This window comes from Microcaecilia unicolor, chromosome 10, assembly GCF_901765095.1.
Source record: "Microcaecilia unicolor chromosome 10, aMicUni1.1, whole genome shotgun sequence".
In the NCBI taxonomy this organism is placed as follows: Eukaryota; Metazoa; Chordata; class Amphibia; order Gymnophiona; family Siphonopidae; genus Microcaecilia; species Microcaecilia unicolor.
This window is the reverse complement of record NC_044040.1, coordinates 73,357,564-73,429,652: the sequence shown is the minus strand read 5'-3', so window position 1 is coordinate 73,429,652 and position 72,089 is coordinate 73,357,564.

Here is a 72,089-nt window from a genome sequence, read left to right as displayed (position 1 = left end):
GTGAGGAAATGCAGAAGGGCTGCAAGTCCTCCACAGCACCTGGTGGGAGCGCTGGGCACCTAGAGCGGAGGCCCTGAGTGGATCGGGGTGGACCTGGATGTCACCCCGGAGAAGGCTGTAAGGATATGCAGATGAGCTGCAAGTCCTCCACAGCACCTGAAAGGCAGCCGGTGGTAGAGGTGGGCACCTCTCAGCTGAGGAAAGGCTTACCAGGGGTTAAGCCGAAGCCAGCATTCCTCCCCCTGAGGGTCGCCTGATCCTAGCCAAAAAGCACCTGGAAACTCTGTGCACTTGGAGAGAAGGCCCTGGGAAGATCGGGGTGGAACTGGAGTCACCCCGGATACAGCTGTGAGGAAATGCAGAAGGGCTGCAAGTCCTCCACAGCACCTGGTGGGAGCGCTGGGCACCTAGAGCGGAGGCCCTGAGTGGATCGGGGTGGACCTGGGTGTCACCCCGGAGAAGGCTGTAAGGATATGCAGATGAGCTGCAAGTCCTCCACAGCACCTGAAAGGCAGCCGGTGGTAGAGGTGGGCACCTCTCAGCTGAGGAAAGGCTTACCAGGGGTTAGGCCGAAGCCAGCATTCCTCCCCCTGACTAAGCTACAAAACAAAATAAAAATATGCACAGGGCCGTGTTCCTGCGCGCGCTGCTGTCGGCGTCCCTCTTTTCTCTGGAAACAGGAAATTACCTTATGAGGTGGGTGAGGGAGGAGGAGGGAAGTCGGCAGCAGCGTGTGCAGCAGAAGTTTGGCCCCATGCATGTTTTCATTGTGCTTTTCCAAGGAGGAAGGATGGGGGAGTGAACAAGAGGCAGGGAAGGAAAGGAAAGGGAAGAACATGGAAGTTCGTGGTTCCTCCAGGCTGTCATAGCACTGGTCGGGAGACGAGAAGCTAGTGGTGGGTTATGTCCCTACCCCTGCCGAAAAATGGAACGTGTCAGGTCTGATTAATAATGCAGGTTGAGATGTCCCTACTTTTGAAGGCTCCTTCTGCTTTTTTGGCTATTTACTATCTCCTATTTGTTTGTTTGTTTTTAATTTTATTATTTATAGATATTAAGAATACTTACAAGAAAACTCTTGTGATGAAAAATGGAACAGGTCAAACATTATATCATACAAAGAAAGAAATATATTCCTTATCCCATCTATTTCAAGACCACAAAACTAGAGAGAAAACAAGGTACAATTCCATGAAATCCACAATTAAATATATAATACATTTTAAGGAAATGTAACTAATTTAAATTAGAAAAAGAAGATACGCATAATAAGCCTTACTTTCTGATCACGGAGTAGATGTAGATAAAGCTGTTAATGAATGTTTTGGTGTAACAGCTCCTATTTGTTTTAAATGTATTTCCATGTAATATCATTGAATGTCCCCTAGTCTTTGCACTTTTTGAATGAGTGAAAAATCTGTTCACTTTTTCCCATTCTGCATCTCTCAGGATTTTGTAGACCTCAATCATATCCCCCCTCAGCCTCTTTAGCTTTTCCTCACATGAAAGGAGTTCCAACCCCTTTATCATTTTGCTCACTCTTCTTTGAACCTTTTCTAATTCCGCTATATCTTTTTGATATACAGAGATCAGAACTGAACGCAGTAGTCAAGAGACTGCACCGTGGAGTGATACAGAGGTATTATAATATTCTTGGGCTTATTTACCATCCCTTTCCTAATAAATCCCCAAAGACTATAGCCCAAAGTAGCCCAAAACAATATTGGTATTCGAGAACCCAGTGTGGTTGCAGTTGAAAGCTGCTTGATTGCAAACTTTGACTATGACTGTAGTTTATTATGACATAAAACATCAAATGCAGATGATAAATCTAGCTGAATTAATAGAGCAGTTCTTCCATACTATGATTTTTTTTTTTAATCTGAATCCTGATTGCATCAAATTCAAGATATTAAATTGCCACAGGTAATCTTGTAATTGAATAGAAACGACAGCCTCCAATTACTTAGCTAGAAATGAAATATTAACAATTTGAACAGTCTTGCACTGATTCTAATGTGGCAGACAGATCTAAATTATCAGTGAAAATAATCTGGTCTAAACCCTCCCCCTGCTGTCCATCCACTCTTTCCCATCTAGGCAAATAGTAAATAATATTCATCAACACCAAGAATTCCATTTCTGGTATGTGGGTTGTCTTGTTCAGTAATGTGTGTGCAAATTATTTATTTTATTTATTTATTTGTTACATTTGTACCCCACATTTTCCCACCTATTTGCAGGCTCAATGTGGCTTACATAGTACCATAGAGGTGTTTGCCAGTCGGTTGATAACAAATACAGGTTATATTGTGGTCGAATTGAGGTAGGTGTGTATCAGGCACCATGAGGATGGGAGGGATGAAGATTGTATATTGTCCAGTATAATCATTGGTGTGCTGTGTTGCTGGGTTTGGGGATTTACATTGGATCAGTGGGGTAGGCCTTTTTGAAGAGGGTGGTTTTTAGTGATTTCCTGAAGTTTAGATGGTCATGGATTATTTTCACAACTTTAGGGTTCACTTACCTTCTCAGAGTCAGCCTGATCTTCCTCCACATCCTTCCTGTTGTGGCCTGAGGAATCCTGAGGAAGGAGAAGTGTAAGCAGCAGGGCTCTTCCACAAAATAACAGGAGGACAAGATATGAAATGAAGAATAAAAGTTTTTTTTTCATTACACCTCTCGTCCTCTTGTTATTTTGTGGATGATCCCTGCTGCTTACACTACTTCCACTGGTTTCCACGTGACATGGTGATACACGGTTCTCCACTTCTGCGGTGTCCCGTCTGAGGACTCCTGTGTCTCCTCTCACCGAACAATTATATTTATATACTTGAAAGATAAAGGGGGGTCTTTTACTAAGCTGGGGTAGTGTTTTTAGCTAGTGGTAGAAATCAGCTGGCGGTAAATGCCACGATGCCCATTATATTTCTCAGTGTTTCAGCATTTACCGCCAGCTGATTTATACCATTAGCTAAAAACACTACCATGGCTTAGTAAAAGACCCCAAAAAGGAGCTAATATTTAATGCATGAGGGCACTCAATAAAATCATAACTTAAAACTGAAATTCATCTACTATAGATAAAAACATAGCTCAGATCTACTATTAAATATAGAAGGAATATACATGTCAAACTTACATACCCAAACTGGTGTGGGATGACTGCAAACATCAGGCTATATAAAAGCACTCAATTCAAACACAAAAGAGCCATAGTACAGCCAAAAATTCTCTGCCCCCCTTCCCCCCTCTCCCGATTTGTAAATGGGTCCCTATAAGATTGAAACTTTAGTATTGTTCTATTGTAATGGGCTATTGAACACTGAAAATGGGGGTCTCTGATAAAACTAAGTAAAAGCCATATCAATCAATATGGGACATTGAGGGGTGCAAAACCACATCAATTTTATAAATTCTTATTGTGCCAAATGCTTAAAAATCATGAAAAATGTTATGCATTCCAGAGCTGTGTTCCAGTGACATCATCACATTGTGATGATGCGTATGATGCATTTATGCCATTCTCAGCACTGTATTCACACCACAGGCTGTAGAGCTGCATAAAAACAAATCTAAGAGATTAAAAAACATATTAGTAACATACTAGTAAAAAAGGCACGTTTCTGACACAAATGAAACGGGCGTTAGCAAGGTTTTCCTCGGCTCCCCTGCAGCCACCCATGTCCAGCGACCCTCCTCTCCCCCTGCACCCACTGCAGCCACCCATGTCCAGCGAACCTCCTCTCTCCTGCCCCCTCCTGCCACCCATGTCCAGCGACCCTCTTCTCTCCCCTGCCCCCCTCCAGCCACCCATGTCCAGCGACCCCCTGCCCCCTCCAGCCACCCATGTCCAGCGACCCTCCTCCAGAAATGGATCAGCTATGAGGCATGATTTTTTCCCCCCGGATTCTGAAGTTGACATCATAATGGCTACGGTGATGTCAGCCTGATCTACGGAGCCTAGCAGACCAACTCGGAATGAGCCACAGTCCCAGGCAAGTCAGGATGTTGGAGGTGAGAATTATTATATAGGACGAAATGATTGTTTTGATTAAATACTAATTATAGCATGGTGCTCCTGTGTTTTTATACATGCACAACTCAAAAAAAAAAAAATCAATACAAAACATTAAATAAATAAATAACATGAAATAAATAAATAAACACACAAATAATAACTAGAATCTTATCATTATGAAAGCAAATCAATCAACAGATAAATAATGTAAATGGTGTATTAAAAAATTAATGTTTCCCCTTTCAGGGGCTTACCTGGGCTCCAGGGTGGTTCCAATGGTCTTTTGGCCGTTCTGGGGCTGCTCCAGGGTCCATTTGTCTCTCTGGGGCTGCTCCGGTGGCCATTCGGCTCATTGGGGCTCTTTTTGTTAAGCCCCGGATGGTTTTTGGGCCGTTTCTAGCCCATTTGGCCGGCTTTTTCATTGGTGGCCAGTGTTTTGGGCTGCCCCAGGATTGCTCCGGTGTTTCAAAATCGGAGCAAGTCCTGGGGCTGAAGAAGGCAGAAGCGCCTGAAAATGCGGCTGGCGTGAGTGGTGCGCCACTTCTACTGAAGGGAGCAGGGGAGAGAAGGAAACTGGTCGCCTCCGGGCCTGGTTCGTACATGCATTCCAGGGCTTTCGCATCTTTTCCGTGCTGAAAATGGGAGGAGCATTGGGGGTCTACCAGGACCCCAAAGAAGTTAATGGACCCCAGGGTGGATGTCAGTAGGACAAGGTAAGAGGCCCTAAGGGGGCCTTACTTTATTTTAATTTAATTTTTCAGTTTTTTGTAATGTTATTTGTAGGGCCTTTCCTGAATATTCTAAACATTTTTTATGGTCAGGGGTCTGGGGGGTCTCTTTAGGTGGTGAAATTAATGGGAAAATGGATTTCAAGATGGAGCCTGACCATAAATTCTAAACTAAAAGTTCATTAACATTCTGAAAGCTAGTGCCTGATTGGTGGTGACAGGTCAAAAGACCAAGCTGAAGTTTCGTTGCCAGGGCAAACGAAGCTGGTTACAGTGGGCAGAGGAGCTGAAGACATAGAAGAGGGTAGACCTGTGTGACAGGGGCTCTGCTTGTGTGTAAGAAAACTGAGTGGTGAATAAATCAGAGAGCCTGAATAAAGCATAGTTTGACTGAATGAGAGGAGCTGGAGACACAGAGACAGAAGTCTTGCAAGGCAGAGGCTCTGTGAGTGTGTGCACGTAGATTGGTGTACCAAGTAATTATTCAGAAAGCTATAGTTCAATATTAAAACACCATCTTAAATGCTGGTGTGAACTTGAGCTGAGCGGGAATTAAAATTTCTTTGATAAAGGCTCTGAAAAGAGTGGGAGCTGTGGATACAGCAGGGCCTGTCTGAGTTTTAAATGGCTAGAGACTGTGACTAATAGCAGTGACTGTTCCAGAAAGCTGGTGTGCTTTTCACTGGCCTGCCATGAACACCTGGGATGCTGCAGGAACTTCGCAGACTTGTCCTGTGAAAGCAAGAAATGTTAGTGTAGGCTCCTGTGGGATGTTTTCAGCTTCACGTATACCCTTGGATACACTTGTTTATTTATAAGTTTCACATTCAAACATTTGGAATCATCGAAAGTGATGTACTCTACGTTTTTTATGGGCTTTTCAACATCTTGCTCAGGGAGCAGAGATTTGTTGATTTTACAGTAGGCTTAAACATTCAGTCCTGCATTCGTAAAATATGTCACAGGCTCTAGACATTTTGGCAAAAACATCTAGATTCCCTCATTGATGACTTATCTAAAATTATTCTGTTTATATTTATGGATCCTTCTCAACTCTATAAAAATCAGCAACTGGAACATCTGAGAATGTTCCTTAATTGGTTGAATGTAATGGGGTGCTTTAAATAGTAATTTTTGTGCTTGTCAATTTTTTTTCTATTTTTCTTTTTGTTTTGATGTATGACCAAATTCTCCCAAGGATCTGGACTAGAGGAGATGTTTTGGTTTTCTATTTTAATATTTTTTTTTTCAGTATATTTGCTCTGTTTCCTTCATTTTCTACTACTTTTGATGAATGTATATTCATAAAGGGGTCCTTTTACAAAGCCATGGTTAATAGTAGCCTGTGGTAATATAGGTGCATTTTGAGTGTGTGCTGTGCCACATTTTACTGTGGCTGGGAAAAAGACCATTTTTTAATGGGCCAGGAAATGAGCATGCCCAAAAATTAAAACTAGCATGTGCCTATTTACGGCCTAAACCTTTACCTCCTTTACTTAGCAGTAGGAGCTCACGCTCTACCCATGCGGTAACCATGCAGCGCGCACAAACATGGCCACACTGCCGATTACCACCGTTAACACCCCCCCCCCCCCCCCACACACACACAGACTGTAGAAAATAGAAATATATTTCTACTGTGGGATTCGGCATGCGCCAAACTCAGAATTACTGCTGGGTGAACATGCTACCCCAGCGGTAGTGCCGATTTGGCGTGCACTACCTGCGCGTTAGCCCTCCTGCGGCTTTGTAAAAGGGCCCAATAATGCTTAATGATAATAGTAATAATAATAGCAATAGTAATAATAGTGTTATTGGGACTGCCTCCCCTTGACATAGCTAAAAGTACATGTTGAAGAACATCAACCTTATGTTTATTCTTATTGATGTCAGATTTTGTTGCTTTGTGATAATTGTGCTGCACACAGTGATGATGTCAGGTTGTCTAAAGTCAAGGTGGTCTTCCTGCCACCAAACACTACCTCTCTGATCCAATCTATAGATCAGGGCATAATAGCCAATTTCAAACATTATCGGGCTCTTGTGCTACGTCGTTTGATGAGCATTATGGATGACCAGACTGGCAAGGATAAACGTGCTGTTGAACTGGCTCCTAATCTATCACTGTTGAATTCCCTACATATGCAGAAAGAAGCCTGGAATCATGTTACACAGGCAACCATTGTGAACTGCTAGAAGCGGGCAAGCTTTGTTAGGGATGTGGAGAGGGACGAAACAGATGCAGCTGTTGCAAACGCGTCAGATGAACAGGCTATTGACATCCCAGCCGGTGTTACTGAACAGGAGTTTCATCACTACATAGCTGTTGATTACGATTTACAAACAGCTGATGACAGCTCTGAAGTCGAGATATGCGCCTACACGCAGGCACCGGCTGATGATGAAATGAGCACCGAGGCATATACTGACGAAATTCAACAACCTCCTGTCACTTTTGCAAGAGCCCTGGAAAGTCTCAACACCGTGCGGGCCTATCTGGAGGCCACTGGATGTCAGACGTAGTCTATGGAACTCACAGTCACAAGAGTGTACAGAGGACTATGACTGATTACTTCAAATAAGCCTAACGTCAGTTAATGAGACGGTATACTGTGTATGTTTATCAGATGTCAAGGTTCTTTATTGGGTCACAATGGTTAAGTGCACGCTCTGGTTAACTGCATGTATTTCTTTGGTGCCAGACCTTTGTACTTAAGTGGATTGCACTGTATATTTCAGAGCTCTTAGAAGAACTAGGCTGAAAATGAAGTATAATATATTAAAACTCAACACTAAATGGAGGTGACACATCACCATGGAAGTGAAGAAGCAGCCTCTAAAGGATTAACTATTATCTCTGCAAGGAATTCATTAAGCAGCTCATATTTAGGAACAAGATATCTCCTTGTTCTATTTAGCTAAGAGAAAAGTATTACTAGTGAGATGGTGGTGACTTAAGGGATGAAAATTTAAAAAACAATGTACTGGAAAGTGGAAAATAGTTTGAGGCCCAAATTATCCAGGTTCCCATCACCATTCTGCAAGATTAGAAGCAAAATGTTATCTTGCAGGCATTAGCCACAATGGTACTAAACAAAAGCCACTTTGAGCCTACTAATAAGTGGGAAAAGGTGGGATATAAATGAAACAATTAAAACAATAAAAACAAATACATAAATGTCTCCCATAACCATTTTGAACAGCTTATTCTGCGGCAAGAGAAATAATTTAGATTTTTTTTCCAGCCCTTACCTGACTCCCAGGTCCACCCCGATCTTCCCAGGGCCCTCACTCCAGGTGCCCAGGGTTTCCAGGTGCTTTTTGGCTAGGATCAGGCGACCCTAAGGGGGAGGAATGCTGGCTTCGGCCTAACCCCTGGTAAGCTTTTCCTTGGCTGAGAGACAGCGCATGGAGCATTTTCTCTATACATTTATTTTTCTCCCAGTTACTACTTATGGCTCCAGTACACTTTTTCTTCTTGGTACTGTCCCTTCCTATCTGTTTCTCCATCTGAAACCACTGTACACTGCAGGAACACATTGTCCACCCTCTGTATTCATCATCTCACCATCTCTTTTTTCCTCTTCCGTTTTCTCAGCTCTCAACCTTCAACATTTCCTTCCTTCCATTCATCCATCTCCTTTCTATCTGAGTACATCTCACCTTCGTCGCTGTCGTCATACCTCTCCTACTCTTCTCCGTACTCTGTTGCTCCCTTCTCCTGTTCTCAGAATTGGAGCCAAGTTGACGGTGCAAGGGGAGCGAAAGCGGACTTCTGCTGGTGTCGGCGCACATTTTCAATGCAACATGACGAGAAAAAAATAGGCGCCGGCGCTGGCAGAACTCCGTTTTGGGGAGTGGCTGCTCCCCTGGCGCCCCACCTAGCTACGCCACTGCCTGTTCTCTGCTGGGGACATTAATCCCAATCCTGGTCCTCCACATCAGCTCTCCTATTTGTGCAGGTCACACCGTGATATCTCCAATCTAATTCTGTTCCTCCTCCTCCCCCTTTCTTCCCTGCCATTCTCCTGCACTCTGTGAAATGCCCGCCCTGTCTGTAACAAACTTTCCTACATCCATGACCTCTTTATCTCTAGTACTCTCCATCTGCTTGCCCTAACTGAAACTTGGCTTTAACCTGAAGACTTTGCTTCAGTCGCGGCCCTATGCCATGGAGGTTATGTTCTCTCCCACACTCCTTGTCCGGTTGGCCGCGGAGGTGGTGTTGGGCTACTACTTTCACCCTCTTGTAGATTTCAACCTCTTCTTCCACCTCAGTCTCACTGTTTTTCTTCCTTCGAAGTCCACTCCATCCGTCTATTTGCTCCTCTGCCTCTCCGAGTAACAGTCATTTATCGACCCCCTGATAAGTCCCTTTCTTCCTTTCTCACTGACTTTGATGCCTGGCTTTCCTTCTTTCTTGAACCTTCATCTCCTTCCCTCATTCTTGGGGATTTTAACATTCATGCTAATGATTCCTCTGACTCTTATGCTTATCAGTTTCTTGCTTTAACATCCTCTTTCAATCTTCAACTGTGCTCCACTGCCCCCACTCACCAGAATGGCCACTGACTTGATCTTATCCTCTTCTCAAACTGCTCACTCTCCAGTTTCTGTGCCTCAACTCTTCCCTCTCAGACCATCATCTGATAACTTTCACACTTAAACACCCTCCTCCCTAGTCCCGTCCAGTCTTAATCAATACATTTAGGAATCTTCAGGCTATTGACCCTTCTACTCTGTCTCCAGTGTTTCAAATCTCTTCTCTACCACTATGTTATCCAAGTCTGTCAATGAGGCTCTCTCTTCCTATAATACTATTCTCTCATCTGCTCAGGATACTCTTGCTCCTCCCATTCCCTGTTCTGTAAAACGTACCAAACCCCAGCTTGCTGACCTGTAGAATCCGCTACCTATGTTCCTGTGCCCGCTCTGCCGAATGCCTTTGGCTGAAATCCCGTGCCCATGCTGACTTCATACATTTTAAATTCTTCCTGACTCCTTCCAGTCTGCTCTTTTACTTGCCAAACAGGACTATTACATCCAGTTGAAAAATTCTCTTGGCTCAAACCCTCGACGCGCTTTGCCATACTGAACTCTCTCCTCAAGTGCCTTCACCTCCAACTCCCCCTTCACTTTCCCCCCAGACTCTGGCTGAGTACTTTCATGATAAGGTTCACAAGATTAAACTTGAATTCTCAACCAGGTTGCCTCCACCCTCTCCTTCCCTTAGTCCATTCTCTCAACCCTCCAACTCCTGCCTCCTTTTCTTCCTTTTCTGAAATCACTGAAGAGGAAACTACACATCTTCTTTCCTCCTCGAAACTAACTACCTGTTCCTCTGATCCTATTCTCACCATCTACTTAACACTATCTCTCCTACTGTCATCCCTTTTATCTGTCATATCCTCAATCTTTCACTTTCCACTGCAACTGTACCTGATGCCGTCAAACATGCTGTAGTCACACACCACTCCTTAAAAAGCCTTCATTGGACCCTACCTGTCCTTCCAACTATCGCCCATTCTCCTTCCTCCCTTTCCTATCCAAGATACTTGAACGGTGCTGTTCACCGCTGTTGCCTTGACTTTCTTTCATCTCAGCTATTCTTGATCCACTTCAATCTGCTTTAGCCCCCTTCATTCAACTGAAACAGCGCGTTCTAAAGTCTCCCCTTGATCTGCTCCTGGGCCAGATCCAAAGGTCTCTATTCTATCCTCATCCTTCTTGATCTACCTGCTGCTTTGACACTGTTGATCACAGCCTACTCCTTGATACGCTGTCCTCACTTGGATTTCAGGGGCTCTGTTCTTTCCTGGTTTTCTTCTTATCTCTCCCAGCGTACCTTTAGTGGATACTCTAGTGGATCCTCCTCTACTTCTATCCCACTGTCAGTTGTGTACCTCATGGATCGGTCCTGGGACCTCTTCTTTTCTCCATCTATACTTCTTCCCTTGGTACTCTGATCTCATCCCATGGTTTTCAAGTATCATCTTTACGCTGATGACTCCCAGATCTACCTCTCCACACCAGAAATCTCAGCCGAAAATCCAGGCCAAGTATCAGCCTGCATGCCTGATATTGTTGCCTGGATGTCTCAGCACCATCTGAAACTAAACATGACCAAGACTGAGCTCTTATCTTTCCCCCTAAACCAACCTCTCCTCCTCCCCATTCTCTATTTCTGTGGATACACTCTCATCCTTCCTGTCTGATCAGCTCGTAACCTTGGAGTCATCTTCGACTCCTCCCTCTCCTTCTCTGCACATATTCAACCGGCTGCTAAAACCTGTCGTTTCTTTCTCTATAATATCACCAAAATTTGCCTTTTCCTTTCTGAGTACACTACCAGAACCCTCATCCACACTCTTATCACCTCTCGCTTAGACTATTGCAACTTGCTTCTCACAGGTCTTCCTTTTAGCCATCTCTCCTCCATCTGTTCAAAATTCTGCTGCACGACTAATATTCCGCCAGTGTCGTTATGCTCATATTAGCCCTCTCCTCAAGTCACTTCACTGGCTTCATATCCGTTTCCACATAGAGTTCAAACTCGTCATATTGGACCTATAAGTGCATTCACTCTGCCAGCTCCTCAGTACCTCTCCACTCTCATCTCTCCCTACATTCCTCCCCGGGAACTCCGTTCACTGGGTAAATCTCTCTTATCTGCACCAATTCTCCTCCACCGCTAAATCCAGACTCTGTTCCATTTATCTTGCTGCACCATATGCCTGGAATAGACTTCCTGAGCTGGTACGTCAAGCTCCATCTCTGGCCGTCTTCAAATCTAAGCTAAAGCCCACCTTTTGATGCTGCTTTTAACTCTTAACCCTTATTCACTTGTTCAGAACCCTTATTTTATCATCCTCACTTAATATTCCCTTATCTCTTGTTTGTCCTGTTTGTCTGTCCTAATTAGATTGTAAGCACTGTTGAGCAGGGACTGTCTGTTTATGTCCAGTGTACAGTGCTGCGTACATCTATAGCGCTATAGAAATGATAAGTAGTAGTAGTAGTTATTGTCGCCAGATATTCATCCATATATTTAAACTTCAAATTTTTCAGAATCAAAGCAAATTGAAAATATTTTAAGAATTCTCAATAGTGATAGTTTTATGGCTCAATCACAAAGAGGGGCATAATCGAACGGGGACCGACCATCTGTAAGGGCGCCCATCTCTATGGACGGCACCGCGAAGGGGCGGGGAAACCCGTATTATCAAAACAAGATGGGCATCCATCTTTTGTTTCGATAATACGGTCGGGGACACCCAAATCTCAACATTTAGGTGAAATTTAGAGATGGTCAACCTAAATGTTGAGATCACCGACCTTAGAGATGGGCGACCTCAGTTTTCGCCAATAATGGAAACCGAGGATGCCCATCTCAAAAACAACCAAATCCAAGGTATTTGGTCGTGAGAGGAGCCAGCATTCATACTGCACTGGTCCCCCTGACATGCCAGGACACCAACCGGGCACTGCAGTGGACTTCCTAAATTGCTCTCAAGTTCATAGCTCCCTTCCCTTGTGTGTTTGAGCCCCCCCCCCCAAAGAAAACTCCCCAAACCCACTCCACAGAACTGTACAACACTACCATAGCCCTTATGGGTGAAGGGGGGCACCTACATGTGGGTACAGTGAGTTTCGGGTGGGTTTTGGAGGGCTCACATTTACCACCACAAGTGTAACAGGTAGGGGGGTGGGCCTCGGTCCACCTGCCTAAAGTGCACTGCAGCCACTAAAAACTGCTCCAGGGAGCTGCATACTGCTGTCAGGGAGCTGGGTATGACATTTGAGGCTGGCATAGAGGCTAGCAAAAAATGTTAAAAAAAATTTTTTGGGGTGGGAGGGGGTTGATGACCAATGCAATTATTGTTGTCTTATGTTCCAGGAAGAGCACTTTGCTATGGGTAATCAGCTTGTGGTTTCAGCCTTGAATAGAACCTGAAAGGCAGTTATTCGAGTTGCGGCTTTTTTCTATATGGTACCGATTTTATGGAACTCTTTTCCCGAGGCATTACGGTTGGAGAGTTTTTGCCTCGGTTTAAGAAATTGTTGAGACTGCATTTTTTTTACTACTGCTTTTGGGCCATTGCTGGGTGGGGTTGGCTGAGTGGTCCCTGGATGGTTAGGGGTTGAATGGTTTGCCTGTTCTTGGTTGGGTGTGCTTTCCTGTTTTGAATGTCCTGAATTTTACCCAGCAGTGAAAAATATCTTGTGTCATATAAGTCACAGTTCCATATGACACACAGTTCAAATTAGGTAAGCTTTTCTTCAAGGACCTCAGCGGTGACTCGTTTCACATGAGCGTATAAGCCCACGGCTCACCTGCTTTCATCCGTCCAATTAAACTTTTTAATATCAACTTTTAAACATAAATTCTTTAGTATAAAATCTTATAAACAGTGGACACCACCTAGATTTTCAATGAGTCTTTTGTTCAGTTGGTATTTAGGAGCACTTTAACTAAGCTGCGCTCAAAAGTGTCTGGCACTGTTTATAGTGTGTGAGTTTACTGCACACTGTGACCACTTTTAGTGTAACAGTAAAATGACTGCATTTGTATATTTTCCTGTAATGGCCATGCGCTAATTTCCTAATTAGCGCGTGGTCATTACCATGGGGGCCCTTACTGCCGCCTATTTACTAGTCAGTAAGGGCTTCCACACTACTCCTGCACTACTGGGCAGCATGCAGCAATGTACCCACGCTACCCAATTAGTGCAGGGAATGCCTACTCTCCACCCATAGACATACCTCCCGCACCAAAAAATACAAACTATTTTTTAGCATGGAATTAGCATGCACTGACTGGCATACTACCGCGGTACTTCTCAGTGCATCTTGAAGCAGTGTTTTTTTGTGCACAGTAGGCATGTGCTAGTGCCTGCCTTGGCTTAGCAAAAGCACTCCTTAGTTTCGCCAATATATTGGAAGCTGCACAGGCATATAGGGGTCCTTTTACTAAGCTGTGGTAAAAGGGGGTCTGTGTTAGTGTCAGCATGTGTTTTTGACATGCACTGAGGCTTTCTTTTACTGCAGCGGGTAAAAGTACATAAGTATTGCCATACTGGGACAGAGCAAAGGTCCATCAAGCCCAGCATCCTGTTTCCTACAATGGCCAATCCAGGTCACAAATACCTGGCAAGATCCCAAAAAAGTACAAAACATTTTATACTGCTTATCCCAGAAATAGTGGATTTTCCCCAAGTCCATTTAATAATGGTCTATGGACTTTTCCTTTAGGAAGTCGTCCAAACCTTTTTTAAATTCCACTAAGCTAACCACCCCTACCACATTCTCTGGCAACGAATTCCAGAGTTTAATTACACGTTGAGTGAAGTGAAGGCTGGTTTTTGTCCCAAAATGAAACGGCCATGCAGTAAATGAACCACTTACCGTGCGGCCATTTCGCAGGGAGCACTTACTGCCACCTGTTGAGGTGGTGGTAAGGGCTCCTGTGCTTACCTGGCCAGTGAGTGGCACTGCCCGATTACTGCTAAGTAAGCACTGGCACTACAAAATAGAAAATATTTTTGTAGCCTGGAAATGTATGTGCTGGGGGTGGGAACTACCACCGGGCTCCTGCAGTAGCCTGGGCAATAGTTCCGGACTGGCGCTTGGGCAAGACCATTGCCGCTCTCCAACCCTTTAGCAAAAGGGCCCCATAATTAAGTAAACTACCCTTTCTGTTTTACAATTTGAAAAATGCTTCAATTTCAAAGGCTTACCCTGTCACAGGGTAATAAATTATTTTATTTTCATGTTATCATTACATACTGACAAAATATATGGAAATAGGAAATATAGCCCAGGAAACGGCAAATTTTCACCAGCAAAATTAAAAAGTTTTGCTAGAGTCTTCTGGTGCGCGTGCAGCACGTATGTGCGCACGGACGTCCTGCTCATTGCGCGAGCGTGCCTCCTCAGTTTAATCAAATATCATAAATACAAATAAAACAACAACTCCAAAGGGAGTGTGGGCGGGTTTGTGAGAACAATCAGCTTTGCTGTCCTCAGAGAATACCTGCTACAGATAAGTATCTTCGCTTTTTCCGAGGACAAGCAGGCTGCTTGTTCTCACATGTTGGGGTATCCCTAGCAACCAGGCTCACTCAAAACAATGAACAGTGGTCAATTGGGCTTCGCAATGGCGAGGACATAACATAGATTGGCCTGAACCATAAACACCTAACTGAGAGTGCAGCCTGGAACAGAACAAAAATGGGTCTAGGGGGTGGAGTTGGATTCTAAAACCCCGAACAGATTTCTGCAGCAACCGACTGCCCAAACCGACTGTCGCGTCGGGTATTCTACAGAAGGCAGTAGTGAGATGTGAATGTGTGGGGCTGATGATCACGCTGCAGCTTTGCAAATCTCCTCAATGGAGGCTGACTTTAAGTGAGCCACTGATGCAGCCATGGCTCTTAACATTGTGAGCCGTGACATGGCCCTCCACAATCAGCCCAGCTTGGGCGTAAATGAAGGAAATGCAATCTGCTAGCCAACTGGAAATTGTGTGTTTTCCGATGGCGACTGCCTTCCTGTTGGGGTTGAAAGAAACAAAACAATTGGGCGGACTGTCTGAAGAACTTTGTCCGCTCCACGTAAAAGGCCAATGCTCTCTTGCAGTCCAGGGTATGCAAAACTGCTTTCGCAGGGCGGGTATGAGGACGGGGAAAAAATGTTGGCAAGACAATCGACTGGTTCAGATGGAACTCCGACACCACCTTCGGCAGAAACTTAGGGTGTGTGCGGAGGACTACTCTGTTGTGATTAAACTTAATATAAGGTGCATGCACTACTAAGGCCTGAAGCTCACTGACTCTATGAGCTGAAGTAGCAGCCACCAAGAAAATGACCTTCCAGGTCAAGTACTCAGATGGCAGGGATTCAGAAGCTCAAAAGGAGCTTTTATCAACTGGGTGAGAACGACGTTGAAGATCCCATGACACTAGTGGAGGTTTAACTGGGGGCTTTGACAAAAGCAAACCTCTCATGAATTGAACTATTAAAGGCTATCCAGAGATAGGATTACCTTCTACACGGTGATGATAAGCACTAATCACACTAAGGTGAACTCTTACGGAGTTGCATAGGCGCTCGGTATAAGAGGCTTGGGGAGGCATACAGCAGGATGGATCAGCTGTTTCTATAGAAATGCTAAATAGTATTAGTAGTTCTCCTGCCGTCCTGCTGCTCTGGGGGGTTTAAAAGCAGCAGGCTGCAGTGAAAGCCATCTCTAGCCTTTTGTAACCAGTTGTAATTTGATTACCTGCTGGGAGAGCAGAGCGGGGGGGGGGGGGGGGGGGGGGGGGGGGGGGGGGGGGGGGGGGGGGAGGGTGGGGCTGGATGTGTCCTGGGTTGCCATGGAGATATTTAACTAGGCTGAATTCCTGCACATGAGCACTTCATGCCAAAGAGACTTGCACTGACCACTGAAATTTTAAAAGTGCTAAAAATAAATTTTAAAAGTATTTGTATTAAATCTAATTGCAGAATTTAGGAGCTAGGAAGTGGGATTGGTATGCTATCTACTCAAATTTGCTCAAGCCATATGCAAAGTAGTCCGTTATTGGGAGGTTCTCATTTGCATATTTATGGGTAAAATTGTTGGAAATGTTTACAGCCTAATGTTAGGGCATGGCTCTGATCAAAAATGTGAAATTTGATCCAAAAACGAAGGGTTTAGCTAGTGTTTTTGACTAAAAATTCCCATTAGAGTGTCTGTATGTCAATCTGCATTCAAATAGAGCTCGCTGATTGGATGAGTAGCTCCTGTTAGAAAATCTGCCCGGGGACAAAGAGGAGAGGAGAGAATCAATGGGTGGGTGGGTGTGGATGGCTGGAGGGGGGGCAGGGGAAAGGAGAGAATCAATGGGTGGGTATGGATGGCTGGAGGGGGGCAGGGGAGCGAAGAGAATGGCTGGGTGGATGTGGATGGCTGGAGGGGGGCAGGGGAGAGGAGAGTTGCTGGACATTGATGGAGGAGAGGGAAGGGAGAGAGAAGAAATGCTTGACATGGATGGAGGGGAAGAATGAGTGAGGAAGGAGATGAGATGAGGGAAAAGGAAGAGAGAAAAACTGCACATGGATGAAGAAAATAGGCAGAAGCTGGATCCACTGAACAGTCAAGTCTGCGGAGGACCCAGCTTTTACTTACGGATGTAGGACAAGAAATGAAGAAGAAAAGGCAGAAAGTAAAGAAATAAATGGAAAGGAAGCCCTGGAAATGGAGTTAAGAGGACAGATAGCAGCAGAATCAGATACTGGGCCAGCATGATCAGAAAAACAAAGACACCAGACAACAAAGGTAGAAAAGATCATTTTATTTTCATTATAGTGTTTGGAATATGTCCACTTTGAGAATCAGGTGCTCAACATTAAAAGTTTATATTTATTTACTTATGTATGGCATTTTATCCCACATTAAACATGAATTAGGATGTTTTGTGGCTCTACATGAGAATTGTGATATTATGATCCCTTGTTTCATATTGTTGACGGTCTGCATTTTCCGTATGGGTGGTATATGGTGTATTAGTTCTGCCCAGTGTTAAAATTTATGGTACAGTAAGGTTCTGAGTGTGTTTTTGCACAAAGTTGTGCATAGTGTTTTGCAGTTCAGTGATTGTGGTTAGTATATGCTTTGAGCAACCACTTTATTCTTTGACACATGATGCATATCTAATATCTAAATTTAATAAAAGGTATTAACTGTGACTTTATTTTTATTTATTTATTTTTTCTGTGTGTTATCAGACAATTATGGATTTAAGCTCCACCCTGGCCCCACCCCTAACCCCGCCCCCTTTAGCCTCCCCAAACAGTTGGGCCACCGACCGCCTATGCGGAGTTGGTCTTAAGACCAGACTCTGATAAGTGTAGAAGGTATTCAAGCAGGGTCTGTGTAGGACAAGAAAAAAGATCTAGGGCCTTTCTGTCACACCCAGACGGCAAACCTCCTCTATTTGAAAGAATAACACTTTTTCATGGAATCTTTCTGGAAGCAAGCAAGATTCAGGAGACACCCTCTGAAGACCTAAAAGGCAATTTCTAAGCTCTCAACATCCAGGTCATGAGAGCCAGAGATTGGAGATTGGGATGTAGAAGCAATCCCTCATTCTGGGTGATGAGGGTCGGAAAACAGTCCAATCTCCATGGTTTCTCGGAGGACAACTCCAGAAGAAGAGGGAACCAAATCTGATGGAACCAAGAGGGAGCAATCAGAATCATGTTTCCGTGGTCTTCCTTGAGTTTCAGCAAAGTCCTCCCTACAAGAAGTATGGGGGGATACGCATATAGAAAGGCATCTGACGCTAGTCTGTCATGGACCTGAAGCCTGGAACAGAACTGAGGGTCCTTGTGATTGATCTGAGTGGCAAAAAGATCCACCGAGGGGGGCCCCATGCTCAGAAATCTTGCGGACTACACCCATGTTCAGTTGACCACTTGTGAGGTTGCATTATCCTGCTCAACCTGTCGGTCAGACTGTTGTTTATGCCTTCTAGGTAATCTGGGGATTTATATGTGGGTGGTTTCTTAGGTGTGCTTCAATACATTGTAAAAAAGAAACCTGCTATATTACGTAAATTCATTCTATCTGAATGCTAAGTAACTCACTTCTTACTTACGCCTGCCAGATACATGGCTTGGAGAAACATGCCATGACGGCAAGCCCAAAGCCACATCTGGACGGCTTCTTGACATAAAGGGAGAGATCCAGTGCCCCCCTGCTTGTTGGTGTAATACATGGCAACCTGGTTGTCTGTCTGAATCAATATGATTTGGTTGGACAGCCGGTTTCTGAAAGCCTTTAGAGCATTCCAGATCACTCGCAATTCCAGGCGATTGATCTGAAGACCTGTTTCCTGAAAGGACCAGGCTCCTTGAATGTGAAGCCCATCTACATGAGCTCCCCACCCCAGGAGGGATGCATCCATTGTCAGCATTTTTTGTGGTTGAGGAATTTGGAATGGACGCCCCAAGGTCAGATTGGATCGAATCGCCCACCACTGCAGAGAATTCCGGAAGTTGGTGGACAGTTGGATTACATCCTCTAGACTCCCCGCAGCTTGATACCACTGGGAAGCTAGGGTCCATTGAGCCAATCTCATGTGTAGACGTGCCATGGGAGTCACATGAACTGCCGAGCCGTGATCTGTTGAGACGCTCGAACTATGGACACCAGGGACAGGAGGTTGTCTGCCCTTGTCTCTGGAAGATAAGCTCGAACTGTCTCTGTGTTCAACAGGGCTCCAATGAATTCCAACTTTTGCACTGGAGTGAGATAGGACTTGGAGTAATTGATCATGAAACCCAGTAGCTCTAGCACCTGAATAGTCATTTGCATGGACTGTAGAGCGCCTGCTTCCGAGGTGCTCTTCACCAGCCAATTATCGAGATAAGGGAACACATGCACTCCCAGTCTGCATAGCGCTGCTGCTACTACCGCCAAACACTTTGTAAACACTCGGGTGCAGACGCCAGACCAAAAGGCAATACACGGTGCTGAGTTCCCAGCCATTATCAAAGATACTTCCTATGAGCTGGAAGTATCGAGATATGTGTGTAAGCAGCCTTTAAGTCCAGAGAGCATAGCCAATCATTCTCCTGAATCATGGGAGGAAAGGTGCCCAGGGAAAACATCCTGAACTTTTCTCAAACCAGAAATTCCATTGACCGGCACTGAATATCTGGTTTAATTTTGGCTGGTCCGATTTTAACCGGCCATGCTGATATTCAGCGCTGACCGCTTAAAGTGAGACCAGCCAAAGTTATTCCACCTATTGTGGCGGCTAAATATGGTCATCAAACATGACCGCTCTCACTTTAAAAATCGGCGGATAGCGGTTATATCACCTGATATAAATGGCTATCTTTAAGCCACTAAGCAGCGATAATGCTGGGATAACCGCTTAAGTGCCGTTTAGTAGCCATTTTCATTTAATATAGGGTGGCCTGTCTTTATCTCCATCACCTCTAATAAAAGGCTGTTCCGTGTATCCACTACCCCTTTTCTAAACATATATTTGCTTAAATTACTTCTGAGTTAGCCCCTTTCACTCTCATCCTAGGAGTCCTTGTTCTACAGCTTTCTTTCCATTGAAATACTGAATTTCTATCCGTACATTTTCTAAAAATTGTACTAAAAATTGACCTGATCATGTCTAATATGTATATGCAGAAAATCAATTTGCTGATCCCCAATTTGAATTATATTTGAATTGCATTCATTCAAGTATTTAATGAACTAATCTAATGTAAAATCATCACCTGCCCAAATGATTAGATTTTAAACAGGATACATTAAAGATAGTTATCCAATAATTCCCATTTTCTACATTTAGTTTTACTCAGAATCAGAAGTTATAGGTTGTTTTATATTTTTATGTATGTTTTCTTTGTACCCTGCTTAGGTTTTAGGCAGACTTATAGGTGTAGAAAATAAATAAAGTTTCCCCAGGAGATGAAAACATGCCACCACTTAGTATGCACATGGGTACATTTATACTAGTGAACGTCTCCAGACCAAATTTTCAAGGTGCCTCTGAAGTACCATGAGACTGCTGCTAGAGATCATGACAGCCATTTGGAAGGGGGAAACAGCCAGGGCCATGCCAATACAGTAAGTGGGGTAAGCACGGCAGGGGGGGCGCTGTCCTTTGGGGGGCTCCGCCGCACCATGCTTACCTCGCCCTCCCGCTCCCATTGCTCAAATGCCTGCCCTCTTCTCTCCCCCAACATCCCTTTCCTTTTTTTATCCTTTTAAATTTACCTCCGTCCGGCAGCGCAGCGTCAGTGAAGGAGGCGGCGCTCCCGACGTGTCTAGCCTTCCCTTCGCTCAGTGTTCCGCCTTCTTCTGATGTCAAGGAAATGACTTCAGAAGAAGGCGGACACCTGAGCTAAGGGAAGGCTAGACACGTTGGGAGTGCCGCCTCCTTCACTGATGCTGCGCCTGCGCTGCCGGACGGAGGTAAATTTAAAAGAAAAATAAAGGAAAGGGATGTTGGGGGGAGGAGAAGAGGGCGGAGTTGGGACATGGGAGCGGGAGTGCAGGGGAGAGAGGAGCATGGATGCAAGGGCAGGGTTCATGGAAGGGAGAGAGGGGAATTGCTGGATAGGATGAATGGCGGGGGCAGGGGACAGAGGAGCATGGATGCGAGGGCAGAGCTCAGGGAGAAAGGGGAATTGCTGGATAGGGATGAATGGAGGGGGCAAGGGGACAGAGGAGCATGGATGGGAGGCAGGGCTCAGGGAGAGAGGAGAAATTGCTGGACATAGAGGGGAGGGAAGAGAGATGAAGGAGATGAAATGAGGGAAAAGGAAGCGAAGAGAAAAACTGCACATGGATGAAGAAAATAGGCAGAAGCTGAGGACCAGAAATGAAGAAGAAAGGAAGAAAGGAAAGAAATATATGGAAAGGAAGACCTGGAAACGGAGTTAAGAGGACAGATAGCAGCAGAATCAGATACTGGGCCAGCATGATCAGAAAAAACAAAGTCACCAGACAACAAAGATAGAAAAAAATCATTTTATTTTCATTTTAGTGTTTGGAATATTTACATCTGCTATCTTATTTTGCAATGTATAGCAATTTGTTTCTAAGAATATTGCTGACAATTCCTGTCAGTGTGGCAAGTGGTGAGCGATCATTTTCACAGGGGGGGGGGCAACTGATAGTCTGCAGGGGGGCTCCAGAGACCCTAGGCACGGCCATGGAAACAGCAAATGGCAGGACTGAGTGGGCATTTCTCCTGCCCATTCTCTGCTAGACCACCAAGGATTGTAAAGATAAGCCTGGAGGGGCCAGGAGGAAGGAACAGGGATCAGAAGGCAGGGCCAATTGCTCTTCTGGAGAATGGGAGGAAGGAGGGGGTTCAGTTGCTGTTCCAGGGAATGAGAGGAGGGATCGGAAAGGGATGAGTTGAGTTTCCAGGGATAAGAGAGAGGGAGGGGAGATTGGAATTGGGGAATAGGGGTCAGGACCTGCCAAGATGCACTTATGCACAGTGGTGTTCCTAGGGTGGCTGACACCTGGGGCGGATCGCCGATGCGCCCCCCCCCCCCCCGGGTGCAGCACGACCCCCCCCCACCCCCCGGCGAAAGGACACCCTCCCGGGTGCATTTTTACCTGCTGGGGGGGTGCCACGCGCCTGTCGGCTTCACTTGTTCCATGCTCCCTCTGCCCCGCTTGTTCCGGGGCAGAGGGAGCACGGAACAAGCGGAGCCAACAGGCACAAGGCACCCCCCCCCAGCGGCGTGCACCTGGGGCAGACCGCCCCCACCGCCCCTCCCCCCGTGGTATGCCACTGCTTATGCAGGTCCGTGACTGAATATTCGCCAGGACCAGTGGTTGCTGCCTATCCTGTCAGGCCTACATATTCAATGCTGTTGGGTGCACATGGCCCAGTATTGAATTTGTGGGTCTAACTTAGTTTAGCGAGAGTATGCATTAAAAAAAAAAAAAAGCTTACTATCACCCCCATTCAGCCTGCCAAGGTAGTACCTGTGACTTAATGTAGGTTAACCTCCTCCCTTTTTGTCTTAAGGGTTGTAACTGATCTCAGTGTAGTCTACCTTCCTCTATGCCTCATTTAAACACAATTCTTTAAATTGTGAAACTTATTTCAGTTTTACTGTGAGTGGAAACGCTCCATCTTCATGCGATATAGGGAACCTCTGTGTTTATCCAATGCCTTTTTGAATTCCATCACTGTTTTCAACCCCACCACTTCCCATGGAAGAGTATTCCAGAAACCAGGCATCCACCACCCTCTCTGTGAAAGTGTTTTCTGATGCTTTCAATTTTCTCTCCTTGCAACTTTATTTTATGTACTCTAGTTTTTATTGCCTCTACATTTTGGAAAAGGTTGGTTTGTTCCTTTTATCGTTAATGACTTTAAATGTCTTCTGGTTCTGTGCTGCTCTCTGCTGCTATGTGCTTCTAACCCACATCATCAGCTCTGTCTATCATCATGTAGTTAATTGAGTTGCTGTCAGCCATTTTACTCAGCTTGCAGGAGCCCCATCACGTTACCCCTCATCTGTCTAAGTCTCATTCCTAACCTATCACAGCACTCTCTCCAAGACGTTCATTTGGCTGTCTCCTGTCACAATGGTGACTGTTCCTTGTCTGTGCTCGCCTCGCCCTCTGATGGCCAGAAACTGGTGGCTGCTGTAAACTGTCACCCGTTCCAGACTTCAGCCCAACCCGGTCTGGATTTTCCGGGCTGCCAGACTTGCTTCTCTTGTTTGTGCCTGAACAGCACCCGTAGCTGCCTTGTGATTCCTGCAGCTGAACTTCAGCAGCTGATGGGCTTTATTAATCACCTGGAAACTTCTGTGTTTGCCTTTGCATCGTCTAAGGTCCCTGGTATGTTGGTGCTTTGTTGCACTTCTGCCTAGTCTGGTTCTTGTTTGAGTTTCTTGTCCGGTTCTAGTTAGTCTGTGTGTAGTTTAGCTTAGGTTTATTGCTTATTTTCCTAGTCTTGTTTTCTGGTCTGTATTCCTGGTCTAGTTTCTGTTTGTCTGTGTCTCTTTATTAGTGGCTGCATGGCAGCTTTCAGTCCTGACTCCTTTCTGTCAGTGTTTGTACCCTGTTTCAGTGGCTGCTTGGCAGCTTTCAGTTCCTGTCCTTTAGCTTGCCTATTGCCTGCTTGTGTAGTATTGTCTGTCTGTGAGTCCTAGCCCAGCTTCCTGCCTTGCTGCCCATGTATATTCCTTTCCCTTCTGACCCTCAGTCCCTGTTCAGCCTAGTTGGTATCCAGTTCCTGCCCTGTCCGGTAAGTCTGCTGGCCGCCTGTATCCAGGGGCTCAACTCCTGGGGAAGGGCGGTTTAAGTGCAGGTGAAGTCTAGCTGTTTCTGTCAGAGTTCTGCCTTGTCTCTGGTGTAGGGTGGTTTTGCCTGCCACTGCCACTCCCCGGCAGTGGTCCAAGGGCTCATGAACCTAGTTTCTGCCTTGAAACCTAACATCTCCAAGGTCAGCCGGTACCCCTGGTAGTAGTCAGTACCTTTAACTTATGCACAGCAGAGGAAACCTGATTGGTATACTCCATCCTTTCTTGTGACTACAACTACTTCTAGTGCTCTCATGTCTAGTGCCTTCCTATTGGCTGGATTCTACCCACATTCTCTGCTGCTGGTGATACTGGAGCAGACAAGATAAGTATTCAAGCAGTGGGGAGGATTGGAGAGCTACTGAGTAAGGTCTACATTCTGAAGGAAAAAAAAAGACCAGTGTCACAAGAAACTGCAGTGGGAATCAAACCCAATTTCCCGGTTTCTCAGTCCACTGCACCTACCATTAGACTACTCCTCCCCTATCTGGTTAGTACAGGGGCCGAGTCAGTAGTTAACTCGGCAACATCAATATTGTAAAAAACATAAACTGAGAATACCAACAGTAAAAAACAAAAACTGAGAACCATATGGTTCTTGCTTCTCACATATACAGTATAATCTGAGCTTTTGTGGTGAGAAGTATGGTTTGTTTCCACTTTTGGCTATTTTGGCTTTTTCTCTTTTCTATATAACCTTTTATCTTGTTTTGCATATTTTCTTTTAATCGGTTTTTAATCTTATTCGGCTATTCTTTCCAACTACTCTAACCGACTGATTCCAACAAATCAGGATGGCTTTTATTCTCTGTAATAATTGTGGTGCTTTAGTTTCAAGGCCAATCATCTGGAGCCTTAAGGCTTGTCCTATCTGTCATCAGCTCACTAGTTTAAAACAGGAGCTCAGTAAAGTAAAGCAGGAATTAGATGCACTTAAAGCAACTTCTAAGACTGCACAACATCATAATGCACAGAATCAAGCCAAATTCACACCACTACCTCAAAGGATAAAACCACCTAAGAATAAATGGTTCACTGTATGCTCAGGCAGACTTTGTTATGTGACCACAGAGGCATCCACCCTCACAAGTGTTGCCCTACAGAATTATTTTGCTCCATTACAGCATTGTTCCTCATAATAGAACTGACACGGAAGAACAAGCAATGGAGGTGAAACAAAAAGATATGAAGGTACCCCAAAGACAAAAAACAACCCCAAATCACAAATGTTGAAACACATACCAGAAAATGTAGATGGAAAGCAATGACCACAAATGCTCGCAGTCTAAGCAATAAAGTTCATGACCTTCAAGCCCTGATGTTGGAGCCAGACTTAAACATTGTTGCAAGCACGGAGACGTGGCTAAATGGTTCCCATGAATGGGATGCAAACATACCGGGCTATAATCTATTTAGGAAGAATAGAGAGGGTCAAAAAGGTGGAGGAATAGCTCTGTATGTGAGAAATGATATCAAGGCAACTGAAATGTCAGGGACCTGGGGAAAGGAAGAAGCGATATGGATCACCTTAAAAGAGATGATAAAACCTCTATACATGTGGGTGTTGTCTACAGACCTCCGACACAATTCGAGGATCTAGATAAAGATCTGGTCACAGATATCCATAAGTTGGGAAAGAAGAGAGAGGTGCTGTTGCTGGAAGATTTCAATCTGCCGGATGTAGATTGGAAAGTTTCATCTGCGGAATCGGAAAGAAGTAGAGAGATCGTGGATGCTTTTCAAAGCGCTCTGCTCAGACAAATGGTGACGGAACCCATGAGGGAGGGAGCGACGCTGGATCTGGTGCTCACAAATGGGGATAGTGTGTCAAATGTCCGAGTGGGTGCCCACCTGGGCGGCAGTGACCATCAAATGGTTTGGTTTGATATGACTGCTGAAGTGGAGGGCAGCCACTCAAAAATCAAAGTCCTGGATTTCAAGCATGCTGACTTTAGTAAAATGGGGGAATACCTGAGGAAGGAGCTGATGGGATGGGGAGGATGAACGAGAAGTGGAAGGACAGTGGTCCAAGCTGAAAGAAGCTATAAATAGGGCCACAAACCTTTATGTAAAGACAGTAAATAAAAGAAAAAGGAAACCAATATGGTTCTCCAAACAAGTGGCTGAGAAAATAAAGGCTAAAGAGTTGGCATTCCTGAAATGCAGAAAGACTCAAGAAAAGGAAAAAGGGGAGGAGTACCGGATGAAACTGAAAGAAGCCAAGAGAGAGATACGTCTGGCGAAAGCGCGAGCGGAAGAACAAATGGGTAGAAATGTAAGGAGGGGTGACAAAACTTTCTTCAGGTATATTAGTTGAAAGGAGGAAGACTAAAAAGGGAATTGTGAGACTGAAAGATGCTGAGAACCGCTATATAGATAATGATTGAAGAAAAAGCAAATTTGCTAAATAGATACTTTTGTTCTGTTTTCACAGAAGAAAATCCTGGAGCAGGACTGCAATGGACTGGCAAAGTACATGTGAGAATGGAGTGGATATAGCACTGTTCACGGAAGAGAGTGTGTATGAACAACTTAAAAATCTAAAGGTGGACTACTACTTAACATTTCTAAAGCGCTACTAGGGTTACGCAGCGCTGTACAATTTAACATTGGAAGGACAGTCCCTGCTCAAAGAGCTTACAATTCAGTGGGACCAGATGGGATCCACCCCAGGATATTGAGGGAGCTCAGAGAGGTTCTGGCGGGTCCTCTTAAAGATTGTTTAATAAATCCTTGGAGACAGGAGAGGTTCCATGGGATTGAAGAACGGCGGAGGTGGTCCCTCTTCACAAAAGTGGTGATAGGGAAGAAGCTGGAAACTACAGGCCGGTAAGCCTCACTTCAATTATTGTAAAAGTAATGGAATAGATGCTGAAGGAAAGGATAGTGAATTTCCTGGAAGCAAATAAGTTGCAAGATCCGAGACAACATGGTTTCACCAAAGGGAAATAGTGCCAACAAATCTCATTGAATTCTTTGACTGGGTGACTGGAGAATTAAATCAAGGATGTGCTATGGACGTAATCTACTAAGATTTCAGCAAAGCTTTTGACACGGTTCCCCACAGGAGGCTCTTGAATAAACTAGATGGGCTGAAGATAGGACCCGAAGTGGTGAACTGGATTAGGAACTGGTTGACGGGCAGACGCCAGAGGGGTGGTGGTAAATGGAGTTCGCTCGGAGGAGAGAAAGGTGAGTAGTGGAGTGCCTCAGGGATCGGTGCTGGGGCCGATTCTATTCAATATATTTCTGAGTGATATTGCCGAAGGCTTACAAGGTAAAGTTTGCCTTTTTGCGGATGACACCAAGATTTGCAACAGAGTGGACACCCCAGAGGGAGTGGAAAGCATGAAAAAAGATCTGCGGAAGCTAGAAGAATGGTCTAACGTTTGGCAATTAAAATTCAATGCGAAGAAATGCAAAGTGATGCACTTAGGGAGTAGAAATCCATGGGAGACGTATGTGTTAGGCGGTGAGAGTCTGATAGGTACGGACGGGGAGAGGGATCTTGGGGTGATAGTATCTGAGGACCTGAAGGCAACGAACAGTGTGACAAGGTGGTGGCCGTAGCTAGAAGAGAAAGGTGTGACCAGCAGCAGAAGAAAAGAGGTTTTAATACCCTGTATAAGATGTTGGTGAGGCCCCACCTGGAGTATTGTGTTCAGTTTTGGAGGCCGTATCTTGTGAAGGATGTTAAAAAATGGGAAGCGGTGCAAAGAAAAGCTTCGAGAATGGTATGGGATTTGCGTTACAAGACGTATGAGGCAAAGACTTGTGACCTAAACATGTATACCCTGGAGGAAGGAGAAACAGGGTGATATGATACAGACGTTCAAATATTTGAAAGGTATTAATCTGCAAACGAACATTTTCCGGAGAGGGGAAGGCGGTAGAACTAGAGGACATGAAATGAGATTGAAGGGGGGCAGACTCAAGAAAAAATGTCAGGAAGTATTTTTTCACGGAGAGAGTGGTGAATGCTTGGAATGCCCTCCCGCGGGAGGTGGTGGAGAGGAAAATGGTAATAGAATTCAAACCTGCGTGGGATAAACATAAAGGAATCCTCCTCAGAAGGAAGGGATCCCCAGAAGCTTAGCCGGTGGTGGGAGGCAGGGCTGGTGGTGGGGGGTGGGGATAGTGCTGGGCAGACTTATACGGTCTGTTGCTAGAGCCAGTGGTGGGAGGCGGGGCAGGTGGTGGGAGGCGGGGATAGTGTGCTGGGCAGACTTATACGGTCTGTGCCCTGAAAAAGACAGGCACAAATCAAGGTAAGGTATACACAAAAAATGGCACATATGAGTTTATCTTGTTGGGCAGACTGGTGGACCGTGCAGATCTTTTTCTGCCGTCATCTACTATGTTACTATGTTTTAACCGGTTATCACAGGAATTGCCACAGTCATCTCAATATTCCAGATCCTTCAGGATCTCATTTTATTCATGAATCTCATACATCATTCATGTTAGGCTTATTTAAATGTGTGGTGTCATCAGGTTGTTCCTGTTTGCCCTTCATTGCGGCTGTGCGTGAGAGCTGTTTTGAGAGACTGCACACTGGTAAGCACACCATAATTTATCACTGTATCTTATTTTTTATGAGTTTTTTTTTTTTTTGCTATGTTAAGGGATTTTTACAGAAGCACTTCAAGGTGATTTACTCTTGAATATTACGGCATCTCTGGCAGTTGTTTTATGGCATCATTATTTGCTTGCCTAACACAGTGCACCTGTTTTCATTCAGGACCATTGAGATTTTAACCAGTTTTTAATACAGATTTTAGATGGGTATTATATATTTATTCATGATCAGTCTTTTTATAGTATGTTAGTATAGCTCATCATTATTAGCGGTTTTAGCAGCACGTAGTTTGTTTCATGTTTTACATCAGCCATCAATGTGAACTATATCCCCATATTTGTTTCACAGTATATCCAGGCAGACTTTTATCCTGAATCTCCATTTTTCTATTGCACCAGGTTCAAATTCTGTTACATAGATATAAAGATAGGCGTGTGTTTTGATATCCCTGAATAGTGCATAAGGGCAGCATATTTTTACACATTTACACCGGTGTTTACAAAGGTGCACTATAGGCACGTTAGCATTTTTAACGCGCATCAAACGCTAACGCGCCTATAGGAATGTATTAGCGCATTAGTGTTTAACGTGCCTTAACTTTAAAGGCGCTTTAAAAACGCTAACACACCTTAGTGAACATACCACTTATTCACATATTTTTTGTGTAACATAATATTTTTACTTTACATTATCCATCTCTTAGGTTATCAGCCATCTCTTCTGTTTTTATGATACGTTTTTATGAAAATGTCCAAAATTTATTCTTCAAATTGAAAAAAAAAACCTAATCCACATATATTCAAATAGGAAATGTAGTAATGAACATCACTTCTACAATGCACAATAAAGCATTGGTTTTTAAGGTGCCTGTGGTTTTCAAAATGTAAAGCAAAAGCAGTATGTTCAACACTGCTATGCATAAACCAACTGGACCCATTTCACCCAAAAAGTATATGGCTTCATCAGGGTCTTGAAGTCTACAGGCAACCAATCTGAAAAGACAAACCAAACAAAAATGCTAAATATAAAAAAACTAAACAATTAAAATTGTTTAAAAATTTGCAGTTTTTGTGCATGTAGCAAAGACAAATGTTCATCTCGGCTAGGCGCTGCTGATGTCAGACACCAAAACATGGCGCTTTAATAATGGACACTCTACACGTGACTAATCAGCATATAAATTTATGTCAAAGATTCAGTTAAAACTATGCCAAACATAAATATTTGGTCTGACAAAAAATAGAAATGCCAAGTAAAAAATAAAAAATATTTTTAAAAATCATGTCTTAATGAATAGAATATTGCACACAATGTTCAAATTATCAGTGCCCTCTAGTGTTCATCGATAACTATTACAATCTACATTAGAGAAACGCTGCCCATTCAGGGGTCTTTTACAAAGGCACGCTGAATAATGGCCTGCGGTAGTGTAGGCATGGGTTTGGGCGTGCGCAGAATCATTTTTCAGCACACCTGAAAAAGGCCTCGTTTTTTCCCTGAAAACAGACGTGCGGCAAATTCAAATTGCTGTTTGTCCATTTTGGTCTCAGACCTTACCACCAGCCATAGACCTAGTGTTAAAGAATTTGGGTGGTAATGACCTACACGTGCCAGATGCCACTTGGTGCACATCCGCTATGCACACCAGAAAATAAAAAATATTTTTCAGATGTGCATATTGGATGCGCGTCAAAAATGAAATTACCGCAAGAGCCACGCGTTAGTTGGGCGGTAAGTCCATTTTGGCACACGTTGGGTGTGCGTTGTCGCTAATGCGGCTTAGTAAAAGGTGCCCTCAATTCTTGATTTAAACCTACAGGTTGTAAAGAATTCAATTAATGAGCTTCATGCCTCTTTAGCCTCTGCATATGATTACCCCCACGATACCACAATGATTCTTGATCAATCACAAAACATCTTACATCTTTAAAATAATGCATTATGTCCAAACAATGGTTATAAGAGGAGCATTCACACGACCCATCTTCAAATTGGATTTCTACTTACAAAGATGTAACTTCCAACAGCGACTGGTCATACCCACATACAATTTCTGACAGGGACAATCACGTAGATCACAAATTCACTTTTACAGGTAGAAAAATGTTGCAGATGATTTTACCATCATAGGGATTTCTAAATTCCATAGGGCCCCTTTTACCAAGTGGCAGCAAAAAGGGGCCAGCACTGGCATGTTTTACATATGCGCTGAGGCCCCCTTTTATCGCAACTGGTAAAAGGGAAGGTCTCACTTTTCTGCAGGAAATGGCCAGGTGGCAAGTAAAACACTTGCCGCGTGGCCATTTCAGGGGGGGGGGGGAGAGCCATTGAGGTAGCAGTAAGGGCCGAAAATGACAGCATGATAGAGGTGGGAAGTACCACTGGGCTGCTGCGGTAGCCTGCAGTACTTCCGTTATAGCAAGCAGTAAGCCTGCATTGGGCTTACCGCCGCTTAGTAAAAGGAGCCCTTAATTTGCAACATATAGAGAAGCATAATCAAACGCGGACAACCATCTCTAAGTGCGTCCATCTCTAAGGACGTTCTGGCCAAGGGGTGGGGAAACCCGTATTATCGAAACAAGATAGACATCCATCTTTCATTTCGATAATACAGACGGGGATGCCCAAATCTCAACATTTAGGTCGACCTTAGAGATGGTCGTCCTTAGAGATGGTCGTCCCCGGTTTTTGGCGATAATGGAAACCGAGGACCCCCATCTCAAAAATTACCAAATCCAAGCCCTTTGGTCATGGGAGGAGCCAGCATTTGTAGTGCACTGGTCCTCCTCACATGCCAGGACACCAACCGGACACCCTAGGGGGCACTGCAGTGGACTTCACAAATTGCTTCCAGGTGCATAGCTCCCTTACCTTGGGTGCTGAGCCCCCCAACCCCCCCCTATAACCCACTCCCCACAACTGTACACCACAACCATAGCCCTTAGGGATGAATGGGGGCACCTACATGTGAATACAGTGGGTTTTGGAGGGCTCACATTTACCACCTGGGCCTGGGTCCACCTGCCTGAAGTGCACTGCACCCACTAAAAACTGCTCCAGGGACCTGCATACTGCTGTCAAGGAGCTGGGTATGACATTTCAGGCTGGCATATAGGCTGGCCAAAAACGTTTTAGGTTTTTTTTTGGGTGGGAGGGGGTTGGTGACCACTGGGGGAGTAAGGGGAGGTGATCCCCGCTTCCCTCCGGTGGTCATCTGGTGAGTTGGGGCACTTTTTTCAGACTTGGTCCTAAAAATAAATGGATCAAGTCTGGCTGGCGAAATGTTCGTTCGAGCCGGCCATTTTTTTTTTTTCATTATAAGGTGAAGCCGGCCATCCCCTACTCACACCCCCGTCCCGCCCCCGTCCCGCCTTCGCTACCCTACCAACACGCCCCCTTGAAGGTTGGCCAGCACCGCAATGAAAAAGCAGTTGAGGCCAGCCAAAATTGACTTTCGATAATACCGATTTGGCCGGGATCAGGAGATCGCTGGCGATCTCCCGATTTGTGTCAGAAGATCGCCAGTGATCCCTTTCGAAAATGAGCTGGATAGTAACATAGTAGCTGACAGCAGACAAAGACCTGTATAGTTCATCCAGTCTGCCCAACAAGATACCATATGTAATGAGTTTATGATGTGATACTTCATATGTATACCTGATTTTGATTTGTCCTTGCCATTTTCAGGGCATAGACCATAGAAGTCTGCCTGGCACTGTCCTTGTTCTAAATTTCTGAAGCTGAAAAAGCACTTGAAAATCTCCACTCCAGTCCATCCAAACCTATTCAGCCAAAATCAGGCACAAATATAATCAGTCACAATTATAATGAAAAAAAAATATATTTTTAATTCTTTATTACACACAAATTTACAAAAATAAAACTTATCTTATTAGTAAAGAACTCATGCAGCGTTGTTACCGTCAAAAATGCTAGACCACTGAAAACACCATTAATGAAGATTGCCCCTTTTTCCTGTTTTTCAGCAGAAAAGCCTCCAATTCAAGCCCTTCTTCCCATCTTACTGGCAGCAGTGCAGTGCCTTGATGACTCCTTGTCATCAGTTGGCAGAAGTGATAAGGTCAAAAGTAAGCAAAGAGTTGATGGCATCTCTCCCCTTCAGTGGTAGTTAATGCAGAGATGGATAGAGGAACGAGTAGTGGTTCTGGGCATCTACAGCATGTTTCTCTCTACTTCATGTTCCTGCTGTCTATCAATTTCAAGTCCTAAGGGGTGAAGAAAGTGTCGGTGGTCTCACTTCTGGGCCCAGCAGAGGAAGACAGTATTTCCCTAGGCCCAGAAGAGGAGATGGTGGTGATTCCCCAGCCAGACCTGGGTGGAGAACAGCTTCCCACCAGGCTAAGAGGAGGAGGAAGAGATAGCAGCCTCACAACATACTTTACAGGTCTTTGTGATACACCACAATGTTCAGACACCTCTGTTGAGAATCACTAAGCTGAGAGGGTATATTACTGACACATACTCCCAAGCTGCTAGTGCATCATATTTGCTTTTCTGCCAAAAGGATCTAAAAGTCTAACTAAATAAAATATCTCCTGTCCTTCAGGGAACATAAATGAAAGACAGCAGTTTATAAAGACGTTTCTTTTAAATGATAAGCACTGTGCATGTGTGCTGTTTCTTAGCATAAATCTGTATATTACTTGAACAGTGATTCACAGCTCTTCAAAAACAGAACTAGAAATTGTGCACATTTCATGGAAGAATAAGATATATAATTGCATTCTAAAGTTTGCAACAATGTGTTCATGAATAAAAACTCCACAAAATCTTTGCTCCAAAATATTCTACAATGCTTCAATCCTCTTCTTTGTTATGGTAAAATGTTCCATTCATTTACAGTGTTATACTTCTCTGGTGCCTCTCAATGCATAATTATGGATGATAGCAGGATATATGTAATGAAGCACATGCCATTTCCATTCTAAAAATAAATGCCACTAGGGTTCTGAATGGGAAAAAAAACAGTTGTAAATAACGCTGTTACAGGATATAGCTTTCTAGACGTACACAAAAATCTTTTCAACAATATAAACCACAGTCTTAATTGCAGTACAAATCCTGTTTTGTCTAGGAGCTGCCCACAAAAGTGAATCATTTTCTCTTCTCAATCCCTTTCTACAGAAAGGTTTTCAGCTTAAGACTGGAGAGCTGTTGGTTCCTGAGGTTCTATTTTAATCCCTGAAGCCAGTCAGTTCTGGGCCATTACTGAGTAAGTGGACATATGCAAGGAATGGTGGATATGTTGTGCAATACTACCAAGGTCTGACAATAAAGTTTAATGCACCTTGCTGATTGCCTATCAGGCTTATTTTCGAAAGAGAAGGACGCCCATCCTTTCGACACAAATCGCAAGATGGGCGTCCTTCTCACAGAGTCGCCCAAATCGGCATAATTGAAAGCCGATTTTGGGCGTCCTCAACTGCTTTCCGTCACAGGGACGACCAAAGTTCCCGGGGGCATGTCAGAAGTGTAGCGAAGGTGGGACTGGGGTGTGATTAACACATGGGCATCCTCAGCTGATAATGGAAAAAAGAAGGGCGTCCCTGACGAGCACTTGGCCGACTTTACTTGGCCCATTTTGTCTTGCGACCATGCCTCAAAAAGGTGCCCAAACTGACCAGATGACCACCGGAGGGAATTGGGGATGACCTCCCCTTACCCTCCCAGTGGTCACTAACCCCCTCCCACCCTAAAAAAACCTTTAAAATATTTTTAGCCAGCCTCTATGCCAGCCTCAAATGTCATACCCAACTCTCTGACAGCAGTATGCAGGTCCCTGGAACAGTTTTAGTGGGTACTGCAGTGCACTTCAGGCAGGCGGACCCAGGCCCACCCCCCCATCACCTGTTACACTTGTGGTGGTAAATGTGAGCCCTTCAAAACCCACCAGAAACCCAGTGTACCCACATGTAGATGCCCCCCTTCACCCCTTAGGGATATGGTAGTGTTATACAGTTGTGGGTAGTGGGGTTTGGGGGGCTCAGCACCCAAGGTAAGGGAGCTATGCACCTGGGAGCAATTTGTGAAGTCCACTGCAGTGCCCCCTAGGGTGACCGGTTGGTGTCCTGGCATGTCAGGGGGACCAGTGCACTACGAATGCTGGCTCCTCCCATGACCAAATGGCTTGGATTTGGTCATTTCTGAGATGGTTGTCTTCGGTTTCCATTATTGCTGAAAACCGGGGATGATCATCTCTAAGGACAACCATCTCTAAGGTCGACCTAAATGTTAAGATTTGGGTGTCCTCGACCGTATTATCGAAACGAAAGATGGACGCCCATCTTGTTTTTATAATACGGGTTTCCCTGCCCCTTCCCGAGGACGTCCTGCAAGGACGCCCTCAGGAAAACTTGGGCGCCCCATTCGATTATGCCCCTCCACGTAACCCTAGAGAGATGTGTTAAATTCATTGTTCACCTTGATTAAAAGACTCCTGATGTAGGCCTATCCGGCCGAAACACAACGTTGTGTCGAGTCATTTTTAATGTGTGATTGTTATATTATCATTTGTTTGAAAATTATTAAATTCTGCTTATTTTAAAGATAATTTGGTTCCATTCTTTGGATAGCCTGGCTTATATTCCCACCTTTTTTATTTTTCCCTCCACGTAACCCTATCATCATGATTAGTCTTGCATGATCTTTGTAGGAAAAAAGCCTTTTTTCCAGGACTATCTTCCATTATACATTCATGGTAACATAATAACATGGAGGGGAATAATCGAACGGGGCTGGCCATCTCTATGGGCGGCCATCTCCGGGACCGGCTCCGTAAATGGGCGGAGTCAACCGTATTTTCGAAAAAGATGGCCGGCCATCTTTTTCTTCGATAATACGGTTGGGGATGGCCAAATCTCGACATAAATGTTGAGATCACTGGGTTTGAGATATCTGGCTTCGGTTTTCGCCCATAATGGAAACCAAAGCTGGCCATCTCAGACCTGGCCAAATCCAAGCCACTTGGTCATGGTAGGGGCCAGCATTTGTAGTGCACTGGTCCACCTCACATGCCAGGACACCAACCGGGCACCCTAGGGGGCACTGCAGTGGACTTCAAAAATTGCTGCCAGGTGCATAGCTCCCTTACCTTGTGTGCTGAGCCCCCCAAATCCCCCCCCCCAAAACCCACTACCGACAACTGTACACTACTACCATACCCCTTAGGGATGAAGGGGAGCACCTAGATGTGGGCACAGTGGGTTTGGAGGGGGTTTGGAGAGCTCAATATTTACCACCACAAGTGTAACAGATGGGGGGGGGGGATGGGCCCTGGGTCCACCTGCCTGAAGTGCACTGCACCCACTAAATCTGCTCCAGGGACCTGCATACTGCTGTCAGGGAGCTGGGTATGACATTTGAAGCTGGCATAGAGGCTGGCAAAAAATATATATTTTTTTTTGGGGGGGTGGGAGGGGGTTGGTGAGCACTGGGGGAGTCAGGGGAGGTCATCCCCGATTCCCTCCGGTGGTCATTTGGTCAGTTGGGGATCCTTTTTGAAGCTTGGTCGTGAAAAAAAGGGACTAAGTAAAGTCGGCAAAATGCTCGTCAAGGCCAGCTTTCTTTCTTCCATTATCAGGTGAAGCCGGCCATCTCGTGAGCATGCCCCCGTCCCACCTTCACTACCCTACCGACACGCCCCTTCAAGTTTGACCGGCTCCGCGACAGAAAGCAGTTGAAGCCTTCCAAAATCGGCTTTCGATTACACCGATTTGACTGGCTTCAGGAGATCGCCGGCCATCTCCCGATTTGTGTCGGAAGATGGCCGGCGATCTCCTTCGAAAATAAGCTGGATAGTAACATAGTAAGTCATGGCAGATAAAGACTTGAATGGTCCATCCAGTCTGCCCAACAGTCACATTCATTCTGAATTCTAGATTAAATCAACAATAAATGTGATATTATATACTTGATCATGGTCTTTCTTTGTTGTTTCTGGGACATAGACTGTAGAAGTCCGCTCAGTTCTGACCTTATATACCAACTACTAATGTTGCCGTCAAATCCTATCTGAATCCTTCTTGTCACTTGCGGGACACAGACCATAAAAGTCTTCCCAGCACTGTCTCATGTTCCAAATTACTGGAGTTTCCATTGAAGCACTCTCTACCCCATCCTAAACCAGATTGCTTTATGCGGCACTCAGACCGTACAAGCCAGCCCAGCACGGGCCTTAGTTGATACAGCCAGAGTTGCCAACTAAGCACCACTTGATATGCAAACACATATGCAACCCTTTAAGTTTATTTTTTTATTCCAATCATTTTCTAATTAGAGATCCTCTGTGTTCATCCCATGCCATTTTGAATTCTGCCACCATTTTTTTCTCCACCACCTATCTCGGGAGGGCATTACAGGCATCAACCACCCTCTCCATGAAAAAGAATTTTCTGATATTACTCTTGTCTACCACCCTGCAACCTCAATTCATGTCCTCCAGTTTTACCATTTTCCCTTCTCTGGAAAATATCTGTTTCTATATTAATATCTTTCAAGTATTTAAATGTCTGTATCATATCTCCCCTGTCCCTTGTCTCCTCTAGGGTATGTATATATTCAGGTCTTCCAGTCTCTTCTCATATGTTTTGGTACAAGCCCTATATCATTCTTGTCACCTTCCTCTGTACCACTTCAAGTCTTCATATATCTTTAGCAAGATACAGCCTCCAAAACTACACAATACTCCAGGTGGGGGCCTCACCAATGACTTGTACAGGGGCATCAACACCTCCTCTTTTTTGCTGGTTACACCTCTCTCTATACAACCTAGAATACTTCTGGCTACAGCCACCACCTTGTCACACCGTTTTATCACCTTCAGATACTTGGATACTATCACCCCAAGATCCCTCTCCTTATCTGCGAATATTAGCCTCTCACCGCCTAACATATACGTCTTCCTTGGATTTCTATTCTCTAAGTGCATCACTCTGCACTTTTTTACATTGAATTTTAATTGCCAAACATTAGACCATTCTTCTAACTTTTTCAGTTCCTTTTTCAAGTTTTCCATACCCTCTGGGGTGTCCACTCTATTACAAATGTTGGTATCATCTACAAAAAGGCAAACCTTACCTTCTAACCCTTCAGCAATGTTGCTCACAAATATATTGAACAGAATCTGCCCTAGCACCGATCCTTGAGGCACTCCACTACTCACATCGAGTGAATTCCATTAACCACCACCCTCTGGCATCTGTCTGTCAACCAGTTCCTAATCCAGTTTGCCACTTTGGGTCCTAACTTCAGCCTGCCAAGTTTATTCAAAAGCCTCCTATGAGGAACAGTGTCAAAGGCTTTGCTGAAACCTAAGTAGATTACATCTAGTGCATGTCCTCGATCCAATTCTCTGGTCACCAGTCAAAGAATTCAATCAGATTCATTTGGCATGATTTACCTTTGGTAAAAGCCATGTTGTCTCGGATCTTGTAACCTATTGGATTCCAAGAAATTCAATAACTTTTCCTTCAGCATTGCTTCCATTACTTTTCCAGTCACTGAAGTGAGGCTTACCAGCCTGTAGTTTCCAGCTTCTTCTCTATCACCATTTTTGTGAAGAGGGACCACATCCATCCTTCTCCATTCCCATGGAACCTCTCCCATCTCCAAGGATTTATTAAACAAATCTTTAAGAGGACTCACCAGAACCTCTCTGAGGTCCCTCAATATCCTGGGATGGATCCTGTCTGGTCCCATGACTTTGTCCACCTTTAAATTTTCAAGTTGTTCATAAACACTTTCTTCCGTGAACGGTGGTATATCCACTCCATTTTCATATGTATCTTTGCCAGTCAATCGTGGTCCTTCTCCAGGACTTTCTTCCATGGACACAGAACAGGAGTATTTGTTTAGCTAGTTTGCTTTTTCCTCATCATTATCCACATAGTAGTTCACAGCATCTTTCAGTCTCAAAATTCCATTTTTAATCTTCCTCCTTTCACTAATATACCTGAAAAAAATACTTGTCACCCCTCTTTACATTTCTAGCCATCTGTTCTGCTATTCATGAAGGAAAATTTGTGGCAAACTTTAGGCAACTTACTTTGTGATTTTTTAAAAATGTCTATCTTCTGCTGCAATACACAAGAAGAAATTGAGTTTGGTTTGTTTATCTTTTTATTTTTTTGGCTTCTTACGCTAGTGCTTGGCTATCTTTGTACCGCAGAACATTTACGAGTTCCACATATTTTTCCCACACTTTCTCTGCATCTTTTTATGAAGTACTAAGAAGACCTGTCTTTTTCATTTTCAATCATAGGATCATCTGTTTCTTTGGATATAATATACCCCTGATGGAGGCAATTGATGCCGAAACACGTACCATGTCAAGTCTGTTTAATAAATTACAACTGACACTCTCTCATTCTTGAAAGCTCCTTGTGCTTTTTTGGACTTTATCTTTTGCTGCTTTGCTTTTGGATTCCCTCTCCTCTGTTCTTGTAGTTAGTAACTTTTCCAGCCAACATGCAGCCCTCTAATGCAACTTTAATACTGGTATATTTCTAATGATCATGAGGTTACCTCTTCTAGCTTATCTTTCTCCCTGCACACATTTGATGCCCAGGTATTTTAATCTACTAAGTGAGTGTGTAACTATAGCTTCTGAATAGGACCTTTCACAAAAAAATATACTGCCTCCCTGCTAAATTCTCAAAAAACTGACGGTTCCTTAATTCCTTAAGGAAATCTGTCACAGCATTCTTTGCATCAAGCTCCTACCTCACTTTGGGCCCTGTTTAATAAGGTGGGTTAGTGTTTTTAGTGTACGCTAATGATAGAGACACCCATAGGCACATCACTTAACCCTCTGATGCCCCAGGTATAATGTACTACTTTGAGTGTGAGCCCACTTGGGACAGACTGAGTACCTGTAAAATGAAACTGTAAACCACTTAGGTCTAAGCTGTATATAATTACTTGAATTAATGCATATTGTTTGTGTTTGTGCACATATCTGTCAAGAGTGAGATACAGACATGATTCTGTGCCTCTGGTGAAGGCAGTATCATATATATAGAAGGTTTGGACAACTAGAACATGTTCATTCTGTGTTTCCTGTGTCAATTACAGGAATTTTCATTTTATTTGGGGATTTCTGGCCATTTTGTCAGTTTCAAATAGTGCCCACTCTTTGGAAATACTGTCGGAAAAAGCCCATCCCTAATAAATAGAGCTTCCCTTTGAAACATTGAGATGGAATGGAGAAACACACTGATACAAATGAATCTCTGTGCATAGTGACTGAAGGGAAGTTTTCAGGCTTCTGAAATTTACCCAGCTGACTAGAGGACAGCCACACTCTGCCTCCTTCACTTATCAGTAGGTTCCTATTGTGCAGCTGTCATGTCATAATGTTTCTAAAATAAGCTGGGTGTCAGGTTTATGGAGGCTGGCACACAACAGATAATTGTCAGCTGGGCTATCAAATCCTTTTCAGCACAGCATCCTTTCTCCTCCAGTGATGATAGAATACAATTTAGGATGAGGCACAACTGGTTAAAAAAAATCAGGTTCAGTTAGGGAATATTTTTTGTTTTGTTTTCCATTTAAATGAATATTTTAACCTCACTGACTGAAAATGTTGCTAAAAGGGAAATATCAGTAGGCACTGGGAGCTTAGGCTTGGCATAACTGTGATTAATAGCTGTTCAAGCCCCCTGTGACCATTTCATTGGTATATTCCAGTCTTTTTTGAATTGATATGTTAGAAGTATTACAATATGGCAATCAGCTGCACAATAACTACTTTTAATATGCATCAGATCACTAAACATTTACTAAAGGGTACTTTAACATGAGCTTCTCCTTTAATTAAATAGTATCATTGCCCAGTTTATTAGAGCAGCCTCTGTTTGTTACAACCTTAATAGTTTTTTTCACTAAATCACATCATTGATTCCAGTCCTGTCTATCTCCATTATACTTCTTCTCCACTTTCTCTCTCATTTTGTTCCCATGAGTCAAATTTGCCCTCTGACACTCTTGTTGGATCAAACCTCTTCTTCCAAGTTAGTTCATGTTACTGAAATAAAACTGTAAATTGAAACTAACACTTTGAATCAGTGGTTCCCAAATTGGTGTGGGGGGGATCCCCAGCTAGCCAGGTTTTCAGAATATCTACAATGAATATTCATGAGATAGATTTTCATACCCTGCATCCATTGCATGCAGTTTCTCTTAAGCATATTCATGGGGTCTGATATAAGAGTTCAACTGGGTAGGAGATTCTCCACCCCAGTTAACACAAGACACAGTGAAGATGACACAAGAATATGATCTGTAGACGGTGGTTAAAAAGTCCAGATTCATTGTGTAGCTCAAAAGACTCGACACGGCCGTGTTTCTGCCAACCAGCCTGCCTCAGGAGTCTTTGCAGTCTTTTAGAATTGTCTATGGAAAAACCATATGTCTGTTGATATACAGTAGTATCAAATAAAAATCTTGTATATGAAATCGCAAATGCGAAACCCTTGCCTTGGTGGGAAAAATAGATATCCAATGCTGGTACACAGACATAACCAATGCTCTCTCTAAGTTTTGATGGCCCATGTGTGCATGAAAAATATTTTGTGTGCAAGGTTTCAGCCTCAACTCGATGTGTGCAGTATAGACCAGGGGCGTAGCCAGCCTTCCGTGGGTGAGGGGTCCAGAGCCCGGGGGGAGGGGGCACATTTTAGCCCTCCCCCCGGCGCCGCCCCCCCCCCCCACTGCTGACATTGCCGCCCCCCCTCCCGCCGCGAACCCGCCGCCGCTGCAGCCTACCTTTACTTTTGCTGGCGGGGGATCCCACTCCCCGCCAGCCGACGTCTTCTTCTCAGTCGCTTCCTGCTCTTCAATTTGTTTGCTGACGTCCTGCACGTAATTGTATGTGCAGGACGTCAGACTCAGAGAACAGAACTGTTCTCTGAGTCTGACGTCCTGCATGTACAATTACGTGCAGGACGTCAGCAAACAAATTGAAGAGCAGGAAGGACTGAGAAGACGTCGGCTGGCGGGGAGTGGGATCCCCCGCCAGCAAAAGTAAAGGTAGGTGGCGGCGGGGGCGGGTTCGCCGGGAGGGGGGTCCTGGGGTGAATCTGCGGGGGCCCCGGCCCCCTCAGGCCCCACGTAGCTACGCCACTGGTATAGACTATGTTCACAATAAAGAAAGCCAGCAAAACATTTGTGTATGTGGTTGCTAGGTGTGTGCACTCTCTTCCTGACCCGTGTGCACATGCACATATGCATAGCTTAGAGGGAACACTGTCACATGACCCAGCATTGAATATCCAAGTCTAATTTGACTGGAAGCAATGAGTGTTTTAAAAAAAAGCTCATTGCCACCAACTGAATATTGATCAGATTGTAGATATCCTGAAAACCTGACTGGATGGGATTCCTGTGCTCTCATACTGTTGTGGAACTATAGACCAGCCTCATTAAGATCTTGAAAAACTGTAGGCACAAACAAGTAAACTCCTCTGTGGTCACCAGATAATGTACAAGGGCAAGTGCAAGTTATGCTTTTATGTCCCCCAAAAATGAATATAGTATGGACTTTATAGAAATAGATTACACATTGTAACGAAGGCCCTCCTTCCATGTGGGGCCAGGGCTAACCCTGCTTAGCTTAGTTGTCTCCCACCAAGGTATGGGTTCCAAACCACCTCTCCTCTGTCCGGTAATTGTCCCGGTCTGGCCACTCTCCGGCTGCCCTGAGCCTTTTTCCTGCTCAGGCAGAGTCACACAAAAACTCAGCATTCTCATAGTTGCTTGAAAATACAGGGTTTTATTTTCTCAGAATCTTTTCCTTCAATACAGCCTTAGTCTTCACTTAGTTTCATCACCAATAATGAAAGATTCAGTTCAGGTTTTCACATTCACCTTCTCAACACAGTTCAATCTTAATTCAGAATACCACAAAGCAGTAAATCCTTGCCTTGTTCCCAATAGTAGCATAACCCTCACCGGCACTATCTTCTATCCTCAGATAGTTAATGGGTTAGCTTTCTCCACCAGCTCCTTCCCCACAGTATTATTTTCTCTTCTCCAGCTGACCACAGTTTTGGCCATACTGATGCACAAAACCCTTTACCTTTCCTGCTGGAGTCTGCGCAAGACCTGAGACCTCCATGCACTCCTCCTCCCCCTCTTCCCCCACGTCCTCTTTATCCCATTCCATGTCTTCCTCCGCCCCAGGTTCCCCCAGCTGCTGCTCAGTCCCTTGATCAGAACTCATTTCCCAATCATGTACTCCTCCCTCCATTTCCTGAGAGTCCTGCTGGTGTCCCAGTGGTTTCTGGGGATGGTAGTTTCTTCCCCTAACTAGTGGTTTCACTGGCGCTTTGGCCACTAGAGGGTGAACCTTTTGTCTAGAAGGAATTAGTGAAGGAGAGTCATTACATCTAAAGGGAAAACTTCTCCCCCGTCCCTGTTTTGGCACTACTGGAACTAGACTCCTTTCAGACCCCTCACAACATATAGGGCTAGATTCTATCTCTGGTGCCTGAAAATTCCATATGCAGCAAAACAGCAAAGATGACCCAAGAATGAGTGGAAAATTTCATGCAAAGAATACACCTAGACATATTCTATAAAGTATGCTTATACTTTATAGAATAGGCTTAAATTTACACTCAGTATATAGAATACGCCGAGCGCCTTTACATACGTCCAAATTTAGTCACGGCCATTTACACAATGTTTTACTTGGTGTAAATCCCAATGCCTAAATTAGGTGCAGAACAGGTGTATTCTATAACAATGCACATAGATTTTAGAAAAGTCCACACCATGCCCCCTTTTCAACTATGCAACTTAGAATTTAAGTGCATCATGTTACAGAATGTGCTTAGCGAGTTGTGCATATAAATCTTAATGCCAATTAGTGCTGATAATTGCTTGTTAACATCCAATTAACAGTGCTGATTAGCTATGTTTAACAATTGTTATGCGCATTGTTATAGATTTCCAAGTAGAAATTAAGGTGCCATATATAGAATCCTGGGAATAAGATGCTTACATTTACGCATGTTAGAATACTAGTATTTTGCAAGCATATGCATGCATTTATGCATTTAAATGGGACCTAAGCATTTAATTTGGCAAATACTTGCTTAACTCACGTAAAGACATATTTTCAAAGCACTTAGATTTATAAAGTTACATGGAGGGGCATTTTCGACATGATGTCTAAGTCCAACTTTAGATGATTTGTTAATAACATCCACAATTCAAGTGGGGAATATAGCTATTTTCAAAAGAGAAAAATGTGTATCTTTTTTTTATTTTCGAAAATAGCTATTTGCTAGATGATTTTGTGCTCTGTGCATTTATCATTTGGTCCATTTAAAAACAAAATCCAAGTAAAAAATGCACAAAATCAATCCATTGGGATGTAGGAGGGGACAGCATTCTTAGTAGACTTGCCACATAGACATCCGAGAGCAATGGGGCACCCTAAGGGGCACTGCGGTGGACTTTAAATAAATGCTCCCAAGTACACATCCCACCATTTCACTCTTATCTTGTCTGTTGAGCCTCCTAAAACCAACCCAAAACCCACTACCCCCAACTGTACACCACTATAATAGCCCTTCTGGATGAAGGGGACACCTTTATATGGGTACAGTGGGTTTCTGGTGAGTTTTGGAGGGTTCACAGTTTCCACCAGAAGTGTAACAGGTAGGGGGAGGTATGGGCCTGAGTCCACCTGTCTGCAGTGCACTGCACCCACCACTATACTACTCCATGCTGCTGTAATGGCCCTGAATATAGCATCTGAGGATGGCATAGAGGCAGGTAAGTAATGTTTTAAATCACATTTTTGGGTGGTGGGAGGGGGTTAGTGACCATTGGGGGAGTAAGAGGAGGTCATCCTTTATTCTCCCCAGTGGTCATCTTGTCATTTAGGCCACTTTTTGTGGCTTATTCTTTTTGAGCACTCTACCAAAACCCTCATCCACACCCTTGTCAGCTCTCGTTTAGACTACTGCAATCTGCTTCTTGCTGGCCTCCCACTTAGTCACCTCTCCCCTCTCCAATCGGTTCAAAACTCTGCTGCCCGCCTCATCTTCTGCCAGGGTTGCTTTACTCATACTACCCCTCTCCTCAAGTCGCTTCACTGGCTCCCTATCTGTTTTCGCATCCTGTTCAAACTTCTTCTACTAACCTATAAATGTACTCACTCTGCTGCTCCCCAGTATCTCTCCACACTCGTCCTCCCCTGCACCCCTTCCCGTGTACTCCGCTCCATGGATAAATCCTTCTTATCTGTTCCCTTCTCCACTACTGCCAACTCCAGAATCCGCGCCTTCTGTCTCGCTGCACCCTACGCCTGGAATAAACTTCCTGAGCCCTTACGTCTTGCCCCATCCTTGGCCACCTTTAAATCTAGACTGAAAGCCCACCTCTTTAACATTGCTTTTGACTCGTAACCACTTGTAACCACTCGCCTCCACCTACCCTCCTCTCCTCCTTCCTGTACACATTAATTGATTTGATTACTTTATTTTTTGTCTATTAGATTGTAAGCTCTTTGAGCAGGGACTGTCTTTCTTCTATGTTTGTGCAGCGCTGTGTATGCCTTGTAGTGCTATAGAAATGCTAAATAGTAGTAGTAGTAGTAATAAAACAGATCTTGACCAAAACATCCAACTTATAGCCCTGAATGTTTTTGTTTTGTTCCATTATGGCAGAAAAACATCCAAGTGATAGGAATGCCCAGATCCTGCCCTTAACATGCGTCTAGCACACCTCCTTGTGATTTGAATGCGCTTCTGATGGAATTCATAGAAAAACATCTAAAAATTGGTTTTGAAAATACCAATGTGGACATTTTTGTAAGAAAAACATGCAAATGCAGATTTATGTCCCTTTTTGGATGATTTTCTCTTTTGAAAATGAGCTCCATAGTAACCTGTGGAACTGTAAGTCTAAATTCTTTGAAAATGAGCCAGGGCTTGATATATCATTGAGTTTGGAAGAACGATTACCTCTTCGTGGCCCAGGAATGCAGAGTAGCACTGTGTCATCAGCAACATCATTGGGGCCAAGTGAGAGACATGTCTCACATGTTGGTACAAACATCTGAAGGTCATGGAGACATTTTGGAAAGTGATAAGGAGAGGGATACCTTGGCACCATTACCATCAGGAGTTGTTCCAGAGCAGCCTTCAATAACAGAGGCGACTGAAATTTAAGTTGCATTATCTTGGGGTATGACCTCATTGGTAATTCATGTGATTCGGTCAGCCCCTCTAAATCTCCCATTGACTCCTTTGATAAAGCCTGCATGCGTGACTTTGGATACTATTTGGGATGCTGTAGTTTGTTTTGGAAAAATAAACAATTTGACATATGAATCCAAAACCAACATTGCCTTATAAGATTGTAAGAAGCTAAGGTGGGAATTGATGTGTTGGGGAAGAATGAAGAGCTGTAACAAGGCGCAGAGAGCCTGCAGAAGACATAAGATGCTTTAGGGTGTAGAATAATGGGTCTAGAAAATAAAACTGAGAAGCTTGAAAACTTTACCAGGAGTTTGAACCTAAGCCTTGTTAACTTTCTTAAGTTGGTTAGCACATATCCTTTGGAATAATTTAGGAGATATTTGCTTGTAAAATGTGAAAGTGATACAAAATTTAATGATTCTATTTAATGTGGTTTGACTCCTCAAATTGAAGGACTATTTCTTCCTTAGGTGTGTAGATACTAACATGTGTTACTGTTAATACATATTATTTTATCACAAACTAATGCTGTTTTAGCACAGGTCCCATTTTATAGAGAGACCTAGGCCCAGATGCAATGAGCCAGCAACGTGGTTTTTACACTGGTTCTAAGTGGTTTAGCTAGCACGGAGTACAGCGAGACATGCACAAAAGGGTTCTCAGAGCTGTTTTCCTGTCATGGTAGCAGCTAATGAAAATTGTATGCAAAGTCATTATAATGAGCTAATTACTATACAAATGTGCATGCAAAGCGATGCACAGTTGTTTTCTGAGCGATGCACACAAGCAGCCCCTTCCTTTACCATGGAAAATTTAACAGGAGGTCTGGAGCTGTCAGTCCTGACAGTTCTTCACTGTTCCAAGTAGGAAAAAGGTGAAACAAGATGCACCAGAGCTTTTCCACATGGGCTATGTGAATCCCCAATCTGCTTCTTTCCCCCTGGAGGTGGTTGGCATTTTTCCTGGCAGTGGGGAGGCAGAGAAGATGCCAGAGCCCCAACACAGGTCTGCTGAACAGCTTCTGCTCCAACCCACAGGGAAGACATCGGCCACAACAGGGATCTGCCCATCAGCCGCTGCTTCAGCCCGCAGGGAAGACACTGGAGTCCATCAGCTGTTGCCCCAGCCCGCAGGGAAAACACAAGAGCCACAACAAGGGTCTGCCCATCAGCCGCTGCTCCAGCTTGCAGGGTAGATGCCAGAGCCCTAACATGGGTCTCCCCATCAGCCGCTGCTCCAGCCTGCAGGGAAGACACTGGAGTCCCAACATAGGTCTGCCCATCAGCTGCAGTCCCAGCCCACAGGGAAAATGCCAGAGCCCCAACACAGGTCAGCCCAGCCCATCAGCCGCTGCTCCAGTCCGTAGGGAAGACACCAGAGTCCCAACATGGGTCTGCCCGTCATCCATTGCTCCAGCCCGCAGGAAGACACCAAAGTTTCAACACGGGTCTGCCCATCAGCTGCTGCTCCAGCCTGCAGGAAAGACACTGGAGTCCCAACATGGGTCTCCCCATCAGCTGTTTCCCCAGCCTGCAGGAAAGACACCAGAGCCACAACAGGGGTCTGCCCCATCAGCCGCTGCTCCAGCCCTTAGGGAATACACCGGAGTCCCAACATGAGTCTGCCCATCAGCCGCTGCTCCAGTCCACAGGGAAGACGCTGGAGCCCCAACACAGGTCTTCCCATCAGCCGCTGCTCCAGCTCACAGGAAAGACACCGGAGCCCCAACACAGGTCTGTCCATCAGCCACTGCTCCAGCCCTCATGGAAGATGCCAAGCACCCCTGAGCACAGAAAAAAATTAATAAAAAGCTACATCGGCTTTCATACACGCAGATTCTTGGCGTGTATGAAAGCCTTATAAAAGTGCCACTCTGAGCATGCACAGAGCAGCCACACTTAGTGAATGACTGTTCTGCACACGCTCAGCTGGCCAACTGGCTTCCGCTCTGTCGCATGCAAATGAGTTGTTCGCAAAAGCAGTGAGCAGCTCATTTGCTTGCAGTTCTTTTGGGAATCTCTCTGTATTTCCAAATCGGTAATTTTTACCGAGGTGGAAATAAAGTGCAATTCTTTATGGGGACCTTTGTGCATCTGGGTGCTAATTATTAATAACTGAAGTTAACAGTAAAAAAACATGTCTTAATGGTAACCCATATTAGTAACAATGCTCCTTATTGTACAGTGCTGCCTATACATTCAAAGAAACAGAATATGTTGCAAATCCCTAGTGTAACAACTATTGGCAAATTGTCAATTCATTCTAGTATGTTTTCCTGCACAGCTCCTGCATTATGGAATGCTTTGACCCTCAAGCTACATTGTAAAGAGAATGTATAAAGATTTAGAAACATAAAGTACCGTATACCTCTTTTCCAGCTGATTTATAATTTTTAATTTATAGATAGCTACAGGCTTGTGAAATACATGAATTGAATTCTATATATTTGGTGCCATATTTTTAATTTTTCTGTTTTTATTCTTTTGTTAATTGTATATGTATATTTAATGTGTATTCTTTTCTATTATAAACTGCTAAGGATTATAGAAATGCAGCATAATTTTAAATAAATAAAACAAAGCTCTGCAAAAATAGCCATTAAAAGGATCAATTCTATAACAGTGTTCCTTCATTTTGGTGTCCAACAGATACATGATAGGAGTTTATTCTATAATGGAACCTAGATGCTCAGATAGCATTATCGAATACTAGCATAACTCAATATTGGCATTTACAAGTTTCCAGTTATACCAGCCACAAACCGGCTGTGACTACAAGTGGATAAATTCTTGTGTTTGTCCTTCCTTTGGTCGCTGCTGCTCTTTGGTTGTCTGTTCTGCTTCTACAGTAGACTGTCTCCTGTTTGTTTCTGTTACAGTATATTTTTTACCATTCCTGGAGAGCTCACCATACAATATAATGGAGTTATGATGTGATGTGTACTTGGGACCTTTTATGTGAAGTCCACTGCAGTACCTCCTAGGCTGCCCCACTGCTCTGCTGTGGTGTCTGTGTGGCCAGTCTAGTAAAACTGCTGGCTCCCAAATATCTCAATGGCTTATTTTTGTGTGTGTTTTTTCCCCTGGACATTTTTTGTTTGAAAATAACCCTTAAAGAAAAATGCACTGAGTACAAAAATGTCTAAAATAGGGTGATTTTCAAACTAAAAAGATAGATCTTGTTCTGGCTGAAAAATGACCATGTTTGGCACTGGATTTTTGGCCATGCTCCACCTATGTGTATACCCCTTTGCATTTATGTGCTATGCAAGTTTCACACAATATTACAGAATAGGGCTTAGGCACCCTGCTGGCACTTTCAGAGGTAAGTGAACACTATGTAAGTGCTAGTATTCTGTGTATTTATGTGCACATGGGGTGCATAAATGCAGAACCTAGATTATAGAATTGTCCTTCTAGAACCTATATTGCAGACTTGCTATCCTAAAATAGCACTCACATAACAATAACCCTATAGGAAAATGCAACACTGCCAATATTCCACTGGGACCTGAAACATCAATTCATTTTCTACTAAGAAAACAGAAAAAGCTGAAATGCTTCAGAATTTTACACAGATCCTATATGTTACAGATTATCTGATGCAATGGTTCCCAAACCTGGTCCTGGAGGCAGCATAGCTAGTCAGGTTTTCAGGATATCCACAATGAATATTCATGAATGAGATCTTTATGCAGTGCCTCTACTGCATGCAAATCTGTCTCATGAATATTCATTGTGGATATCCTGAAAACCTGACTGGCTGGGGTGCCTCCAGAACCAGGTTTGGGGACCGCTGACCTGATGTAAGTCCCATATGTAGAATGCAAATCCTCACCAAAGACATAATAAGTGACTACACATTAGAAATATACAGACAAGAATGGAATCTTCTTTTCTCTGCTGTCCTCTAACTTCCCACCTTAGCCTCCTGTTCTCTGCATATAGGATGGAAGGTGCAAGTGTTTATCCACTCCTACCCTAGCTGAGATAATATTTATCCATCTCGCTGACCTCATGTGCAACTTTCTTTAAATCAGTCACCTTACTTTCTAACTCTTCCTACTCTCTTACCTACAGTATCTATATGTTCTTTGCTTTATCCTTCACTATCAATTATAATGTTCTATTACATATTGTGTTGACATTGCAAGTAGTATACCATACTACATATACTACTTAGCAAACTGATATTGTGCTTACTCGATGATTATATTATTAAAGAGGAAAGGTTTCAGAATCTCGGGCTCAGCTGATCATACTTTTACTAGCGATACAGCAGACCACAGCGCTCAGCGTGACTTTTTCTTAGTTCACACTGGCGAGAATCCTCACTAGCCAAAACCTCTATCAATCTGTAAATATATTTCACTACAAAAGTACTTAGCTGTAGATAGTGCTGAATTTATTGTTCAGGTCCGTGCCCGACGGCGAGCTCCCGCTTCGCTCTTAGCTTCAAGGAGCCGGACTGCATGTCTCTTTACTGCACCTACAGACGTACATAAAACAATGTTTAAATCAGTCACCTTTTGCACATAGAAAGTCGTTAGATAACTCACTTACTTAGGTGTTCAGGTTCACCTTCCTTTACCACCAGCGTACTCAGTTGTAATTATCATTGCAGTGCCGGGGGTATTTAAACTATTTCCTGTTTAAACCCCTCCTATCACTTACGGAGGGAATTTAAAGGGCAAGACCCTAACAGCCTGAAAAAAATTCACCTCTTCAAACAACGGTTCATCTCCTCAAAAAAATAGTAGTTCATCTCTTCAAAAAAACACTTTCCATTCAACTTTGGTATTTAATCCATAAGGAATCAAAGATCCCAATTTGTAAATCCAACGTTGCTCTCTCTGTGTTATTCTACGGTCTCGATCTCCACCACGAATATACACAGGAACATGATCGATCACTATGCATCTCAGGTCTTCAAACTTATGTGAATATTGTATACAATGCTGGAAAAGAGGAGCATCTATGCGAGAATACTTTAAATTATGTTTGTGGTCACTTAATCGATTTTTTAGAGACCGTGTGGTTTTTCCCACATATAATTTTCTACATGGACATATTAAGATATACACCACATGATTCGATTCACAGTCCGTGGTGTATCTTAGATTGTATTCTTTACCATCCCGCGGATTATAAAACTTATTCATGTCATACTTTGTATTGTTATTTGAATATTTTTACTGCTGTAATTGCCTATTGTAATTCCTTCAAAAAGGCGGTAAATAAACCCTAATAAATAAACAAGATGAAAGGAGATGTTGGATTAGGGAGAAGAGCGGCTCTTGTTTGATCTGCTCTATGTGCTTCAGGCTCACCCTCAGGCCTCCTGTTCCCTGCATGTTACCTGGAAGGAAGGGGCTGGAGCAGGGACTAGAGCCTTGGCCTTTACTCTCCATTTTTGATGGGACAGGTTTTCAGGTATCCTTAATGAATATGCATGAGAAAGAGATTTGCATGCCTACTACTCCCATTGTATACAATATCCTGAAAACCTAACCTATTGGTGGCCTTGAGAACTAGGAATTCAATACCACTGAACTAGGATGCTTAAGATTTTAGGCACTGACTAACAAGAGTCATTGATTAATGCAGGTCCCAGTGAAGCTGTTGTTTTTGCCCATTATTAAAAACATCTTTGTTGATGATGCTCCTTTGGATGTGATGCCAGATGCACTTACTCTGTTTGCTTCTACCCATCACTCCCAATCATACCAGCACCTAGTTTTATTATTGTCTTGATAAGCTATAACTATGAGTTACTGATCTTCTCAGTAACTTGAGCTTAATTGCCCTTCGTTTCATTCTTCCTGAACTTACTACTACAACTATTACCACTACTATGACATTATAGCATTACTAAGCATTAAGGTGGTCTGTTTGCAATGACAGGAAATATCAACAATGTAATTAACACATTTTGGGCTAGATTCTGTACATGGTGCCTAAAAAATTGACACTGAAAAATACTTGCTTAAACAGTATTCTATAAGCCGTGTCAAAATTTTGACACGGTTTATAGAATACCCACTTAAATGGATTGTCACACATAAATTTAGGCATGGCAATTTACACCAATGAAAACATGGTGCAAATGGCCACACTTAAATTTAAACGTGGAGCACCATTATTCTGTAATTACGCACATAACTCAAAACCATGCCCCTGTTCTGTCCCGAAATGCCCATAACTCTCCCATTTTCATGCCCCCTTTTTTGGACCTTGTGTAATTTTAGGTTTGGATCCCAAGCCTGAATTTATGAGCAATGGTTCCAATTAAATCTAAGTAGTGTCAATAATTGTTTGTTAAAAAGCCAATTATTGGCACTAATTGGCTCATTATTCTATTAAATTGGCAACGTTTATAGAATCAGGGGGGTTTGTGTTTTTTTCATTTGCCAATAATAATGTGAATAATGCACCCTTTTTTGCAAAGCAAAACATTCTTTCAGAAAGAGTACACACACTTTGTCGATAGTCGCAAATTTTGTTGTGAACATGTCTGCACTGTCATGAAAGAGTGCACCCTCTTTACAAAGACTATACCCTGTTTGCAAAGAGGGTGCACAATTAATGACATTGCCCCCAAAACTAACATGGGGATCTTTTACAAAGGTGCACTAGTAGTTTTAATGCACGCTAATGATTAGTGCGTGCTAAACGCTGGAGACGCCCATTGAAATATATGGGCATCTCTAATGTTTAGCAAGTGCTTATTTTCTTCTCTTTAAATTTTTATTTATTTAGAAAAAAAAACTCCACAACAACACTCCATTGTCTCAAAGAGCACATCCTGCTCACATTTGCCCTCACAAGGGCTCATAGGCACTGATCTACTACATGCAGTACAAACGTCAACATTATGACTGCTATTATAAAAATTCAAACTCTTTCAACCCTCCCCTAAGCAACATCCCCTACACAACTAAACCATGTACCCTTAACAAACAACATCCCCTCCCCATCTCCCCAGCCAACTCCGAACCCCTCTAGTCCCTTTGCAACTTAAGAACTCCCCCCAATCCTTTGGGGCGCTCTCCCTCCCCTCTCCCCTCCCCCACCCCTTCCCTTGACCCTCCATCAGCCTATATAGTTGTCAGTCGCTTAGCGTGCACTAAAAATGCTAGCACACATTTGTAAAAGAACCCCATAAACACTAACCAAAACAAAACAAATCAATCTACATATGACACAGAAATGAAACAAAAGAAAAATTTGGGGGCTGCCCGCCCCTACTAGGTATATGCATGCTGTACAGATCATATAAAAGAGAGTCTCACCCCCACCCCCCATAACTTCCAATCTATTTGGATCTGCTATATTAATGCCAAAGCTACATTACTTCTTGCACTATTTTCTATGAAAGCTCATTTTACTAAGGTACTACGCATTAAAGTGTAGCAAGTCCATCATTGTTCTCTCCATTACAAGCTCTCTCTCTCTCACTAATAGTACCAATAGCATCCAGAGCACCATTAAAATTCAATATACTTGCACATTTTCCCTAGTAACAAAGTTATTTTCTGATGTACATTCTCAGTTCCACTTGTTCCTTTTTTGACAGTCATCCAGAGTGTCATCATCATTTATTATGCTGCTGTGTTAAAAGTCATTATTTCCCCTGTGTCCCTAACTCCCTGTGCCAGCTGCTGTTTAGGGAGTGGACAAAAACAAGAACTGCAGGGCAGCCTGTTGCAAGATCAATGAATCATAAACCTGCTTTTACTTTGTTACACAGGACATAGAACTCCCCACCTGAGTTTGCTCTACTCTGTCTGATCCTGATTAAATGCTATCAGTCCTACCAAAGCCACCCCCTTTTCCCAACTCTTTCTATATGAACTGTGGGTCCTCAAGCTTGTTATACAGCAGGATACTCAAGTTCAGTCATTTGAGGGCCAAAAACAGATCAGGTTTTCAGGATATCCCTAATGAATATATATTATCTTTAGTTCTGAGCTCTCTTTTCTTTTAAGGTTACCAGTTATCTTGTCTAATTCACCCCTAAGTAACCACCATTATCATGACATATACTTATACTTTTATTTTATTTTTTATGTGTTGGAAATCATTTATATACAAAACATTTTTCCCATGACCTTTATCTTATCTTATTTTTCCTCCACCAATCATTCTATTCATTCATTCTATTCAATCATACCCTATACGTTTTGTTAATATATGTTCCATCTGTGATACATGGAAGGGCATAATCAAACGCAAACGCCTATCTCCATGGGCGTTTATCTCCAAGAACGGGTCCGTGAAGGGGCGGGCCGAACCGAATTTTCGAAAAAATGGACGTTTTTGAGCTGGGCGTTTGTTTTTTTTAGTGATAATGGAATCTAAAAACGCCCAGCTCAAAAACGTCCTAATCCGAGCCATTTGGTCATGGGAGGGGCCAGGATTCGTAGTACACTGGCCCCCCCTGATATGCCAGGACACCAACTGGGCACCCTAGGTCAGTGCGGTGGACTTCAGAAAAAGCTCCCACATGCATAGCTTCCTTACCACGGGTGCTGAGCTCCCAACCCCCCTCCCCCAAAACCCACTACCCACAAATGTACAACACTACCATAGCTCTTAGGGGTGAAGGGGGCACCTACATGTGGGTACAGTGGGTTTTGGAGGCCTCCCATTTACCCGCACAAGTGTTACAGGTGGGGGGGGGGATGGGCCTGGGGCCACCTGGCTGAAGTGCACTGCGGTACCCACTAAAAGTGCTCCAGGGACCTGCATACATGCAGGCCTCTAGGACTTGTTGCTGCTGTATAACCTTGGCACACCAGTTGACACCTGAAGACTAATCTTTCCGAAAACGTCCTTTATTGGAATAACTGCGTTTACTCACAGTTAACTGTAGATCAGAGGTTGTGCCCCACTGGCATCGAGTCTCCCTGGTACTGAGATTAGCAGTAGGTCAGACCTGGCAGAATGCTGTACAATGCCCTCTTTCAGCCACATTCAAGGTAAGAACTAAGTTGTCTAACGTGGCTAACACAGGAAATGGAACTAAAACTGGCTTACAAAAATGGCCACTACCGCATGGACTACAACAGGAAACACAACAGGGCACACTCTGACCCAGTAGGCAGGGGGAAAAGCACCATGGGAGAAGAGCCTACCAACTACCAACATCGTGAGACTGTAACACATGCTAATGAAATCACGGAGCCCAATACCCTACACCCACCACAATGCAATGCTGATGTGACCCTGTACTGCACCCGAGAGCCACATCTGACCCAGGGAAAGGCTGTGACAGGATCGAACACATTCTGCTGTCATGGAGGTGGGTACGGCATTTGAGGTTGGCATACAGGCTGGAAAAAAAGTTTTTAAAGTGGGTTTTTTTGAGGTGGGAGGGGGTTAGTGACCACTGGGAGAGTCCGAGGAGGTCATCCCCGATTCCCTCCAGTGGTCATCTGGGCAGTTGGGGCACTTTTTTGGGACCTGTTCGTGAGAAAAAAGGGTCCAAAAAAAGTGACCTAAAATCGCGGTCAAAACGCCTTTTTTTCGATTATCAGCTAAAGATGCCCATTTCTCCTCAGCTGATAACCACGCCCCAGTTCTGCCTCCACCACGCCTCCGACACCCCCCCCCCCCATCAACTTTATTCATTTCCGTGATGGAGTGCAGTTGGAAACGCCCAAAATCGGCTTTCGATTATACCGATTTGGGCGCCTTTGCGAGAAAAATGCCCATCTCCCGATTTGGGTCGAAATATAGGTGTTTTACTTTTTCGATTATAAGCTGGATAGCCTTACAGAATTCCAAGACCATAAAGTTCAACAAATTTCAACAATCTTTGTCTAACAACTTTTCAATCTAATTTTCCTACTATAGGTCGATAAGCACCATATATTGATGTGTTCAATCAAATCTTCAAACCACTCAGGTGTCTCCCCACCGTATATACATCAGTCCTTGCATTGGACCACTACTTCATGTTATCCTTTAGTACTTCCTTTCCTTTGTGCCTTTAAACACAAGCTTCCGTGATTATAATGTCCTTGGAACAGTTATTGTTACTTCCCTTAGAAATCCTGGTCTGTATTTGTATCCAGGGTGACAATCATTTCTTGCCAACTTTCCATCACATACGTAAGTTCTCAGTTAGTTGGTTTAATAACAGCTTCCAACACTGTCAAACCCTACGCAATCGATGTGTTTCACCTGAAGTTGTCATCAGGGGTTTAACTTCAACATTTTTTAGCTGCTTCCGCAGGTTTAGTCCTCCTCAGGAGTCATTGAGTAATGACGCTGCTGCTGAATATATATAAGATAGATTTGCATACAATGAAGGAGGTATACATGCAGATCTACATCATGCATATTTATTTGGGATATCCTGAAAGCCTGACCTGTTTGTAGCCCTCAAGGACTAAGAACATAAGAACTACCATATTGGGTTAGACCAAAGGTCCATCTAGCCCAGTGTCCTGTTTCCAAAAGTGGCCAAACCAGGTCAGAAGTACCTGGCAGAATACTAAGAAGTAGCAAGATTCCATGCAACTTAACTTGCACATCCTTGTTATAGATCAACCACTTCCTAGGCAGAGTTTTAGATGGTCTCAATAGAAAAAAAATATGTAGTTCTGTGTGAGTTTTTGTAGGTGAATGGCTTCTTTTTCTGCCCTTCTTACAAATTAGATGTTGTTCCTGAATCATTCACATGTTATGATTTTAGTATAAAACAAAACTATTTGCTCTCAGTGACAAAGAACTAAATATAGACTTATTTCTCCACTGAGAGATATTGACCTGGAGGCAATTTTTGAAGATACTGCATATAACAAAATAAAATGAAAAACTAGCTGATGTCTGGTAAAATTCACCAGAGGAACTTGTTCACTTGCCTTGTCTCCATTATCTCTTCTGAGCTTGAACCCATGACCTCTATTGAGAACATCCCCTTCACACACACACACACACACACACACACACACACACACACACACACATGCACTTACGCACTTACCATCCTGCCCAAGCCCAAAACACAGATTTGAACCTAGTACTCTCTCACATTTCATGTCGTCAGTCCCAGCTGTCACTCTCTCTCTCAATCCCCCTCCTTGTCCTCCTTGTCCCTACCAGTCATGTTCTCTTGGTCCTTCCTCTTGTCTTCATCATTTTCTCTTATTTTGTTTACGCATTTATTTCTTAAGATTCATTTACTGCTTCTTGAGAAAATTCATCTAAGGTGGAGTACAGCAAGAATAACTTGGGCATAGGCAATATGTGATTAAAGCAGTATAAAACATTCAAATAACAGTACACACTATAATGTGGAGGCTCATTTTCAAACCACACAGACACAGTAACACTACTACTACTACTTAACATTTCTAGAGCGCTACTAGGGTTACGCAGCGCTGTACAAATTAACAAAGAAGGACGGTCCCTGCTCAAAGGAGCTTACAATCTAAATAACAAAATGTCAAGTTGGGGCAGTCTAGATTTCCTGAGTAGAGGTGTAGTGGTTAGGTGCCGAAGGCGACATTGAAGAGGTGGGCTTTAAGCAGTGATTTGAAGATGGGCAGGGAGGGGGCCTGGCGTATATAAGTCTATGTGCTTTGAAAATGAGCAGTTCATAGTATACTACTTCCAATGTTAACACAACATACATTAAAACATATTAATAGAGAGCACAGGGGGTAAGCATATAGACATATAGACAGATGAGTGTAACAAGAGGTTTATAAGCAATACATTTAGGAGAATATTGCAATATAGAATATAGACTTCCCGAGCCTGTATGCCTAGCCCTGTCTTTAGCCGTTTTCAAGTCCAAACTCAAAACCCACCTCTTTACCACTGCTTTGACTCCTAAGTCACTTACCTTGTCCTTTATCCTCATCTCTCTTTATTCCCTTTACCCTCAATTGTTCTGTCTGTTTACCTGTCTTATCTAGATTGTAAGCTCTTTGAGCAGGGACTGTCTTCTGTGTATGGTGTACAGTGCTGCATATGCCTTGTAGCGCTATAGAAATGTTAAGTAGATAGATAGATAGATAGAAATGGAGTCATGAAAGGTATGCATTTGTAATCCCCTGTTAAATTGGGGATTACTAGTAGAGTGAGTCCCTGTGGAGAGTCACTGGGGGGGGGGGGGGGGGGGGGAGTGACTTGGAGGTCCCCAGGTGGGAGGAAGCCGAGCTCAAGGGGAGTAGTTCTGGAATAAAATGCAGAGGGAAAGTGTACTGAAAGTGTAACCCATTGTTATATTGCAGCCCTGTGTGGGAGGAACCCAGCATGGAAATAATCATGAGCCCATCTCACACTGGAGGGTATCCTGATTCATGGGTGGAGCTGATGAATTACTATTTTAGGAAGGGCAGTGCTGTGAAACTTGTCTTTTGTAGCCTGTATCTAAGAAGTCCATAATCCCCACCAAGTGACCCATTGGAGCTAAAGAGGGGTACCTGCTAAGAAACCTCGAAAGAGGAGCAAGATTAAAGCTTTTACTGTTAATCTCCTGAGCTGTGTAGAGAAGCCAACCTGCGGGCTGGAAATTGTGGAGTCTTGCCACAAACCGGGCTTAAGGGTAGGATGCTGACTGCCCGTGGCTGGTGATTCCTTTCAGGGTAAAACCCTGAAAGACTTGGACAGTGAATGATGGATCTAATTCTCCATTGGCAATGGTGATGCAATGGAGAAGTTGATTATGAAGTGCCAACTGGTTGCAGGTCAGGTGAAGATGTTTTGTATAAATGCAGAACCCAATAAGGAAAGACTAATTGCTCTTGTGACTTTATAAGATCAAAGATGATTACCGTCATGTGCTAAGGATTCCTATGACCATTGTTGCAGAGTTTCATTTGTTCAATAAAGTTCAGTTATTTTCTTTGACTCTCCTGGCTACTGTGTGGTTCCTGTGTGTGACCTGGAAGGACCCTGATGTGAGTAGTGCACACCCAGTCTCACGAACCCTATGATTCACTCACGGAGTTCACCTCTTGAGCATGAACCCGCTTCTGGGTGAGAGGAGCAGGTTACAAAAGAAAGAGTGACAGGGAAGGTGGAGTTGAGTTCTTTTTCTTAGTAGACAGGCCATACAAACATCCCAGGAGAGCAATGAGGCACCCTAGGAGGCACTGCTGTGGACTTCATATAAAAGCTCCCAGGTACACATCTCACTTCTACCCCCTTATCTTGTCTGCTAAGCCCTCCAAAACCCATCAAAAACCTACTGTACCTAAATGTACACCAGTACAATAGCTCTTATGGGTGAATGGGTCACCTATATGTGGGTACAGAAGGTTTTTGGTGAGTTTTGGAGGGATCACAGTTTCCACCATAAGTGGGACAGGTAGAGTCAGATATGGGCCTGGGTCCCCTTCTCTACAGTGCACTGCACCAACCACTACACTACTCCAGAGACCTGCTTGCTGCTCTATTAGAACTAGCTATAACATCTGAAGCTGTCATAGAGGCTGGTAAATACTGTTTTTAATCACATCTTTGGAGGGTGGGAAGGGATCAGTGACCACTGGGGGAGTAAGGGGGGGGGGGGATCATCCCTGATTCCCTCCAATGGGCTTCTGGTCATTTAGGGAACCTTTTTGTGCCTTATTCATTCTAAAAACAGGGCTAGATCAAAACGTTAAAGTTGTAGCCCTAAATGTTTTCATTTTCACCCATTATGGCTATAAAATGTCTAAGTGTTAGGAAAACCCTAAGCCTGCTCCCGACATGCCCCCAACACGACCCCTTGTGATTTGAATGCACTGCAGATGAATTGCATAGATAAACATCTCCAAAATAGGTTTCGAAAATACCGATTTGGATGTTTTGAGAAGAAATTCATCCAAATGCGGCTTTATGACACTTTTTTGATGTTTTTCTCTTTCAAAAATGAGCCCCATTGACATCTAGTTGGTCATTTTATAATATGAACCATACAAGCCAAGTTTTCATAATTATTTGAGGTGCTAAACCTAATGGAAGTTATCTCTTCCTGGGTACAGTCAAGGAGTTTGTTCAATATTGGAGGTGCTCAAGCATCCACAGAGCTCGCTCCTATGATATGAGCGATCTGATGCTGCCACAAAGAAGTCCATGTTCTTTCTTTTGCCCATTCATAATTTGAACATTTCAGTTTGTAAAAAGAATGTTCATGCTGGATATAGCCAGCAGTTGGATGTTCATTTTCTCGTGTGTTTTAGAACAGGCTGTATGTCTGCAGATCCTGTTGTAAGATATATGAGAAATGGACATCCATATCTGATGTACAGATTTGGACATCCATAATCTCAGTTGGACATCCTTTCTAAAACTTCACTCCACATGTCTAGATAATTTGATAATTGGGTATAATTTTGGATTCACAAGTATGAAATTCTGACTAAAAAAATATTAATGTTCAATTTTTAAAATCTGTGGGGTCCTTTTACTAAGCTGTGCTAAAACATGGCCTGCGCTCTTTTTAGCGCGTGAGTTTCCTACACACTAAGGCCACTTTTAGCACAGCAGTAAAATGGCCACAGTTTCTATTTTTCCATTTGTGGCAATGGACTAGTTTCCCAATTAGTGCGTGGCCATTAGTGTGTGAGCCTTTATCATGACCCATGTACTAGGCAATAAGTGCTCTCACGCTAACCCCGAACTAATAGAGCAGCATGTGGCAATGAGCGTAGGGCATGCCTACTCTCTGCTTCTAAACACGCCCCCACGCTAAAAAAATTGTATATTTTTTATCATGGGATTGGCATGCACCGATCCCAGAACTACTGCAGGACATCTTTTTAGCATGTGGTAACCATGCATTAGTGCTTACCGTTGCTTTGTAAAAGGACCCATCTGTCTGCTCTTGACCATTACAATGCTATCTACTGTTATCTGCCTGCAGCAACTGTTAAGGTTTTTAATCAGTGCAAAATGCTGCAGCCTGTTTAATAGGCTACTCAAAGCATGATAGTATTATGCCTAGCTTTCAACCCTTGCTTTGCTTACCTACAGCAGTAGCAGATTAATGTTAAAATGCTGGTCTTGCTTATTAACTCCCAGCATGGTGATGCTCCTGTTTATTTACTGATAACGCTGCATTTGTGTTCCCCTATGTGCTCATTATGGTCTTCCCAACAAGGATTTCTTTCTAGCGTCATGTACAAGGCTGGTACAAAGGTGAGTGTCTTTTCTATTACTGGATAATCTTTGGGGACCGCATTGCTTGTAGGTTTTCAGCAGCGTCAACCTTGTTTCTCTTATGCAAACTAATGATTAATACTAATAGCTAGGGCTTAATATCCGGGGGAACAGATAGAAACACAGTTTTGCCACTTCTTTTCAGACTCCAGAGCAGCAGAGCTACTCTGTTCCAAACCCTTCCTTCCTTCCAGGCAGCCTGCAGGGAAGAGGAAAGGAGGGGATGATCCTGGAGCATAGCAGAAAACAGTTACTCAAGTCCCTAATGCAGCCCCGTTTCTCTTGCTGCCCATGCTCCTGGCTCACCTGTTTCTTCCCCCCTCTCCTAACTGCACTCGTCTTATAAATGAAGTCCTGTTGATAATGTTTTTGTTGTTTTATTACATCTACTATTGTCTGATATTTCTTTGTCCCCTGGTCAAAAATTTTAATAGGAGGGTTAAACATGGTTTTAAAAAATGTGTGCTCTTTTTGGCATGAGCATTTGCATGTAGTATATACACTCGTGCAAATCTATCCAAGTTATTTTCTGAATATAAAACATGCTTGGAAAACACTTTCTAAAAGTACTACATTATATAAATCATTTCCTGATTAAATTGATAGTTGTTGGAAATACTCATTCAGAGAACACACGGTCAGTGAGCTCTACTGGGAAGGGGAGGATGGTTTTCTAAATCTGAAAGTTTTATTTGCTAATAAACTGCTGAAGCCCCATTTTCAATTCCTCAGAAATACTGCGTATGAAAACTAGTGAAACCATCTTGCACTAACCATGTAACCCTATATTTATTTGGTCACAATTTTCTTTGCAGTGAGTAGTTAACTGCGGATCAATGCATTTGCAACTTAGCATGAAACATATGTCAGCAATAGTTAAATATTAACAAATGTTCTCAGAGCTATGCTGCATTTGACACGTCTATTTCACATACAGTATAATTGCCTCTCTTGCGTATATGAGGCTCTCCAGTAAATGAAATCAGAATTGCATTACACACCAGGGTCCATCATTTGGTATGAGTGGTAAATATAGAACATAAGTACGAATTATTGGTATCTGAGCAGCACAAAAGTACCTAATAGTAGACAACTTCATTATTAAGGGGCTGCAGATTTCAATGTCGACAATTTCCTTGCTTTGAAGATGATTCTTGCAGCAACTTTCATGCTTAAAAATCTTAAATTAATTGTGCCATATCTTGGCAACTCCCCCACCATTAGTGCCAACTTTGTGTGTGAAAGAGGTATGCAGTCCACCCCCAGGTTTTTCATTTTGTTTTGTTTTGCTTTGCTTCATTTTACATTTTTCATTATTTTTATTTTATTTCATTTCATGAATACAAATTAGTTTTTTTATGCACGCAAATCAATTTTTATGTGTAAAAACTGTAGTTCTGCTCATAAATCATAATTTATGTACATAGAAAATAGCTGTATATCCCTAATTTTGAGCAAAGAATGCACACCTCCTTAATACGTAGCAAACTCATTTACCACGTTCAGGGGTCTTTTTACCAAGCTGCAGTAGAAGGGGTCCTACACTAGTGGCAGGGGCTGTTTTTGCCACATGCAGAGGCCCTTTTTACCACAATGGGTAAAAAGGCTGAAAAAGAAATGGCCATGTAGTAAGATTTCACTTACTGCGTGGAGCACTTACCGCCATCCACTGAGGTGGCAGTAAAGGCTCCTGCACTAACCCAGCTGTAACCAGCCAGGTAACTGCTGTGGTACAAAATAGGGACCTATTTTCTCTAGCATCAGAAATGGCATGCGTTGGGGTTGGGACTACCGCTGCTGCATGCATTGGGCCGGTAGTAGCTCCGGACTGGCATGCAGTAAGCCTGCAGTGGGCTTACCACTGCTTTGTAAAAGGGCCCCTCAGACAGGGGTGATTTGTGCTGAGTTTTCAGACCCCAACTGTTTCAAAGGTTGGCTACTAATTCCACCACCCCTTCCAGAAAGTTGATCAAACAACTGGAAAGGGATACTTCAGGGTATGATTTATGAGTAGGGAGAGCAGAAATAAATAGGCAAACTAGAAGGGAAAGAGGTGAATGATGTACCATCAGGGAAGAAGTTAACTGGAGACCAGAATCTGAAAAGGTGTTGGACGACAGGGTTAAGATTAAAATGGCAAAGCATTAACATTTTATCTAATGACTATCTGCAAGCCTCAAGCTTATTTTCATTTAACAGTTTCAGTGTTCTTTTATCAGGGTTCACAAAACAGCTTTTTAACATAATTTATGCCAGCTATGAAAACTGCTGTGTGCGCACTTGAAAAACAAAAAAAGATGAAAAAACAATGAAACAAGGTCTTTGTTAAAAAATATTTATTAGGGCAATAAAAATGTGATCACAGAACCTGACATGACCATGTTTCTCCTAGAATGGCTGCATCAAGGGTTGATAAATCACTAAAATGGAACAAACAATTACATTAATAACCTAATACATAGAGTTCAATATCAGAACTCTCATAGAGTGGAGGAGTGGCCTAGTGGTTAGGGTGGTGGACTTTGGTCCTGAGGAACTGAGTTCAATTCCCACTTCAAGCACAGGCAGCTCCTTGTGACTCTGGGCAAGTTACTTAACCCTCCATTGCCCCATGTAAGCCAGATTGAGCCTGCCATGAGTGGGAAAGCACAGGGTACAAATGTAATAAAAAACTTTTTCAAAATGTTTCTTTAAAACAATTAATATATTATAACAAATAATAAACATACTTAGAGGGGCATTTTCAATATGACATCTAAATCCAATTTTGGACATTTTAGGAAAAACGTCCAAAAATACAGTAGGGAACATGGCCAGTTTCAAACCAGAAAAACATCCAACTTTTTGTTTCAAAAATAACTATTTGCTGGATGTCTTTGTGCTCAGTGCATCTATCTTTTAGGACCATTAAAAAAAAAAAAGGTCCAAGGGAAAAACGCACAAAAACAAGCCATTGGGGTGTATGAGGGACCAGCATTCTTAGTCACACAAACATCCCAGCAGAGCAGTGGGGTACTCTAGGGGGTACTGCAGTGGACTTCACATAAAAGGTCCCAGGTACACATCTCAGTGTTACTCCCTTATATTGTATGGGGAACACTCTAAAACCCACCAAAATCCTACTCTATCCAACTGTACACCACTACAATAGCCCATATGCCTGCAGGTGTCACTGTCTTTTAGATGGGCTTTGGAGGGCTCACACGTTCCACAACAAGTGTACCAGTTAGAGTGGGATATGGGTCTGGGTCCCCTTCTCTACAGTGCACTGCACTGACCACTAGGCTACTCCAGGGACCTGCTTGCTGCTCTAATAGGCCTGACCATAACATCTGAAGCTGGTATGTATTGTTTCTTTCACATATTCGGGGGAGTGGGAGGGGTCAGTGATCACAGGGAGAGAAAGGGGTGTCATGCCTTAATCCCTCCAGTGTTCATCTGGTCATTTAGGGCACCTTTTTGTGACTTAGTCGTGATTGAACCAGGTCTAGATGAAAACACCTTTTACCCCCTCATCCTCTCCGTCTCATCTGCCCGCAACCTCGGAGTCATCTTCGACTCCTCCCTCTCCTTCTCGGCACACATCCAGCAGATAGCCAAGACCTGTCACTTCTTCCTCTTCAACATCAGCAAAATTCGCCCTTTCCTCTCAGAACACACCACCCAAACTCTCGTCCACGCTCTCATTACCTCCCGACTTGACTACTGCAACTTACTCCTCACCAGACTCCCACTTAGCCATCTATCCCCCCTTCAATCTGTTCAGAACTCTGCTGCACGTCTTATATTCCGCCAGAACCGATACACTCATATCACCCCTCTTCTCAGGTCACTTCACTGGCTTCCAATCCGATACCGCATTCAGTTCAAGCTCCTCCTTCTTACCTACAAATGTACTCAATCTGCTGCCCCTCACTACCTCTCTACCCTCATCTCCCCTTATGTTCCCACCCGAAACCTCCGTTCACAGGACAAATCCCTCCTCTCAGTACCCTTCTCCACCACTGCCAACTCCAGGCTCCGCCCATTCTGCTTCGCCTCACCCTATGCCTGGAACAACCTTCCTGAGCCCCTACGTCAAGCCCCCTCCCTGCCCATCTTCAAGTCTCTGCTTAAAGCCCACCTCTTCAATGCTGCCTTCGGCACCTAACTCTTACCTTCAGGATATCCAGACTGCCCCAAATTGACTGCCCCATCGTATTGTCTACTCACTTGTCCTTTAGATTGTAAGCTCTTTGAGCAGGGCCTGTCCTTTTATGTTAAATTGTACAGTGCTGCGTAACCCTAGTAGCGCTTTAGAAATGTTAAGTAGTAGTAGTAGTAGTAGTAGTTATTCCATTATGGCAAAAAAATGTCCAAGTTTTGGGAATGCCCAAATCCTTTCCCCAACATGCCCCCTTTGTGATTTGCATTGACTGCAGAGAAAAAATGTCTCAAATCTGAGTTTTTAAAATCATGATTTGAATGTTTTTCAGAGAAAAACATCTAAATGCCACCTTACACTATTTTTTAGATGTTTATTTTCTCTTTTTTAAAATGAGCCCTTAATATTGCTAGTACTGAAAAGATAATTCATAGAATCTCAAAAAAATTGGTAGTAATTAACACAAAACACCTCACCTTCTTTTTTTTTTTATTCTCCATTAAAAAAACACACACACACAAACACAACTAAGAAAGGTAGGTTGAAGGCATGACTAGTCATTCTGGGCTCTGTTTACTAAGGTGTGCTAGCATTTTTAGCGTGTGCTAAAAATTATTGTGCAGTAACTGTGTAGATGCCCATAGGAATATTACGGGCATGTACACGGTTAGCACACGTTAATGTTTAGTGTGCACTAAAAACGCTAGTGCGGCTTAGTAAACAGGGCCTTCTGTATTTAAATATTCAGAGCAAAGCAAGTGGCATGGACCAGTAGAGAACTTTTTGCCAGGTGATGGGCTATGGTTGCAAGGAAAAATTATACCAGTCTCTTCCCCCCTTTCCCCTCCCCCTCCAAAGGCCATCTAAACCACACTCATCCCTGCCTTTCTGGCCCATTCAGACCATACCACACTCTGTTCCCTCTAAGCTGCATGTCCTTGCACCTCTTTACAAGCTGCTGCACAGCAGAACCTTCCCCACCTCCCTTTCGTTGCCACTACCGCCACTTCTACTGCTTTTCCAAATCATCAGCAGCAGCAGTGTCAAAATAGCATTATTCACTTGCAGGACTGCAGACACTAGATGCACAGTTGCTGGTCCTGCCCCCTCCAACATCACTTTCAGGGCAGAGCTGGCAGCCACTCATATAGAGGTTGCTGCCCCGCGAATGGTTTATACTCTCTTGACCTTATTACTGCTGGTTTGTTGAAGCAGCAGCAGTGGCTTGGGTGTCCAGGGGGAGATGGGAGGGAGACACAGATTGATGAAGAAAATACTGATAGGGAGGAGAGAGAAAGAGAAGACACTGATTGGAAAGGGGAGAGGAGGACAGATGGGTAGCAGATGCTATATTGAAGTGGGAAAGACAGGCAAGAGGGAGAAAGGGATGGAAGAGGAAGAGAGAGAGAGGGGAGACACTGGATGGAAGAGGAAAGAAAAAGAGGGCAGATGATAGATGTAAGGGGGAGAGAAAGAGGGCAGAGAGCAGATGCTGGATGGAAAAGGTTTGAAAAAAAGAGGGCAAATTCTGGATGGAAGGGATGAGGGAAAAACGGGGCAGAAACTGGATAGATGGATGGGGAGAGAAATGGCAAATGCTGGATAGAAGGGGGAGAAAAAGGGCAGACACTGGATAGAAGTGGAAGAGAAAGAGGGCAGATGCTGGATGGAAAGAGGAAGAAAAAGGATATAGTGAGAGATTGGCGAATAAGAGAAATATGTTATTATATACTGTACACCACTATGTTCTTGAACAAAGCCAAGCAGTACAGTCAATTTAATAAACTATAATAGGAAAGTTGGGGTGAGGGAAAGAGATGAAAAGCTTAGGTAAAAATAATAAAAAGAAGGAAACTGAAGGCTGGATAGTAAGAAATAATTAACTGTGGACAGAAGCAGAAAAAGAAATTGAAGGATGCTGAAAGGAAAAGGAAGAGAGAAAAATGACAGGACAGGAAATCCTGGAAAGAAAATTAAGAGAAGACAAAGAAAACAGGGATCAGAGATTGGGATAAACCACAATTAGAAAAGTAAATGGCCAAACAACAAATGTAGAAAAAAAGAATTTCATTTTTACTTAAGGTAATTTGGTAGTTGTGTTAATAAACATTAATAACTATAAGTAGAAAAGGGAAAGGGGGGGGGGAGGGAAATGGGACTTGATATACTGCCTTTCTGAGGTTTTTGCAACTACATTCAAAGCGGTTTACATATATTCAGGTATTTACTTTGTACGAGAAAATGGAAATAAGGTGATTATCTTTTTATTGGACTAATTTTAATACATTTTTAACTAATATTTGGAGACAAAAACCTCCTTCCTTAGGTCAGGACAGGATACCATAACAACAGTATACTGTCCTCACCTGAGGAAAGAGGTTTTTGCCTCTGAAAGATAATTAAAAAATGTATTTAGTCCAATAAAATGTTATTATCATATTTTCCATTTGTTTTATTTGTATTTGCTAATTTGTAATGTAGTGGTTAGAAAATGTCAGTTTTTGAAATTTATGTCTGCTATGTATTTTGCACAGTACAGGGGACATGCATCACTTTCTTTTTCTCTGGTATTGCACTGTACATGTAATCTGGCTTTTGTGGGGTTCAGTTTCATTTTTGTTTATGTATTTCTATTTTTAGTTTGTGGTTAATTATTCTATACTAGGTGAGAGTTCATCTGTGTTCTGTGTGTATGAAAGAGACATGGTTTCTGTTTGCACTCACTATGTAGGATCTGTACTAAACTGACTTCTTTAGTTTTCCTATAGATTTATTGATGTTCTTGTGTCCACTGCAGTGTTTGCGGTGCTTTCCTTTCCTAGGTAGGTCCTTGTTGTGTGGCTCATGGAAGTTACTGCTATTATGGTATGGTAGAATTGCTCTGTAGGTCTTGAATGGCATATGTAGTGTTTTGTTTTAATCCACAGTATGCCTGGTAGTGGATTTTCAATCTGGATTTAGATTGTACCTTTCTCAGTAATAGCTCAAGGCAAGTAACTTTCAAGTATAGTAGATATTTTCCTGTCCCTGGAGGGCCTACAATTTAAGTTTTACACCTGAGACAACTTGTGCTTCCCCCACCCCTATAGGCTTAGATCATTTCCTTGATCTGCCTTGACAATACCCTGGGCATGTCTCTGTTCTATGGGATTGTTCTTGCATCCATACCCTGCAGCATTTCCATTGGTATTAACACATTCTAGGCCAACAGCACTCACATACCCAATGTCCATGGAAACTGCTCAGCTGCCTGCATTCCATGAGACCTAGTAATTCAGGATTCAGCATGTCCCCAGCCACAGGGCCATAGCTGAATGTGGTGCTTCCTTGCCTTCAGCCTGGAAAACACAAAGATCATGTTTTAAGTGAGCAAGTGAGGCAGGTACTAGTAGCCTCAGACATGGGACTCATGCATGTATGCTTTTCCACTGTGTGCCACCTGGCCCACCTACTTGATACAGCTTCAATGGCCAAGAACTGAGCAGAACATAAGAACATATGTTCTTATAAGAACATAAGAATAGCCATACTGGGTCAGACCAATGATCTATATATCCCAATATCCTTCTTCAAACAGTGGTCAATCCAGGTCACAAGTACCTGACAGAAACCCAATTAGTAGCAACATTCCATGCTACCAATCCCAGGGTAAAGAGTGACTTCCCCCATGTCCATCTCAATAACAGACTGTGGAATTTTCTCCAAGAACTTGTCCAAACATCACTCAGCTTTCTCTACTTTGACCATTCTTTCTTCCTCTCACAGTTCCTCTCCTTCTCTCCTTTCAGCATCCTCTTCTCCAGTTTCTCTACCAGCCCTCACAACAGTATCATCTATGAGGTAAGTCACTTTAAATAATATGCATGAGTTCAATTCCAGATCAATTTTTGGCCTTCTAGCTAAAATACAAGAATAGGGTCTGAATTGTAAGCAAAGCCAATCCCTTTTTAGCCTTTTAGCCGAGACTGAAACTTTCATAATGTCCTGCCACTCAGTCCCATTGGGATAAAGAGAACAATAGGACCATGGCTGAAACAGGAGGAGTAAACTTGTTTTAAAAAAGGTACAAGGCCAACTCTTTCACTAAAGGGCCCTTTTTACCAAGATACTACTATTATTACTACTTAACATTTCTATAGCGCTACTAGGGTTACGCAGCACTGTAGATGTGGTAAAAGGACCCCTAAGGTGGCATCAGCACATGGGTTTGCCACACGCTGAGACCCCCTTTTACCGCAGCTGGTAAAAGGATTTTTTTAAACAGAAATGGCCATGCGGTTGTTAAGCACTTGCTGTGCGGCCATTTCCTGGGAGAGCCCTTATGGCTCGTATTTAGGAAGCGGTAAGGGATCCCGTGTTATCCTGGCGGTAACCGGGCAGCAAGCGGGGCTGCCTGATTACCGCTGGGTAAATCCCCAGAACTAAATTATTTTTTGAGCACCGAAAGTAGCATGCAACACACAGTAGCACTACTGCCAGGCTCCTGCAATAGTCCAGCGGTAGGGCCAATTTGCCACACACCATTGCCACAGTAGCCTTACCGTGGCTTCATAAAAAGGTACCTTAGTACCCAGTTAAATAAAGGATTGGCATTTTTGGATTTAGGCTTCCTGATAGCATCTATGATTCAATGGATCAGAAACTGATAGATTGAGAGATAGAACTTAGACAAGTAGTGGAACTTGCCATATTTTCCCTTGTAACACTTTTTATAATTACAATGTTACAGTTGACTTGTTTGACTAAATGCTAAAAAAAATAAAAAATCTGGCCTCCTTCTCCTATACCAGATGCAATTAATGTATGTCTAAGAATTAAAATACTGCAGTTAATTACGTTAGCTCAAACGTGTGATGAAGCTGTGACCTCTGTATTTACCTAATTATACTATGCCTCAGTGTCATATTATTGAATGCTGCTGGCTGACAGGAGGTGTACCTTAGTGGATTGCCTTGAGTTTATATTTGATTATCACTTGTCTAATTATTACCTGTACTTTGAAGCTAGAGTTTGCTCACTTATTCTTTAGGACCTAGAATAACAGAATACAAAGTTGGCAATATTCAACTGGAACTGGATTTGGGAGCTGACAGTAGAGGAAAAGGGCAAAGATAAGAACAACCTACTAGACTTGGCTTCCCCATGGGGCAGCAAAAAGAACATAGACTAGAAGAAAGTATTAGAGATGGGATTGAATCACTGGTGGGAGGTTCTTCTCTAGGAGATTTCAACCGTAGTAGGGTCACAGGAATATATAATAGGGAATCCACATGAAGGAAGCAGCTCTTAAATGAAGTCTACTTATGAAGTGAGTGAGTCAAAATTGATGCGTCTCAGCTCCTGGATTTGGACCTTGTGGGCAAGCAGCAGTCCCAGTTTGTTTGTGCCCTATTGAGTCAGTTTCTGGACAAGATATCATAATAGAAGGACCTATCCTAGATATCCATGTATATGGAGATTCTAAGTCAGGAAAAGTACCTTGTGGAGGAGCATGGTGGAGGTGCTTGCTTCCACTCCTAAGATGCTGTTCTGTTAATATTCTAGTCTGAGATGAAGAATACAGGAACAACTACATATTTAGTACTGACACAGGAATTTAAAGAATTCCAAGGACATGGGGACTCTATGGAGCGAGATAAACTAAGGAGAATCATGTGAGGAGAATCAGGGATCCCAGAAAGGAAATGGAGCCCAGGCAACCAGAGAAAGAGATGAAGGTTTGCTGTAAATATGGAGAAAATCCTTGTTCAGCTGAACCATTTTGTCCACAATATTCCATTGAAAGTTGCCAGAGACTGTTTTTGAGCTGAACAATTTATTTAGGTGTCCTTTTACTAGGGTGTGCTAATGGATTTAGCATGTACTAAATGATAAGAGGCCCATTATATTCCCATGGGTGTCTTATCATTCAATGTGTGCTAATCATTAGTATGCTCTAAATCTGTTAGTAAAATGACCCCTTAGTAAATATTTTTATTTTTGGAATAATACACAGTTGTCTAGAACATTTCTGTTGTACTACTATGCTAAAGATCTTGGAGCTGAGTAATCTTTCCCTCCCTTTCCCATGAGAGAATCCATGTCAGATTTTCCTTAGAAGGTCAAGGGAGAATATACTTAGAAACCACTAGGCCCTTTTACGTGATGCATACCAAGAAGAGGGGCTACAACAGCTTATTCAGTCACTCTCACTAATATACAGAGAACATTGCTGAGCCACGTTTTTTAAGCAACTTGTTCACAATAGAGGTGAAATCCATTTCTAATTTGTATTATTAAACAATAATTTCAGCTGGAGAACACCACTGGCATAAAGCAGAAATTGCTGCAGAGGTGTGACCCTTCTTCAACATGACCACAAACTGCCAGTCCCTGACATAAGCTAAAATTGTCAGCAGTTCTTTTCTATTTTCTTGCTTTTGCTTTTGTTTGCCTTCTGAGCAAGTAACATGCATTTTTACCCCATAGGGATGTGTATTTGTTAGTGCTCATTGGTTTTGTTAGCATGCATGTCTTTAACATTTTTGTGCATTGTAAATTCATTTAGGGCCCCTTTTACCAAGCGGCAGTAAAAGGGATCCTGTGGTAGCATCAGTGCATGGGTTTGCCATACACTGCGGCTCCCTTTTACCACCACTCGGTAAAAGTTTTTTTTTTTTTAAGGGAAATGGCCATGTGGTAATTTAATACTTGCTGTGTGGCCATTTTCTGGGGGAGCCCTTACTGCCTCTTATTTAGGAGCTGGTAAGTGCTCCCTCGCTAACCCAGTGGCAACCGAGCAGTGTGTAGGGCTGCCCGATTACCGCTGTGTAAGCCCCCAGTACTAAAATTATATATATATATATATATATTTCTTTTGAGCACCGGAAATGGTATGCTGCATACACCGCCACTACCGCCGTGCTGATTTGCCACATGCTGTTGCTGCAATAGCCCTAGCACAGCATAGTAAAAGGGCCCCTTAATCTGCCTTGACCTAGGAATGTAAATACTTCAGGACAGAAGTTATCAATATGAGTTACCATTAAGATATGTTATTTTACCATTAACAAGCTATTTTAGCACAGGTCCCATTTTATGCAATGAGACGTAGTTACTAATAACTGGGATTAACAGTAAAATAACATGTCCTTTCAGCAGCTTATGTTGATGACTTAAATATTACATCAAATATATGAAATAAACAGAAAAACAAGGTTAGAAAATCAGGGAGAAAAAAGAGGAAATGAACCACAAATGTTTCCTAACTTTAATAGTGGCAGTAGCCTACAATAAATAGTCTCATGGTGAGCATTTAAATTTTGATGACTCTGAAAACTTTCTAATGTCTTCTTCCAATTCAAAAACCTACAATAACAAAAGTTGCATATGCATCCATG